We start from the raw sequence: 71,443 nt of genomic DNA on the forward strand, positions 1-71,443 counted from the left end.
TTAGGGGTTGAGATAAAGTTAAGCTGACGTGTGGGTTCAGCTGCGTCACAGCGTCCTTTGAAACAGTCTCAGGGAGAAAAAAAAAAAAAAAAGGAAAAAAGGAAGGCAAGGCATGTTCCTCCAGAGGTGGCACCTCCTTACACTCCTCCTGGCATGCAGCTGCTAGCTTTTGCCTTGGGCTGCTTCATCTAACCTCACATAGAAGAGAAGAAATAGCATATCTCCCCCTCCTGAGTGAGACTTACAATGGACACCCGCAAACACCATCCAACCCTGCACTTAAAACGTGCTGATTTGACAAGCCTGACATTTCTGGGAGATGTCCACATTGCTGCTATTAAATCTCCAACAGCGAGTGGACCCAAAGCCACCAAGTTAATTCCTATTTATATAAGAAATACAACAGATTCACAGGTGTGCCAGAGGAAAGCTTCCTTAGGAACGCCATTCCAGCTCTCATTCTGGGGAGAAAAAAAAAAAAGACAAATCCATCTCCTTCTCGTCTTTCTTCCCCCCACGCACAGTCTTTTCTTTCCCTTCATGCCCATCCCCCTCTTCAGCGGAGGATTGGAGTGCCCTGGTAAATAATTGAGGCATATTCCCTGTCTGCTACTGTAGCTTCCCCCTAATGCTTATTTATTTACATTTTTTCTTTTGGCATACTTCCAAAGAATATTTGGTTGTCCTGATCTAGCAATAAAAAGTGATGAAAATAAATTGTGCTTTGTTTTCTGATCAATAGCTTCTGGAGCCCACGTATGATCACACACGGATTGCTGGATATAGGATCAGTTTAAAGAAATGTAAATAATGGACTACATAACCATTCAAGTTCCCATCAGTAAATTTCTATTGTTTAATATCTGAAACCTCAAACTATTTCTTTTCCAGCTAAATAGGTTCCTGAAACTGACCAAGTATTTGTTCATGGCAAGACTGGATTATCCAAAGTCAATAGGAAGAGGAAAGCAGCCGGATCAAACAACAAATATAAATAATTCCTGCATAATTTTAAGAATGAGATGTGATTTATTAAAATAAAAGTTCAGAAACATCTTATGACTCATTGAATATATGAAAATGTGCAATCTGATTGGACAGAATTTTAGGAGCTGCAAGGGGAGATAAACTGGCGCCAGCTCAGTGGAGAAGTATCGTGAGGTGTTTGCTGACATCTGCTGCCTCAAAATATGAACTCCGCTGGGTGGACATGACTCATATTAGACACAGGAAATATGTCTAATGACATTTTGATTTAACAACAGCATGGACCTCCCCGCCCAAAAAAAGAAAGAACAGAAACCAAAACAGACTCATGGAGGTTCATCTTGAACATATATTTATAAATAGCTGTATATTTTCAATTCTTCCATACAAATCAGAGACATGATCTAACTAAAATCGATTAAAAGAGAAGAAACAGAAAACAATCAGAGAGCTGCGTCACACACGGCCCACTCATTCACATTAGACAGAAGATTTTGACCAAGATTAAAGGCAAAAAGGCTTAAATAGGAAACGCCTGCGATTAAATCCTTCTGTATGAGTAACCACGAGAAAGTAAAAACAAACTTTAATTAAAACCTCTTTTTTAAAAAAGGGAAAAGAAGTCCAGGTGTGACACTTAAGTCAAACATCATTAATCTACAGTGTGTGTACTGTGTTACAGTGGTTATTGTAAGAGCAACAAGGTAAGGGTAATTATTATTTTTTTACCTTGGGCTTTTAATGTGCACACCAGGATGGTTTTAAGCAGCATGACATCTTAACTAAGGCTTCATCTTGTTTGATGTTGAAACATACAGTACGCCTAAACTACAGAATACATTCATGTGTATTAACTGTATGCATTCCTAGAATTTCAAGTCAACATAAATGTGCAATTTAGCATGCAGCAGTGGCACTGGTATGCAAATGCAATTCTTTTACAAAAACAAACAAAAAAAACAGCCCCAGTGATAACAGCTTACAATCATTAACGGCAGCTTTTCTGTAACATGGTGTGCTCTTGAATATTCTTTATGAAAGTCAGCTAACTGCCTGGCCCAGCAGGCTCAAACATCTCTTCGCTCACAACCTCAACTGAGCTTAAGGGCTCAGAGTTAGCATCTGGTACCTTGGGGATTGTTGTGATACTCGGGTTTTCGGTGGTAATTTTGAGGCCAGCCATGTCTTCAGCAGTCTCTCTGATAGGAGAAGTGCTGGCAGTCAGGTCTATACCGAGCTTCTGCTCAGGTTCCTGGATGTCTGGTTCTCCTTGCTTCTCTGGAAATGAAGGTCTTTGGTCAAAAGATGAATAATCTAATAATAAAAAAAAAGAAAGAATAATACAATATTGTTAAGGTTATGGATGGTGAAACCATGGGAAATTGCTCAACTTCCTTGGTCTGTAAGGAGATATTTAACAATAATTAAGATCAAATCTCCTGAGCATCCTTTTATGACTTTTGTACTTCAATAGATTACATAACCAAAGCTCAGACTGCTGCATTTCAGACCGTGACCACTGATGGAAAGGACTGACCTGCACCTACTGTTTAAAATGCTAACTGAGTTCTTGATAACTGATATCACATGGCACATGGAAATCAGTGCATGTAGACCCATAGACATGGTCAATATGCTCAAGTTCAAGCTCTGCATCAGAATGAAGAAGAAAGGTGATTTAAATGACTCTCTGTAAAAGGGAAAATACCCAGTGAGCATCACTTCTCTGGCTGAAAATGCCTTGTTGATGCCAGATGAGAATATTTAAAGTGCTTCATGGTGACAGGAAGGCAACAGCAACTCAAATAACAACTTTTTACAACCATCGTAGGCAGAAGAGCATCTGTGAACGTACAACGTGTCAAACTTCGAAGGCCACTCTTGTCAGCTAAGAATGGGAAACTGAACCTACAATTCACACAGGCTCATCAAAACTGTACAATAGAGGTTTTGAAAAATATTGTCTGGTCTGATGAGTTTCCACTTCTGCTGTGACATTCGGCTGGTTGGGTCAGAATCTGGGGCAAACAACATGAAAGCTTGGATCCATTTTGCCTTGTTCATGCTGCTGGTGGTGGTGGTGTTGTGACGGTGGGGGAAATTTCTTGGCACGCTTTGGGCTCGTTAGTATCAGTACAGTACCCCGCCTTCTGATGGCTGCTTCTGAGACAATAACGCGCCATTCCAGTCATCTTAAACTCCCTTCTTGAACATGACAATAAGTTTATTTTACTGAAATGGCCTCCCCAGTCACCAGATCTTAGTCGAATGGACTTCACAACTCTGCAACAACTGTGTGACGCTGTCATCTCAATATGGACCAAAACCTCTGACAAATGTTTCCATCTCCTTGTTGAATCTCTGCCATGAAGAATTAAAAATGTTCTCAAGGTAAAATGGGGTCCAATCCATTACCTAATGAAGTGTTCAGTATAGACCACTTTACCTGCTGTAAAACGTATATCTGTGAAAAAACACTTAACACATTTGGCTGGAGTAGTTTTATTCTGCAGTAAAAGAGACTAATACAAAACCACTGCATTAAATGACTCCTTAACTGAGAGGCGTATCAACAATAGCTGGTTTTAATCGTGCTTATTTTTCTTCTCAATCGGGATGCCATCATAAACACGTAATTGCTCTATTTAGCCACACAATTTAATCACGTATGAAGTACTTACCCAAGCTACTCTGATCACCTGAGTCATCTCCATAATTAGCAAACATGGAGCTGCTGCCTTCCTCGTTAGTGGAAACAGTGGCTGATAAATCTGAAGTCGGTGCATCGAGTATGGTGAAAGCATCTGAAATAAGTACAAAGCAAATGCCCATTATTCCGTGTGAAAATGCATAATGTGTCAAATGGATGAAAATGTCCTGAAGTGATCCTGTTACCTCGGTCTGGTGGCTGCTGAGTGGGTGAGATTAAAGACTGATCTTGCATGCTTTTCTCACTTTGATTCAGTGCTGCTTCGGTGGATGGGCTACATTCATCGGTAGAAGGCACCTAAGGAGAGAAAACTGGAGGTCACAAATACCTCTAGCAAGTTACAGTTAAAGGAGCAGTTTGTGGGATACAGTGGCATCCAGTGGTGAGGTTGCAGATTACAACAAAGTCAATACACCTGGCCTCACCTTCCGCTTCTAAAAATGTAAGTGAATACTAGGTCGTCACCCCCGACTGAAAAAAAACTGAGCTAGTGTAGAAGGTGGATCCCTCCTGTAGTAGATATGTAGGTCTCATTTTAAGCCATAAAAAAGATTATTCTTTTTGTACTTCTCAACATGATCCCTTGCTACCAATAGATGCCATTACATCCTGCACAGCTTAATAAATAAGCAAGAATAAGATACAACAACCTTCACCTCAGTGTGCTCGGTTGCAACTACCTCTTCACTGCTGCCAGTGAGCACTGGTTGAAGAACATTTTTATTCTGGGCGTTAGGCTGAACTGGACGAGTTGGAATTCTGTGCAAGTATCCATAGCCGATCCCACAGCCTAAGCTAAAAAATAGGGAAAAAAACCCATGGGTGTTGACATGGCAATATTTATCTACATGCTTTGATTTAAATAAAGATTAAAAAAAAAAATCAATGCCAACCTTCCCTCGCCTCCCCACGCTCCGTTAGGAGTCACCACTACCTCTCGGCACTGATCCGTCTTAGTGTTGTACACCAAAAGCTTCAAAGGTTTCCCCTCGTTGGCTTCAATCAAAGAAAAGAAATCCTCGGACTGCAGACGTTTCACACAAAAATAACGTTTTTGTTATTTCTTTTAATAATGTCTGCTAGTTAAAACAATTATTTCTTATTTGGAATAAAAGTCAAAAGACAAGAAATCTTACATCTTGTAACACTTGGTCAGCTCCAACTATGAAGTCATTGTATGCATCCAGGCCTGCGAGAGCGGCGGGAGAATTTGGTTCCACTTCCTAAAAGTTTTTTTAAAAATTCTAAAATCTACCAAAATTATTAACATTTGCAATTTTAAGGCCTTTGAACACAGAATGCAATGATTTTTCAGACTCACTTATTCTTAAGGCAACTGTTCAATTCAAATTTGCAGGATTTATTTTTTTTATAGTTCGGATCAAGCTCGATTTTTCATATTTTTCCACATAGGAATAAACAGATCTGACCAATCAGACCACTACATTTGGCAACAAGTGTGCTCATTGCTCAGCGTATGCACCAGTACTGAATGTGCAATGATATGGAAATAGTAAAAATAATACTATTTTACCTCAGACAGACAGCCAGACACTGCTCCGGCTAAATCAGCTCTCTAAAATTATTTCTGTACGTCCTCAGATGTGGTTGCAATTTTGCCAAAAAGAGAAAGCAGTCGAGATACAGCTTCAACTCCTGGATCAAACCAAGAAATTTTCCCTGCTGCTGTCCTCGCCTGAGAATTGGATGAACCCGGATTCTCACTTTCTTCTTTTTCTTGTTTAGAAACATCAGAATCATCTCATCATTTCTTTCAACTTCATTTTTTCACACAAAGCAAGACTTTTGTTGTGTTTATCTGTTATACGGCAGGTTTGGATCCAAAACAGGCTTTTTTTTTTAGAAAAAATGGCTAAAATCAGAATTTTAGCCATTTTTCCGTATACATTCGGTGTGCAAAGGCCTTTAACCTACAGTAACCAGCAAAGGGTGAAACCTGAGCGAAGACAGGTAGATTTAACTTACCAAGACATGCCACACATTCTCATTGGCTCCTTCAAAGCTGCAGAAGCGGACACTAGCCCCCAGCAAACCCTGACCGCCCCACATGTTACTGGGTGTCACCTCCAGCTCCCTCACACGCTGGGTTTTGGAGTTATACACTTCAAGTTTGACTGCTTTTTCCACATTTGCCTTCAGAAGATCCTTCAGCAGGTCGTTTTCCTTATTCTGGAGAAACAAAAGGAAAAAGGGCTACTCCAGCTGCAACTGTGCAGATGCGTTTTCTTTCATGAAAAAGAACATGAAATGTAATTACTGCCACTCTTCCAAATGAGGTTATTAATAAAGCACTGAAAAACACTGGATTATCTCATAAAGGCAGTACCTCAAAATTATGGAAATCGGTGTTTGCCTGCTGTGTCCTACCTGCCGAGTACTTTGCTTTATATACAGAAAAATGGGTCTTGAAGATGGTTTCAAAACAGACTACAACTTGCTTTTGTCCTATTAAGTTGATTGAGATCTATAAATATGTTATTCAGCTTCATAACGCCTTTTAAAATAAGTTTAGAATTTAAAAATGTTTTAGTTTTTAGCATACTTTCAAATACAATTGAATATATGCCACATTCACAGCTACGTTGCAGGGCTTTTTTGGCATTTTCATTTTGTCCTCAACTCGTCATTTTCAATTACAATTCATACCTGAAATGTCATAAAGATAGAAGAAGTCAATATTTGACACCTAGTTACTCATTTTAACCAGGAGTGTAGTGACACAGGAGTCTACTCACAAGTCGGGCGTTTCCTATAGAGAGAATGAAGTCAAAGAAAGGCTCCAGACCAGCCTTCAGAGCAGGAGAGTCCTCTTGAACCTGAGAATAAAATAAAATAACTTAAATAATTAAAAATATTAATAATAATTTAAAACACAGAACAGAAAACTTGACATTTGGTTTGACTGACAAACAGCACAGTGATATTATCGCCCCCCGTGTGTCAACCTAAGATATTGCAGTGTCCAAAATTTGGGACTTCTCAATGAGACGAGGTACCCGCTTTCTCGCGCGGTTAATATGTTATATGCAACTTTGAAACGTGCCATAACTAAAGAAAGTTTCTATAGTGACTGTTAAACTATTCCATTTCCCAACAAAGGCACGCGGGTTGGAAGTGTGCCAAATGCCACCTCATCTTCAACATCATCATGGGCGGACACCATTCAAGCTGAGCTCACGAGTAACTACAGTTACACGATAACCTGTCAATTACAGTCAGGCTCTGCGTAGATAGATAAAGCAGCAATTATGGTTCAAAGCACAGTTAACAAGTCACTAAGCAAAAAATGTATGAAAAGTGAGCTATAGGGACTAACAAACCGCGTGACGTGTAACCTTGCACTACTTTCTAACGTACCCCGTGGACATGATATCCACAATTAGCTCCTCCGTCCGACAGTAACGAGCTCTGCGGTAGCCCCATTGCCTTCAGCAGTTACGTTTTACTAGTTCTGACTAAATGTCACTAAAGCAGACTTATTTCAGGAGTCATTACTGGTACATACACTCCGCATACAAGCTAGCTAGCCAGCAGCTGACATAGGTTGACAGCAGGCGCTGGAGAGCCAGACAAAGCTTATAAATAATGATGACAGAAAAATCGAGTTTCTTCTTCCCGATTTTCATATCAGCAGCAAACAAGCTGAGTTCGATTAGCCGTCCTTTACAGGGTGTTCTACGCGGTTGCTTAGCAAAACATAACGCCATGCTCATTCATAAAAAAAATGCCACTTCCTGTTAAGTATTTAGATATTTTAAGCAATAAAAAAACAAAACAATAAATTACCGAATATATAAATAAATAAATATTACATAGATTTGACAGTTTGTTGCCTTACTGCGCATGTCTGTGGGAAAAGTAATTAAAGATGACAACATTTATGAAAACGAAATACTATTCTTATTCATATTCCTCTCGCCCCTCGTCTGTCCTTCAAGTTCGGGTCCTGGGAGCTTCAATACACACACACACACACACACACACGTGTGTGTGTGTGTGTGTGTGTGTGTGTGTGTGTGAGAGAGAGAGAGAGAGAGAGAGAGAGAGAGTATTTTATTTAAGTCTAAAACAAAGAAAAAAACATTTTTACAGTGAACCTCATGAACGATGCAATTAACTTTGTATGGCATCTTTCCTTTGAAGATGGAGAAGCCATTTATATATTTATTCTATCTTTAAATAAAAACATCGTGATGGTCAACATTGTTATCTCACAGCAAGAAGGTCATGTGAGGTTGCATGCTTGTGGGCACTCTGGCTTCATAGTCCAAATACATGTGTGAATGTGTTAGATCCATAGATGTGAATGTGACTGTTAATGGACGTCTGTATCTCTGTGATAGACTGATCCATTTAGGGTGTACTGTGCCTTTTGCTCCATAACAAGTGGGATAGGCTCTAATTCCCCTATGACCGAGAATTAGATAAGCAGAAGAAAAAGAACTCATGTATACACTTTTGTATACGGTAGTTATACTGTACATTTTTTATTATAATGAATACACGTGTGTATTTTTATTGAATTATGATTTAACTTTTCATTGAATATTCTGCTTTTGTCTGTTTTGTGTTGAGTGTACAGTGTACAGACAGAAGGCAGCGGAACATTTTCTTCTTTACCTTGGCCGTCGATCATTTCAGACTTTTATCTGCTGTAATATTTGTCTTGAATGCACACCTTTCACAGATGGTTTGGTCGACTCTGCCATCACTAGACAGCACCTGTTCTTTTCCCACCATGATAAAATAAATAAATAAATTAATTAATTAATAAAGTTCTCTTGTCCTTAAAGTTTTCTGAGTTGAATGAAATGCAAATGTACATAAGTCTGTATTTGTAAGAGTTTCACACAGTGGTGGATTGCCACACAAAGTCTCACACTTCTCAAACTTTCAGCTTTTCATAGCAGTACATTTAATGTGAATTGATCCACATGGACTATTGATACTGGCTGGTAACTTAACATCTGCCCGGTTTCCCAATCTCAAATGGGTATAAAAGCAAACTGCAGCTTGTCATCAGTGCTCCAACATGATGCGGCTTGTGCTTCTTCTGTCCTGTATTGGTAAGCCCACCTGACTTAAATAATTTTCTGTGCCTATATTTTCTGAACGTTAAAACTATATTACCACATCTGTCCATGTGTGTGCTGAAGGGCTGATTTGTGCCAAAGAACCTCTCAACTACAAAGTTGACAATGAGAGGGTGATAGGCGGCAGTAATGCTCAACCAAACACATGGAAATGGCAGGTAAATCCTCTGAACACTAATGATATTTTTATTTTTCTATCTTTTGATGCAAATAGGTTTTGTACTGTAGTTTTAAAATACTAGATTTAGAAAAAAAACTCCATCTCCACCATATTTTCATATATCTTTAATATTTCACAGGTTTCTGTGCAGTATGATCAATTCTATGATGGCTCATTCTACCACATGTGCGGAGGATCTGTTGTTGATAGCTTCCACATCATGACTGCAGCTCACTGCATCCTCAGGTTTGGGCTCTGACCATGATTATTCTTAATGACACCATTTCCTTTGTGCATTTTGTAATATTTTAAAGTCGATCTTGGTGTCTCCTGGGCTGAACAAAAGAGTGTAAGTAAGCACTGTACTTATGTTTTTTCCATGTCCTTCTCAGCCCAGATGCTAGTCAGTACCGTGTAGTGGTGGGTGAGTATGACCTGTATAAGTTAGAAGGCAGTGAGCAGTTCATCCATGTGGAAAAAATTACAGTCCACCCTGGCTGGAATGGTGATCTTCGTTATGGGTAAGTGGCAGCATGTCAGATCACCTCTCTCAATTAAGCCTCATTTAAATATGAAATGTTAATCTCAGCAAACAAGCAACTATTAAAATTATACAACTCTATCTTTGGTTATTTTTTCTTAGAAATGACATTGCTCTCTTGAGACTCGCTGGTCCCATCTATAACAGTGGTTACGTGGCTATAGCTAATCTCCCCTACCCGGACCAGACACTGCCTCATGGCTTCACCTGTTACATCACCGGCTGGGGATTAGTAGACTGTGAGTACACCTGGGTGCTAAATGTACACATATACACACCCTATATGTGGATGTAATAAAAAGGTTCCTGCATTCTTTCTCCACTGAATCAGATGGAGGTAGCCCTGCCATCCTACAGGTGGCTCCCATCAATGTGGTGGAGCACTCGGTCTGCTCCCAGCCCGAGTGGTGGGGCAGCATTGCTCTAGAAACCATGGTGTGTGCCGGAGGGGATGGGATCATAGCAGGCTGCCAGGTAGAGGAGGTTTCGCCTCATGCTGCAACTATCATATTGTTAACAACAATACTGTGTTAAGACATTCTCACAGTCATTGCACGCTATGTTCTTATTGTTATCTGTCCCAGGGCGACTCTGGAGGTCCTCTGAACTGCTTTACTGATGGAGCCTGGAGAGTCCACGGTGTTGTCAGTTACGGCCCATCTGGTATGTGCAACCAAGTGTTCAAACCCACGGTCTTCACCAGAGTCTCTTCCTTTGAAGACTGGATGTTTTCAGTGAGTCTCTTGATGCCTCTGTGCTTTTGTTTGGCGACTATAATCTTATAAAGCGTGACTCATTATTTTATCTATTTATTTTTTCAGGTTATGGGTCTTGCTTAAATGGCACCGCATTCCTTACAATTCTCAAATGCAACCTGCAAAATAAAATTGATGTGCATCTCATTCATGTTCTGCGCAGCAGATATTTGCCTGTAGTTCTTGAATTTGCCAAAGGGTGGCAAAACCACCTCATGTTCTGACCAAACAACGTCCTGCTTTTCTCTCAGAATCAGATCCTTTTAATGGCATTCCGGTACTTTCCCACAATTTCAGAAACACATTTTCTACTGAATGCATTTGCTGTTGGTGTACTCCTTTTGCGACCAGTCCATACATGTGCCACAGTTTTTGTTTGAATACCAACACAGCGGCTACGGTTGTGACCTCCTGACCTCCCGAACCACAGTTTTAGTTGATGGAAAATTTCTAAGGATGTTTCAAACTGAGAACCTCTTTTTAAAAAAAACAGGCTTAAGTAGCAGTGAATTACAAGGACAACTGGAATATTCTTGCATGGTGTACCTGAACACCCTGTCCCAACAAGCAGAAAACCTTTTTTTCCCTCTCTTTTTAATTGTGGCCAAATGCTATATGTAGTCATAGGCTCAACATTTCCTTCTTGTCTGGAATTTCTGGCCATATGTTTGTGGTAGTAGTCAGGAGACTTCTGCATGACATCATATAAAGTGTTTTTCTCCACACCATGGAGACCAAAAACCACAGATACATTCCAGTGGTTTACATTAGAACCTAACAGGAATGTTGTTTCAATAGATTTAAGGAGAAATGTCAATTTTCTTTAATACAGTAGAAGAAAATGGTCTTAATGGTTTCCCAAATAGAAGCTAAACTAATATAAAAAAAAAGTTTAGTAAGCAATTAGATCCCTCTGAATTTTTCATTCAGTTCAAGTTTATTCATTTGGCAACATAACAAGGCCTCAAGGTTCTTTTTACTCTAACGTAAAGACCCGAAAACCCCAATTGTCATATGATTCTCTATGAACAAGCACTACATGACGCCAGGAAGGAAAAACTCCCTTTTAAGAGGACAAAAATCTCCAGCACAACCAGGCTCAGGGAAGAGCAGCTGTATTGGGAAAGAGGAAGACAGGAAAAAACACAAACTATGGGAGAGAGATGACACAATGTAAAGGCATGCAGCCGTGGCATATAAGCACCTGTGGGAAGTCCCCCAGCAGTTTGAGCTTGCTTCAGCATAACCAAGGGATACTTCAGGATCACAGTCCTTTCAGATTTAGCTTTAAGTCTAATCTTAAAAGTAAAGATGGCGTCTGTCCCCTGAACTTTCGCACAGAAGCATTTTACTAAACGTTACGGTCGTCCCAGGGTTTACACATTTGTGTAAAACACCAAATACGTCCTGTTTGACAGATCTAGTAACAAATTGTCAATTGTAATGTAATCGTTGTTCTTTTCTAATGAACAACTAGATTAACTTGGATCCTGTGTTTTTATTGTAATGAGTGGTAAAAACTGCAGTATGGAGAGCACAATTAGTTTTTTTCCTTTGCTAGAGGTTTCACCACCACTGGTGTAAAGTAGCAGTGTACTGTAGATTACCTGAGCTACACATAATTTGAAAGTACATTAGTGTGCTTATTTTACTTTTGCTACTTTTAGCTTCACATGTTTAATGCAAACCCTGACCCCAGGAAGGGTTTGTGTCTCTGGCTGGAATTGAACCAGAAACCCTTTGCTTGGCAAACAGATGTGCAAACCGCTACACTTCTTGCAATTATTTGCTGGTCTAGAAAGGGTTAAACCAATTATAACACATTTTTGGCTTATTCGCTAAAATATATTATTAATATATCAAGTATACCCCCTCCCACCAAAGAAAGCTAGAAATAATACCCCTAGGAGTTTTTGTCCATGCTTTTTCCCCCAACAATGCAAAAAGTTTACTTTTCAGCATTTTACAAAGACAAAAAACAGTCAAAGATTTAGAAAACATTTTTTTTATTATTATTATTATTATTTGGAGGGACAGGCTGTCAAAATGGCGTAGATGAAAGACACTGTTTCTGAACAGCAGGTTAATGTGTGAGTATGTAAAAAAAAAAAATAAAAAAAATTAAAGCAGCTTTGTTTGCTCTGCAGGACCATTCAAGCAGAAATATGTACAACACAAAAGGCAAAAAAAGTAAGACAATTTCTTTGAAAACAATATAAATTGTACTGTAATACATTACATTGAACACTCACTGTTGCCATTTCTTCATGAGATTTGATGTTTTATACAAGAGAATCAAATGCCTGCTTGCAAAAAAAAAAAAAATGAGTGCCCTCTTCATGGCATAAGAACATATATTGGATGGACTTCAAAGTAATCAAAAAAGGCAAAAAAGCGAATAATACAGTTCCAAAATGTGCACTCGGCACTTTTTCAAAGTATACAATTAATCAGAACAAGTTTTAACAAACAGGACCTGCATGCATAATTTCTAAAGGGTCCAGAAAGGCTGTTGAAACAGCTGTAGAAAGGGTGAGATATGTACATTGACTCTCTAGTGTCCCTCGGCTCTTCACACAGGTGACAGCACAATCACCTTTGAAAGGTCTCGTTCAATAATTAATGAGGCAACTCTTCAATTTTCAGGGTTTGCGCGTGCGATAAAAATTGTATAATATATGCAGTTTTTATGCACAAAAACCCTTTACATGTGTAAGTCATAACATATCGTAAGCCAAGTCACAGACTTCCAAAGAAATTCAGAGTACAATCAAATTGATCTTCGCAATTTACTTAGTTTTAGTGGCATGTCTCTAAGATATTGAACCATAAGGCTGCCTATGAAAAATACTTCAGAATGCTGGAGAGCAATAACCTTCATAAGTATACATTTCTCTATAATTCATATATTACAAAGGTCGACCCAGATTGAAAATTACTCGCTTTTGCTTAATAAAATATTCAATTTGTCAGTGATTAGAATTCTTTTGTCATTCTACATAAATTAGTTAGAAAATATTAGTGTAATTTTCTATGTTTACATTATAGGCAGCAATACAACAGAACCATAATTTAGTTTCAGTGATTAGGGAGATTCCACAGTTTTCAGTCCCAAAGCTTAAATGGAAGCGCTGTGCACACTCTATTAGCATGCATGGCTCCCCCCGATAAGCAGGCACATCCAGTAAACTTTACAACACCCCATTTTATTGCCAGGCGTCTTAAATTAAATAACTAGTGAAATAATGACATAATAAGTTATCCAAAAAAAAGAAAAAAAAAAAGAAAATAGTTAAACTGTAAAAGAGAATAGATATTAAATACTTGCTGATGGACTTGTGATCCCATTTCCCATAACAATGCCTAAATGTGATATGGACAAGGAAAACAAAACAAAAAAAAAACAAAAAAAAACAGGAAGGAAGATTGCACTTTCAGGTGAAATATCAAACCACAGTGCTGCTTGAGTGAAAGTAGGCTTCATCAGAAATAAATAAAAGGAATTCATAAAAGGAAATAATTTAAAACAAAAGTAAAAAGACAATACAGCTACAGCTTTTAAATGGCATGAGCATTATATCTAGTTACCCTGCTCATAAATATGAAACTCCGTCATGTTAGCGTTTAACTGTTGAATCGATCCCGTTCGACCAAAACAATGCCTATTCATACATAACTATTTTTTTTCACAGATAAAGTGCTGATCAAGGAGATTTTAGAGGGATTTTATTTGTACCATAAAAGACCCTTGGGAGAGATCTTGAGGAGAAAGAGTCCACTAGCTTTAGGATTTAACACGAGGAGGACCCCTTCTACTCAAGTCGTCCGGGTGTTAGCCTAAAATCTAGGGCGCGAACAGGTTACCATTTGACTCTGGTTTTCATATGAAGGCCATCACAGCAAAGGTACATTGCCTCCAAAAGCTAGAAAAAAATCCCTGAGGTGCACATTCAGCTGTGTTGAGATTCCCAACCTGGCCCCAGAGGGTTCATTCCCATTTAGCGTATGGTTGGTGATCTTGGTTTGGTTAAACAAGCTTTCTTAGGAATTGAGAGCCACCACATCTTTTTTATTATTATTTTTAATATGCCTGATCAAATTGATATACGTTTAGTATCTCTTTCAACACTAGCTGCCGTCTCACACAGCAATCATTCCAAACTGCTTTGCTTACAATTTTGAAGGCAAGTCTGGAATTTTGAACGTTTATTAGGCGAGAGGGAAAAAAAAAAAAAAAAAAATCAAACGCAATCACAGCTTCCTCCAACACTTTGACATCTTATGTGCATTTTCAAACCTGCGTTTTTCTTGCACTGTCCACAAATTTTTCGCCTTGCGTGGGTCAAACTTTCACAGACTCCATCACAGACAATTTCATGGCTTCCTCCAACAGCTGATTGTCTGTAAAAGTGGCGGGGGGTTCTGGGACGGACTCTGAAAGGCCAATCAGCGACTCCAGGAGGCAGGTCCCTGGGTCACTGGCTGCAGGGAAACTGGGATAACTAGGCAACTGAAACTGAAAAAAGTTGTCCATGTGCTCGTACTCCTTGAGGGAGTTGTAGAGGGAGGTGGGCCCCAAACAGGGGAAGCCATCGAAAAACTCCAGGTCTGACTCAGACGAGAGGCTCAGCTCCATGTCGTAGCTAGCTGAGCGATCGACTGTGGGAGAGGGCGTGTGTGGAACACTACAGCTATGGAAGAGAGCGTTTCCCTGGTTGGCATTCTCATCCAAAAGTTCTGAAATGGCTGTTGCTCGATTGTCTGTTTGATCGTCCGAAGAGTCCAGCAGTGCAGCGTCTATATTGTCATTCTCATCTGCAAAGTCCACCATACTAAAGCTACTAAACGCCTCCGTAGATGGCTGCTGTTGCTCTTGCTGCTGCTCTGGGCAACAAGTGTCTTTGTCGCTCTTATCGCCGCTGTCCTTGCTACTTCTCGAACAGTTTTCTGTGTCACTGAAACACAGTATGCGGCTCAGGCCTTTCTCATCAACATCCAGCTGGGCGCTGGGCTCACACGGACCTTCGCCTGCCTCCGAGTCCTCACTCTGAGAGTCCGACAAGTCTGTCATATCGCTGCTGCAGCTGTTCTCCCCAGCTGCTGTCATCTCTGAGCTGAAGGGGAAGGAGGGCACTGCTGGTAAGGGGGTGGCACCGGTTGTGTTCTCCTCATCCTCTTCTGTGCTGGACTGCTCCTCCAGCCTCTTCTCCAGCTCCAGCTTCATTATAGTGTGGATATAATGCGTCTGTACCCTGGTGGAGTTGAACTCAATGCGGCCCTCCATGTTTCCGCATCCATCCTTGGTACATCCGCATGGAAAAGAGGAGTGGTCCATCTGCAAGAAGTAAAGAAAAGTTCTTAAATCATGCAACAGAAACTCCTAAGTTGCTGTGTCTTGCCCGGGTGCTCTTGATAGCATGAAATTGTTGGGGCTCTTACCTGACATTTGATGCCAGCCAGGCTGCAGCTGCAAGTCTCAGGTTCGCAGAACCCCTGACAGTCGCAACCACAGTTCTCCCTGGAGAGCCTCAGCTCGTGCAGCTGCCTCTTTTCCTCCTTGTCGATCTTCTTCACACCAGCCGCTTTGAGCAGCGCATAGCGGCGCTTGGACGTGTAAGGCTGGAGAAAAGAGCCCTCATCGACGTTGGCTCCACTGATGTCAATATCCTGCTCTGGGATGTCATCCACTGTAAGTTTTTCGGCCTCCTCGCTCTCCTGGGTTCCATTTTTTGTCAGCTGAACACAACAAAAGGAACAAAGTTTATTTGTCATGTTGAACAGGCACAGTTTCATAGATCCCTTAACCACTGCATTTCTTTTATGGTGCACACCTTCAGTTTGAGAGCTTCCAGTTTCTCTTCCCTGAGTCTGTTGAGGAGTTTTTCCCGACGCAGGAGCCGCTGCTCCACGGCAAACTCTGCGAGCGAATATGTGCGGAGTGCACTGTGGCGTTGCATCATGCCCAGAGTGCATCCTCCTCGGCTGGGAACGCTGGTGAAGCCCTGGCACCGAGGGAAGAAGAACACCGTCACCTGGTCAAACGTCACATTGCCCCGCCGCGCTCGTTTGGATTTCTTAAGGATGGACGTTGCTATGGATGGAAAAAAAAAAAAAAGAGGCAGGATTAGAATACATGATGCACAAGTAAGAGAGGATGCTCTAAAGAGGGGGGATTCTTACTTTCGTGCCACTAGATGGCATAATTCCCCAGCACTTGTACTTGAGAGGTGTATAAATGCTGCTGAACAGACTGTAAAAGGACACCCCTCTGATTCATTGCTCCCGCCTTATCATGTACCCAATTAAAAGACACTGCTAACAGGACTCTAACACGCTTACATCCTGTAAAGTGAAACCTACACTAACCCAAGAATCCATTTAGCTTTGTAACTTGCCCTACTGTGCGACAAAAAAAACAAAAAAACAAAACAAAACACCCAACCCAGGAATTTCCCTTTGTTGGCCAGGAAAGTGGAGGAAACAGAGCCGCCAGGATCACAAAAGTGGGGAGTAAATGCTTGAGGCTTCCAGATGGGGGTGAAGGGTGGAAGTGTAGCCCTAAGGGCAAGAATAAAACCTGCCCACCCGGGTCTCGCTGCTAGCTGACAATCCCCACAAATGGCCCAGTAACTGAAACGGGTCAAAGGTTCTCTCGCTGTTAAAAAGTGCTCACGATCTTTCTATACCCAGACAAATACAATAAAACCATATGGGAGCCAAAGTAGAACCATATGTGGGAAAAAAGCCCAATTATTCAAGTTTTATTATATATTCCACTTCCTCCACCCAGGAATATTCAACAAAACTTTAGAGACTCTTTTAGAGACAAGCAACTTTTTCCCTTCTGCCTGAGTCACCAGAACTTTTCGAATCTACAAGCCACATGTGTCGGACATTACAATTATTATTTGGTGGGGAGATCCTTGTAGACTTCTAGTTCGCCCTGAACTGGCCTTAAAAGACACAGAAAGCTGGTGTGATACCTGAAGCTTGGAAAAGTAACCTTTTACCTTAATAGAGGTAAGCGGCACACAATAGTTCTACTATGTGGTCTGATCTGCTGCTTTGGGTAATACACATAAAAATAAACTACCAAGGTACAGCTTCACATCCATCATCTTCTCTGCTGTGTCTAGCAGTCACTTCACAATTTCTGTGTAAACACTGGATTATAATGATCCAGCCAATCTGCTCCTTCAGATGTGTCTGCACGCCTTTTTTTCTTGATTGTCCTACCCCCCCCCCCCCCCCCCTTTTTTTTTTTTTTTTGTATCCCTTCACCCACTCACTTTCAGCACCTGTGCTGGGTGCACGCCCGGGCTTCAGACAAGGCTCTGTGTGTTCCCAGCCTTGGCAACCTGCCATGCTTCTCTTCCTGGCTGCCTGCCCCACCATCCTGGAAACCTCACAACTGTTTGCCCTTCTCCCGTACACTGCAATCCCTTTCCAAGCCGGTCCGTCCCCTAAAGCTCAGCAGACGCACCCAGGTCGAGACACAAAACGGCCCAAGGCCGCGCGACCCACATCATGCAAGAAAAGGTGAGGCTGTGCCTGCATGCGGGGCTTTGAGAAGAAGGTGGCGACACAGCCAAGGTGAGCAGCCAGTGCATAATGTGATTAGCCATTTTGCAGCTTTAGGGCATGAAATCAAAAGAGGTATTCATTGCAGAAGTCTGAAATCATTTCTGTGAAGTGTTTCATGGCCTTCCAGCTGCCTAAATTCCTTAACCTCTCCCCCATTTATCTAAGTTTGTTATCAGAGTCTCAGCGGATGTTAAAGGCAAGAGAATGCATTATAAAAACATGTGCCATCAGCTCTTTCTGTGATTTATTATCGCTGGAGAGAGATACTCACTGTTGAAATTTGTTGCCGGGGAGCTGGGGTTGCTGGGGGTGGAATCCAGGGTGTCCGAGAAGCAGCTCTCCGCCTCCGAGTCCCAGCCTGAGCAGGCAGAGGAAAGGGAAGAGGGCGACGGTGAGGAGTAGCATGGGTCCTCATCCACCTCCTCAAACTTCCTCTTGAGAAGCCCACTCATGGCGTTAGCGCAAAAGATCTGCAGCAAGGAGGAGAGAAGGAGACGAATTAGCAAATTACTAACAGTTATTTTAACAAATCATCACCGGATCTTTATTTTATTAACCCAATAAATTATCAACTGTACATTGTCAGGCTTTTATTTAAACAAAATCAATGGTACAAGTGAGTCATGTATGCATACCAGTCTCCTGCTACTCTCAGTTGAGAACAATGGCACAGGAAGCAATCAATCAGTTCCATTTGCCTAAGTCAACAATTAGCGAACCCTTCACCCTCTTCTAAATCTCATCGGCTCAGCAAACGCATAAATTAAGAGAGACGACCAAACAGAGGTGACCTGACATTTTATTTTCTAATCAGTCACTTTAAGCAGCCCTTGCAATCAAATATGCAGTCTGAAGGAAAGCAAGGGCAATTTGCCACTGGTCATAAGTAACGTGTCCACATAGAAGTCATTGAATACATGCGCAGCTACGCATAGGCAGAATGTTTTGTTGTCCACATATCCAGAGCTGAGTAAAAGATAGAAAAGTAAAAAAATAATGCTTTCAGTGGGAGGGAGTGCTGTCTGCCCTCTAATCTTTAAAAATATTGCCTAATATCACCTTTCCAAGTATAAGATTTGTCGATGTGTTTAATGTTTATTTTTGTCGGGCAGCAACACTTTCAAAGCTCGACTAAATCCCCGTCTTTTTCCAGGCAAAATTTCAAAAAGAGCAACCGCTGACATGACAAATGAGCAGATTTGATGAAAAGCAAGGTTGCTGCTTTTGTGTTTTATGGTTAAGGGATACAAATGTGTCTCGTGACCTTAGCAAACACCAAACAATCTAATCTTCCCAACTTTTGAGAAGTTGGGAAGATTAGCAGGTGATGCTTGCTGCTAGACGGCACAGTTTATCATCACTGCAAGGACGAGCCCCTGCTATCTTAACCAGGGAGGGAGGGAGAGGGTGGAGGAAGGAAGTGAAGGGAGAGGTAGGACACAACCGGGCCGTGCTCCAGCACAGACACTCCCTCAGATGATGATGTGGAATGGGAAAAGGAGGCTTTACCTCGTTTCACCGTCAAACTGCTTACAAATCTTTCAACATTGCAGCTGAATCACTTTGATTTTCGTCATTTTTTAAAACATACTCTTACTAAACACAGTACTGCACACACGTAAAACACCCAAACATCCTTCCAACAGCTTAAAATGTGACCATTGCTCTTTAGCACACAGCCAATTTGTCAGAAATGCTCCAGTGACTTTATAGGAACTTTGAATCCATCTGCGATCTGCATGTCTTGCTTGTCTCATCGGGATGTCATTACTCAAAGAACAGAAGAAAAAGAAGAAGATCTGGAAGCTGGTGTACAAGGAAAAGAGCCATTTTCTGCATGCAACAGAGAGCAGTTATGAAAAAAAAAAATCCTTATGACAAGGACAAAGGCAAAGTCAAGGGCAAGAGGCTGACACCTTCGTATAGGCAGTGGGTGCATCTTTGCAGATGTACAGGGAGGGGGTTATTGTTATTGCTGCGGTCAGATATTGTTGTCCCCAGTGCACGCTTGATGAATGAATCACCTTGCAATAGGTCAAGCCAACTCACACTGTCGCTGCAACAAACAAAAAAGCTCCCTTCCACACTGTAGCCTTCACATTACACAGACAATAAGAGTGGAGGAAAAAAAAAAAAAAAAAAAGGAGGGGGGCACTGAATCCCCCCCATCCTATCCTTCAGCTTACTCGTGCAAAAAAAATAATCTCAAAATGCCTTGTACACGTATAACTAATATTATGACATGATGATGGGATTTGTCTTGAAACCATTTAGAAACACCTGGGTGCCGCATCTGTTGCTTTGTGTGTTCCCTTATCAGACAACATGTGTGTTCTGAAAAACACCACAAAGCTCACGTCTCTGTGCACGCAGAGCACGCGAGGGTTCACCTTACAATTCTGCCACCATTCCCAGCTCCAGTTCCCAGAAAAAAAAAACCCCACAAAAAAAAAACAAAGCTGTGAAGCATCCTCCAGGGAGTGCATAGCGCCAGCTAAGCAAAGTCTTTTTAATTAAAAGCTGCAGTGAGGCAGAAGGGGGGGGGGGGGGGGGGGGGGGGGGGGGTGCGGGAGAGAGAGAGAGAAAGAGAGAGAGGTGGTGGTGGGGGGGGGGGGGCAGTGGTGTCAGAACTGGGTCATTGTCTCTTGACTGCAGTCTACCTGACACATTGATTTGTTAATCCTGTTTAACGGGCAGAAACAATGGCGAGAGGTTAATCCTGGCAAGGGGACGGCTTGTAGTCAATCTGGAGCTTCTCAGCCTGCTCAGCCGCTGCACCCACTGAACAAGGCCAAGAGAGCACAGACAGCGGATGGAACAAGGGACCCGGGGTGAAAAAAAAAAAAAAAAAGAAAAGAAGAAAGGAAAAAAAAAAAAGAAAAGACATTGCGTAGTGACTCATTTGCAAAAGGGTGGGACAAAGATAAAAAGAGAGGAATTCGGCGCTGGCTCGTCAAGAAAGCGGTGCCTGTGGATGTCTGCTCTAAATGGAGAATGGATGTGATCGGACAGCCGAGCCAGAGAAGGAGCGCAGCATGTTTTCAGCGTGCGCTAAATTATGCATCACTGTCATTCCATCAACCGCACACAGGCAGGCAGATAAAGGACGCATCCACCGAGGTGCTCCCCAGCCAGTTGTCACAGACTTGGAAAGATAAATCTCTGGCGAGGAGATTTGTCACCAGAAGCACTACACAGCTCAAGTCAGATGCATAACTATGTCAGTTGAATAAGATTATCTTGATACATCCAGCTACGGGGCTGTTTGTACGACTTTAGAATTTCAATTCATTTTGATTTTAAATCTGCAGACAGCCCCTCAAACCCTTTTATAAAAGAGTATTCAATTATTTGAGAAGGATGTAAAAGAGTTTGAATTACTTTTAAAAGGCAAAATGCCACGGTAAATCTTATCAAACTAACTTATCGGAAAGCTTTAGTTTAATCAGAATCACAAAAAAAGAACCAAATCATAAAAGCTTTCTTATACACATCTTTGGTTTTGCACAGATATCAACTTTCACCCTGTTTGAACTGCTCCCGTCTGCCCCTCAGCCATCAGGACAAGTCACAGTTGACTTTGCCCCCTCGCACCGCCTGTCCAGCCCTTTTGCAGCTGATAACCGTGTGGGTGGGAGCGACAAGTTGCACTAATCTTAGCCAGCCGGGAGCATTTACATGGCACACTGACAGCCTTGTGCAGTGTCTGAATGACTGACTGAGTGCTCATAAAATGTGATAATGATAAGCTTGGGAGCCTTCCCGTGTGTGTAGAACCGTGGCTGGGCAGGACAGCCCCTGCAGGCTTTCAAGGTACTGCACCTCTCACTTCCAGTTCTGACACCGAGAGGACGGGAGATAATTGATCAAAGCCGTCAAGGTGACGGATGGGCTGGATTCCAGCTCCTGCACAGCTGGGGGAAACACTGGCTCATTTCTTATGAAGTCAGCTGTTAGTCAGAAGCGCTCCACCTGCTGGAACAATGCAGGGAGCGCTCCCGCTTTCTCCTCTATAAGCCTGTTGTTCTCACCGAAGCCGCAAAGCTTGCTGTGACTGTGCCACAGAAACATTCTGTTCCTCTGCCTTGACCCGTGCACAGCGCGATTCCAAAAAGGAGAGGTAGTGGGAAGAAGGAGGGAGGACTGTACAAAACAAATAAATAATGTCATGTTTCCAAGCCACAGGAATTCCATTCTGGCAGCACTGCTCCCGCAGTAATAGTGGAAGAAGAACACAGGCTCTATCTAACCCAGATGTGTTTTCTACTGCTAACCACTGGAAAGTCCTACTCCCACTAGACACTTGAGCCAGCCACCTTTCCTAGCCACACCTGACAGGGTATTAGCTTGCACGTGGACTTCACACGCCCCAGGCTGCCATTAATCTGTTATGCAGAGCAAACCTAAATGTCCAGGTGATGCTTGCAGAGGACTATTTACCCACTGTTTGGGTTGCTTTACTCCTGCTTTAAAGGGAAGGCTAAAACTGTTTTTTCCACTCTTTACCTCGAATGGCATTCACTGTGCAGACAAAATGACATGCAGCTTTGATTTTTCTGTAACACGCTTGCAAATAACAGAAACTGTGCCAAGTGCACAGCAGCAAACTTTGAGAAAACCTCTTTAGAATAGCAGTCCACAAGCAGAAAACACACAGCTTTTGGGTGTGTGTTTGGGTGGAGGGAGGGGGAGTGGCTTCGGGTTCAGGGGTCATGCTCCAGTCTGGGACACTTGCTGTATGGAATGCTGAGAGAGGACAAAGCAGATGGGAGCTCTCGGCTGCTGTGTTGGAGGCTGTCAGCAGGCTCCGTGTTACCCCCTCCACACACACACACACACACCCCACTCCACCCTCGTCTCCAGGCACAAAAGCGTGGGGCCATCCTGCGTGACCAAAATGAAGCAGGCACAGAGAACCTTGTCTGAACCCAGCATGCGGCTGCTGCCTCTCCCAGCTGGGGAGACAGATACTAAAAGTGTGCATGAGCTTCCTGAGGTTGTGAAACATGCACTGCAGTGCACAGGAAGTGGCCATCCAGATTATCTGTGCTGTGTCTGACAGCTGCAGGCACCACAAGGCAAACTGAATGCAGGATCACACGATGGAGATGAGGCAGTTAGGATGTGGGGATGTTATTCGCTGTGCTGCGAATTCCTTCAAATCATTTGAGAGGATTTGGGAGTGCATTGGCAGTTTTAATAAGGAGGCAGCAAACGGGTCAATTGTTATTTTAAAGAGGGACGTGGGTGCAAAATGTGTGCTATAAATGGAAAATGATGTTAAATAAGCAGAGACAATGACTTATTTAACACATCTGAAACCTCCTTGGACATTAAATGCACAGCACCGAGTGCTGTATTCCTTCTCAGTAAACAAAGGATCATTCAGCTCTCTGTAGCCTAATTCCAAAAAACATGATTCCAAAAATGATCCGGGTGAGGTCGCGCTAGAGACGATTAAATCGACTCAGGCGCTTTATCGAAAACAGACACTGTCCAGAGATTAAATAAATAAATAAAAGCCCCAGAGGGCAGTGTTATACCTGGAAAAAATAATAACATTAATAAATCAAGACCTTTGGATGAGAATAACAATAAAAATAAACCACATTGACATCATTTTCTCTTTATAGTACTTAAATGAATTAGAAACTTCAGTCATTTACGCATTTTAAAAGAAAGAAGAGAAAGGTCCACATGCCGTGATGGAAAACTGATCAAACAATGAAGGAGCTCCGCATTCCTTGTCCACACCTGGCTCAAAGACTGAACTGTTACCTGCATGTGGCAAATCGCTAAAATCCCCCCCCAAATTAAAAACCTATAATTATATCGGGTCGAATAGGCACGTCGTACGAGTCCAGCCGGCTCTCTCCCCCAGCTGACCCGATCATGCCTCATGATTAATGCTAATTCTAATGACAGCAGCCCTGTCAGCTGTGTGCTCAGATGTAGTGCCTTCAGGAGTCGCTCTAGTTACAAGAGGCGCACCAGCGCCGCCGAGGTGAACAAGAACAACTCCGCACGGGCTGAATACACAAAGCCGACCTCATCAACAGTTCAGATCACCTAAATGAATCCGCAGCCGAAAACCCACAGCGGTGGGAAGCACGGCTTTCCCGGCGTGAGCCGTGAAGTTTGTAAAACGCTGATTAATCAGCGATCGATCTAAAAACAAATAAATCAATCAATCACCAAGTGAATGAAGCGGGTCGTGGAATCTCGCGTTTAAAAAGAAAATCAGTTAAATGACTTTAATTCTTTCCAGTTACCGTGAATACCAGCACCCGTGTGCTGCCACCAGAAAACAATTCATTAAAACTCAACTTTAACTAGCGGGGGCCACCACAGCCGCGTCCATTTCCAATAAAGCGTCAGGCAAAGTGTTCAAAAAGAAATCAAGCGAATAAAACCCTACCAGAGATGACACGCATAGACACAAACCGCACAGGGCATTTAAACGACTCCTGACACACGAGAATAAACAGTCAAACTATCTGGCTTCCCCCCTGCTTCCCTCCGCTGAGGTTGAACGCGTAAATTACGGTGTTCAATAACCCAGCAGCGAAACTCCCGATTCTGTTTGTACTCACCACCAGTTCAAGTATCCGATCACCATCAGTCACCGAATAGTCACGCTGGGTAAAACAGCCGACGGGTGTTAACGGTGGAAGTAATCCAAATGGCACGAATAAACGTAGCGCTTATCCCCCGCGTACACACAGCCTTTTTTTTTATTCTCTCCTATTGTCTGTGCCTCTCTGCCGCACGGGGTCCGTACCAGCTGAAGCGCTTCCCTTGTCTGTAGCAGACTGCCGAGAAGCGCAGGCTTTTTCGTCAGTGGAAAACTCCCTCCTGGCGTCTAGTCTGACGCAGGCGGTGACACAAGGAGGCTGCCCACGCCGCTTCCTGCCCGTCCTTCTGTGTTTGGTTTGAGCCCTTACTACCTGCGTGAGAAAACTCAATTGGTCACTAATAATAATAATAATAATAATGATAATAATAATAATAATAGCCTGGGAGTAGTAGTAATAGATTGATGAAATAAACACAATAAAATACGTTTTTCTTCTTCTTTTTTATCACCCTTTTTAAATACATACTCACTATTATACACTCTAAAGGCAGTTATAGGAATCCCCAGGTTCCTCTCTATATTAGCAGCTGATGAGCAGTCACAAACTGTGTGATCACCAGGCAGATAAAAGTCCTGCTATTGTAACGTGGGTGGTGCCTAAATGTTGTATACGCTGTGGCTTATTTCCAGTTAAAGGAAAACACTGAGTAAGCTGCATGAAATTCTGACTCAGTTTCTTTTTACATGGAACGCAAAAGTGAAGTAGGCTTTAGAGGAAACGCCACCTCTTATCATAACCCAATCACAACTACTGTCCTGGAATGATTTCTCTTCTTTCTTTCTTTTTTCTTTTCTTTTTTAAATTACATGGTGAAAACAGTTTAGTTAACTAAGTTGGTTAACAAAGTAACTTGAGTGGCTTGATGTTTATTTAGGGCAATGAGATGAGTTTGAAAGCCCCAGAAACTGCATGCCCATCTTGTGTAATGGATGTACACACCTATTTCTTTGAAAAGAAATAGGTGTTTTTATTATTACATTTTCATGGCTGTAGTTTCCTCATAATTTCCATATTGTTTTCCTTTCTTCTTCCCTCAAGTCTTTTTCAGTGCAATAGTTTCCTCTAAACTTCATTTGTACTTTCCTTCCTTCTTTCATTTGTTTATTTTTGGGGTGATAGTTTCCTCTTAATTTCATCTTACTTTCCTTCCTTCTTTCATTTGTTTACTTTTTAGGACCATAGTTTTCTCTGAATTTTGTTTTCTTTCTCTCAGTTAAATAAAACAAACTCTATAACAGCAGAAAGGCCCCACTTAAATACATTTAACTTCATTTGCTGACCTTGTCTTTTGTCCCCAGGGATCAAGACTGTATCATCAACTCTTTTACATCATCTCTTTTAGTTGTTGGATTACAACACAACTCTATGTGTCGTAATCACTGATGGGATTCATTTGCAACCCTTTTCTCATGAAGTAGCAGCGTCACGAACCCTCCCCACCCCAGTTGATAAAGTCCTCTCAGGTATTTGCGAGTCTAGCTGCCCACGGCGAGCGCGCTGTGGTGGTTTGCTTTCATTCCTAGCTGGACCTGAATCCTGAGACAAAGTGTTCTGCCAATGTCAATACAGGTGCTCGACTCAGATATTTGGGGAGAGGTCTCCGAAAGCTGTGTACATAGACCTATGCAAATTGTGTCCTCCTTAAAGAAGACCCCTTTCTCACTACCTACTGTGCCCAAGGGCCTCCCTTAGAGACCCACCCTGAAAGCCAAAAACAGGCACTTCAAGCCGAATGGCAGCAGAAACAGTCCCTCCGCAGCTCTCGCTGAAAACACAGAGTTTCTCTATTCAAATTAGAATAAGTGGTGCTAAAATAACACCCAACAAATGCAAACACGTAGATTTACTTGACGTCGTTTGCTTTGGAGGCAGCAGTTTCACCGGAGCCGTAAATTAGCGCTGGATCAGGACTGAATGGCTTTGTGATAATAAGCATGGTAAAAACCACGGATAACTGCTCATCACGAAGCTTGTTTGCAAAAACAAACAAAAAAGGGCATGCGCAGTTACAATAAAAGTGAATAAATATCAGAAAGAAATATCAGGCACCTTTAACTTACATCTTTCTAAAGCACAAGGTTAAGTAACTGAGGATGTAAATAAACATTTAATAGTGCCATCTGTGCAGAGAGTCTCTGTTGTTATCGCTGATTGGATTGCATGCTTTATAGTAATGATTGTTTTTTGTTTTCACACGTCAAAGGTGTATAATCGAGTAAGGTGAGTGTGTCTGTGTGCGTGTGTGGCACAGCGACGCTCCAGTAGAGAGCCTGGGAGTCAGTATGTCCAGACATGCTCCACCCAATTAGTTTCCCTGTCGCCCTGCAGCTCTTTAAGACACAACAATGAACTGTCCACAGACCAGAGGGAGAAACTGATAGTCACATGAGCAGAAGCAGCAGTCACCATTACCGAGGAATTCTGCTTTCTTTCTTTATAAAATAGCTAATAATTACCAACATTCACAATTAGCCCTCTGTTTGACAAGGCTCGGAGAGCTTGGAGACACGCTTGCTCAGCCACTTCTATGGTTTGGTTTAGCCTAATTATAGTAGCAGTTCTGGCAAACTTCAGATAACTGACACAGGTTCAACAATGTTGTTCCGACAGACAAGCATTATGCAACAGGCAAATCTGGGTCACATAAAAAGTTTTAGTGTGCAACTGTTGGGTCCTTCTGCTCTTTGATCAAGTGTCCTTCACAAAGTTCTCCTGAGGTAAACTGAATTTTTTAATGTCCCCCTTTGAAGTCCCCTGTCAGGCTCATCAATTCCCTTTTCGATAAACAAGAAAAAGTTCCAAGGAACAGTGCGACTCACACATGTTTACTCTCTCTTTTAAGAAAAAGAGTTGTGTGTGTGTGTGTGTGTAGGCTGGGGGGATGGTAGCGGTAGTGCCAAAGCCACTGTGAATCAGGCCTGAATACATTAAGGCCACTCTCTTTAAAAGTGTGCCAAAGAGTTCATGGTGGAAGACGCCCCTCCAAGAACACAATAATGGGCTTCAATGCTTTCCATCTGCAGAGGGAGAAAGGACTGTGACTGCACGTGCTGTGTGGAGTGGGCTCAACAATGTATCAATTTATGACCATCAGAGGCATCATAAAACTAGCTGTTAGATGAAGGGCAAGTTCATGGGAGCCAAATGCCAAACTCATCAATGAGTACTCAAACCAAAAACCAACACCAGAGACAGTGAGAGATTTGCACAGCTTGTCCTGAAAGCCTGGAAACAAGCATGAATTCGCAACTACGTGGAAGTTGAGAAGTGCTCCCCGGAGGAGCGAAAGAGCAGATGAGATGAGTCTGACGGTGCTGCTGTGGTGGTCAGACCGGGCAGACGGGCACAATGGGGCTCGGGGAGGGTGGGGTTGGAGGGGGTGAGCTGATTGATGGCTCCAGCTGTCCCAGAGGAGAGGAATACAAGCAGACAGCTGGTCACCTGTAGCCCCAGACATGAGTGTGATAGAGGCACATGGCATTGTGTTTCACTGCAGAGGGCAACCAGTGCAAGAGTTCAGGGCGCCGTTCATCACAGCTATGAAAACAAGCGGCAGGGCTACAGGGGATGAGACTTAAGTAGTGAAAGGAACTCTCGAGGAAGCAGACTTTGCCAACAAAAGCCTGCAAGAGGCAAACTTATTGGATTTCAAGCAGAAGGCGCAATTTGCCACCTAAGTGTTTAGTTAATAAGATTACTTTAAAAACCTGAGCAGAAAGCACACCTCATCATCTTCTAGGGACAATACAGCCCTCTAAATCATCCAGTTTTGTACACTTGGACATGACTGCATTAAGAATAATTGTTGAGGTTACATGAGAGACAGCAAAACGAAGTGGAGAGATGAGCTCACTCTGGCAAAGGGATTAATCCAGAAGCAGGAAGAAGGAGAAGGGGAAGAAAACCACCCTCCCCCTCTCAAAGCCAGTCAGCCAATCAGCAAGTAGAAGAGCTGGTTTACTTGGAGACCAAAGAATCTGTGTAGTGATATGACATCATCAGCTGCCCATTAAAGGAGTGGTCACTATTTCTTTCTTCCTTTTCCCTCCACCTTTAATGACGATGAGTGTGGAGATGCAATAAAGACAACTCCAAGTGTGTGTTGGCTTTTTTTGCTTCTTTTTTTTTAACCCACTGATGTTAATTGTTTACATAAAATGAGTTTGCGTAGTATTATATTTCTTTTATACCTTGCAGGGCCATGTGAACTGAATAGTAACGCAATATTCATGAGATTCAGTTGTTCAGCTCTGAGACAGACACAATTCATTAATTCAGCAACTTGCCTCTCCCGTCTTCCTTTGTCACCACTGCACTGTGACAAGAAATGTTCGCCGTTCAATGCCTCCATTCATTCCCCAACAAACAAGCACTATGTTTGGAATTCCCTCAGTGCATACAGTATACGCGTGTGCTCTTATGCTGTTTGTGTACTATGTGTCTTTAGCTTTAGGGCAAGAAACAAAAACCTGCCAGTTTGTGTTTTGTTTACTTGGCAACGTCACAGCGCTGTCTGACTAATGCACCCTGGATTGTCTCTCCCTGATGTTCGGTCTATGTTTTATTCATCTGTGTGATGTGCTATAGACTCCCTCCTGACATAATAATATTGATTGCCTAATAGGCTATCAGAAGAATGGCTGCACTGAGCTGATTAAATCAGCCACTTCAAGAGTCGAGAGTGCCTTTATTATTTGTAGATACCTGATTAGGAAAACCAACAGGGAAGCGCCAAATGGTGATTATCCTTAGCTGTTATTCTGTAGCTTAATTTTCTTAATCATTTGACTAATTGTTTAGGCTTCCCATCCATCCATCCATCCATCCATCCGTTTTCTGCTATGGGGAAACTAAATTTAGGTTAGTGTGTTTTGAAAATGTCCTGTTGTTTAAAAAGAATGCCCTGAATGTTTGAGCTCTAGTAATGAATATTTACGCACAACACAGATAAACTTTACGTAGCAAGAAGAGCCGCAGCAGAGGCAGTAATCATGCAGGTGTAAACAGTTTTTTAAAGTGACGAAGCAAAAATTAAAACAGGTCCACGTTTTTTTTTAAAATGGATTTCAAGTACATGCATTCATGTTTGGAGCTTTCCAGTATGATAAGCTTAAACATGCTGTTGTGATTAGTCGTGTGAATGGCTGTGGGATTTTTTAAAGTAATTTGTTTTGGTTGGAGAAAGTGTTAATACACAAAAAGAAAATCGGGAAAATGAGGCATGGGAAACAGGTGCTGAAAGAGTTAAGAATGACTGACACTGGTAGAAATGAAGGGTCTCCTGCTTTGAACAAGAGTCCATTTAAATCACATCACTCAGCAGTAGTCAGAGGTCAACATTCACACACCTGTGCCGAACCACACTTCCACACGGGGCTCCCTCAATTGGCCACTTCATCACAAAGACGTCGTGATCATTGCAGACCTCTGAGCTGCCGTTGCGCTCCCCTCGATTGCTGTGAAAACTACTCAGACAGCGGTGTTGTCGGGACACATGTCTCCCAGAATTTACAGCTCTGGTTGATTCTCCTCCTCCTCTGCTTCACCCAGAAATCAATACATGGCAACTTGTGCTTTATGGCTTACACGCAACAGCTCCAGAAGATGTAGTGTGGGAGTGCACGCACAGATATTAGCTCAACTGAGTGCCCAGACAACAAAACCGAAACCCCTCATCAGCTTATTTTCCTTTGACTGCAGTACTTCCTCATTGAAATGTTTACATGCAGCACACGTGCTTTCAAAGAAAAAGACAGAGGCTTCTAAAGCACAGGAAGCGCTCGGCTGCCAGTGACTCGTCTGATACTGATGCAGAGCTGATAGCAATTGTTAGAATTTGCGGTTGTGGTTTCCGAGATTAACGTAAAATCATTTTAAAATTCCACTCTTTGGAATTTTTTTTATTTATCATTATGATTGTTCTTACACTCTACTTCTGCTATTTTACAGCAGTTGCATGCTTTATAGAAACCGTTTGGCTTTGAATGAGTTAAAAATTTGCTGTTTCTCAATAACAGAAGGTTACACACGGGCAGAACGCAATGGAAGTCTCTCGTCACGTCAAACTCTCGCTCATACAAGGAAATCACACTCTGCTGTGTTTCCCATCACAAACGGAACACTTCCTCTATTTTTTTTTCTTCAGTTCTCATTGTCTGCGTAGCAATGTCAGAGTGCACTGTTTTTTATGAAGTCATCAGTGCCAGGAAGTAAAAAAAAACGAGCGAGCCCACTGAAAAAAAAACACAAAAAAAAGGCTGAGTGTGTTGTGTGTGTGTTTTGAGCAGTGCAGCTCGCTTGCTTTCGTTGTGAGAGTTACTTAACTAGATCCCATCCTTGGTTGTCGTCAAACAAAAATTACCACACAACTCCTAACGAGTGGCAGTTTTTTCACTCGAGGCGACGGAGCACAATGTGGTGCTGGTAATGGGGGAACGGCAGGTGAGGAGCAGGTGGGGGGGGGGGGGGGGGGGGGTACTCGGGGTGGGGGGTATGTGCAAGTCGCTGAAGCTTGGAGAATCAGCATCACAGCGCGTTGTTGTTACCAGGGCTACAGTGACATGCAGGCCAACTGCAGGTGCCAGGCCGACAACAGTGAGGCCCAATTAGAGACCCTGGGAGAGGAGAGATAATGAAATCCAGCCGCACACTGACGTGGGTTAACTAAATAAGTCCAGAGTCATTTAGTGTTAACAAAAAGATGACTAGGTGGATCTCGGGGCAGGAAAATTGGTTACAGACCCCTTGATGGTCATTCAGATTTATTGACTGCCAAATTAAGGAGCCTGCTGGACTTGGTGGAGTCTTGTATATGAATTTTAGATTAAATTTAGGACTTGTATGTGATTAATTTTACACACACACACACATACACAGAAACAAACAAGTAAAGCTTCTTGTCAATCTGTGAATTTCTGCTTTCCCCTTTCCCACTCTGACACTTACGCACAGACACACACAACCTCCGGGCTAGCCGGCACTGAATGGTTTCAGAATGTGAGAAAGGGACAAGTAGCAGTGTTTACCAAGCACTACTGTCCACACATCCGCTCCCACAATGGCCCCATTGAGGGTGGGCCCAGGTTAAAGCCTATTTAAAAGACTTGTTTAACACTGAGAAGAGGGGCCACATACTCAAAACCACAGGGAAGGGGAGGTTGGATAGAGGGAGAGGGATTCACAGCAGGCTCCTCACCCTCCACCTCAGCGTCGTCTTCAAAAGCCAGTGTTTCACTTTATCTCTTTCTCTCTCCCCCTCACTGCCCCCCCTCCCCCTTTTAAAAATGTTTGTCTTTTAAAAATGTTTTCCACATCATGCGTATATGCACGTGTGAGAACTCATGTGAACGTGCAGACAGGGTGAGCTAAACCCAGGACAGGGTCCAGCGGAAAGGAGGAAGAGGTAGGAAAGGCGGGAGTGGGTGGTTAAAGTGGTTAGTTTTAGGGAGGAGGGGGAAGAAAAAAGGAGGATGGATGGGCAGAAGGAAGGAAAGAGAGAGTAAAGGACAACGAGGGAAAAAAAATTTCCCCTCCACCCTCCCTCCTTCCTCCTTCCCGCCTTTCTCTTCTCTCATGTGAAGGACAAGCCTGGCGGGGCTGCGGTCTGGCCTAGCGATTGTGTACGGCGCCTTGTGGTGCCTCACACAGGAACCCCATTAATCACTGGAGCAGGTCTCTCACTCCTGGACACAAAGACCCCACACGCCGACTCCACTGCATACACTTGCACATGAAAACATGCAAACACAATGAATGCTTGCATATCTGTCTTGTGCATGTGAGGAAAAAGAATAGAGAGAAAGCAAGAGGGAAAGAGTGAGAGAGAGAGAAAGCGAATCCTAGGAGTATTCACAGAAGTACATGTAATTATTTCTAAAATGTTTGGCAGAGCTCAGCAGAGAAAACTGAGAAAGGAATGCCAAATAGTTTGGAGTCACACCAAGAGAGCAGTCTTGAATTGGTTTAGCATTTAGTCATGGAGTGAATTTGTTCCTACAACGCTGCACAGTCCTGATATTTAAGACATTAAAGCTCCCCTGATCTTGTGATGCCGACAATTCTCATTTCATATTATTCCTTAAAAAAACAACACGATCAGATTTAATTAAGCAAGAAATCTTGCAAAGATGACTCCAGAGATATTAAGAGCCCATCGCAAAGTCGTAAAGGAAGTACGTATATTTTATTTCCCCGCAAGTCAAACAGGCTTTTCCAGGTCATTTGGTGGAGAAATCCCTGCAGCAATTCTATTTCCATCAGCTGCCTTGAGCTCGAGTCCATGTGTGTACAGTCGGTCTATAGTAGGAACTGAGAAGAGGACACTGCTGAGGTAATCCCCTATATTAACACCACAGGCTCCTCTTACCACAAACATGCACTGCAGAGGCAAATATAAATATAGCCACAATAACAAGTTGCTTATCTTCACATGCAGCTTTAAAAAAAAAAAGTCAACTATGATATTTGTTGAGGTAGTTGCACTTGTTTCAGAAATGTGCATGTGAAAAAAGTAAAATTTTCCCTTAAGAAAAGCAAAAAACAAATTCCCTCATACTTGCAGAATCTTTTTTAGCAATACATTACCTTCTTTTCAATTTTAACAAACTGTAGTCTCTTCAAAGTACACACAGCTTCATTCTCCACCACGTTTATTATCTGAGCAGATGCACAAAACAAAAGTCTTTTTTTCGCCACTAAAGAGTGTTGCATGTTTACCCCAAAGTGTGCATCTGCAAACATAAAAGTAAAAACAGGAAACTGGAATGATTGATAGCACAATCTGCAGGTGGCAGGGAGGGAGGAGCAGTAAAAAAATGTGGAGTTGTCTGGCATACGAAAAGACAATCATCTGTGTGTGGATATGTGTGCGTGCTGCTTTTCCACCTTGCCTCGCAGACAGCCCCCCTCTCGTACTTAATCCCAGCCCAGCCGCTGTAATTTACTGCCCCATTGGTAACTAGCCATCGACAGGAAGAGATGAGGAAGAGAGAAGGAAAGGCAGGAGCCAGAGGCAGGCTGAGGGTCAATGGCTATATCGAGCACATAAACCTCCGTGTAATGAGCAATATTTGTGTACCAGGAGGAAGGTCGTCAGGGTGAAATGGAGAGGGAGTTGCACATCACATGCAGACGCAGGACTCCATTTATCAAGAGCTACCGAGCTCCTGTGTAATGTGTTTTTGTTTGCGCGAGCGACCACACGAAAACTGTAATTTTTATTGTTGCTGTTGTTGTTTTAGTATGTATTGGTTACTGTTTTCTTGCATGGGAAAAGCTTCAGTCGATCTAAGATCTCGATGAGACTAATCAAGATAAGGCGAGATGAAACGGAAAACAAAACGGGCATTTTTTGCCCTCTAAGCGCAGGCGTTAATGGTCAACGGTGGCAGAGTAAATCATCATCCCAATTATGTCGTTACATAATCAATGGGCACATCGTCATGAAGTGGATTAATCTTAATCTGAAGCCCTGCGTGTGCTGAGGTTTATAATGCAAATCGAGGTCGGCACGTTGGACCTAACTGCCCATCGATTTTGTAAACACTCGTGTCTGTAGCTCTAGATTGAAAAACACACAACAAAGTGAATCCAATCAGCAGCGAGCAGCTGACCTCAGCTTGTGTAAACACATTTTGTGTTTTTTTATTTATTTTTTTTGTAGAAGGAGCCCGGGGTCTTTGTTGATGGAGGATTAAGGCACCAGATCTCATGATGTGTTTGAGAGTCGATGTTTATTGCGGCTACTTTAATCATTTCAGCCCCAACATGACATCACACACTACCAGCGTTCTCTGCATACGTATCGCCTTCGGGCCCCCCACTTAAGCCCCTCTCCAACTAACAGGAGCACAGGAAGGGGAGGGGGAGTAACAGCGTGTGTTTCGTGATGATTAAAGACTGAGCGAAGATCCCACCAGTGACTAGGCATCCTACCCCAGGTACTGTTAATCATCTAAACAATATGATGCTCCCACCTCTCACACAATGGATCCATAAGCACAGGCAATCAGCCATGAATGCATCAGCCCTGGTATCAGCAGTGCGGGGCCCATTTATGATAGCAATTGTGATATTGCTGATGAAAAGTGTTTGCTCAGTGAGAATAGGTGTAATGATAGGCACACTGACAACCAGCTGATCAACATCGCTGTGCTAATGGTGCCCTGATACTCTAATTAACCCTCTTGGGTCATTCCAGTCAGAGGGAAAAAAAAACAATCATTAGATACATTTATTAATATGTCTGTAACTGATTTGGATAGGGAGTTGCTTCAATTAAACCAAGGGAAGGAGGGCTTACCACTTACAGGTGTGATTAGAGAGCGCCGTGTATTTTGATCACCTCCGCGCTGTTAAACTTTCACAAGCAAATACGTGTCAGATCAGCGCACAGGGTCTGCTGCTGACAGGATGGCAGAGGCAGTGAATTTAATAAGACTCCTTTAAGATGGAGCGAGCTTTTAAATCTTTTATAATCTAATAACAAAGCTGTTTGGAAATCCTTTGCAAATCATTTATATATCTATAAATGTATGTACATATAGTTTTCAATCAAAGTGCTGTTATAAATGCGATCAGCTTGTGTAAACTGCGCTGGGAAAGTGTGAAATGTTGTTGTTGCTGTTGTTTCTGGAATAAAGAAACGCGTGACCCTTATCCATGCCGCAAAATTCAACAACAGTGGCTTCAGATAAGAGGAGGCATTACAGAATAACATGTTTCCTTTCTGTCTGATTAATGCATCAGCGGCAGATGCTGAGGGGATTACGTCTAGATTAGTATCCTTTCCACCAACTCTGTTTCCCTCTATTTGCCACACTGCCTTTCCAACGGTCATTTTTAAGAAACAAACAGGATCAGCTTCCCCTGTTTTGTTTTTTTTAATTTATACTCATACATTATTGTTTTTTTTCCTGCTGTTGTTTTTCTGTCAAATACACCTTCTCAACTAGATTACGCTTCAGTTCCACTTTCACAAATTGACTTCTGGACCTCGCCTGTGTGCTGTTGAATGCGAAACAGCCCAGTCAGCTGCTGTCAACGAAAAAGAAAATGAAATAAATAAACTTTTCCCGCATAGCGTTTTACTTCACTGCTCCAGATTCTTGTTTTCAAGCATGACTAATCATTTCACCTTTCCACAAACCTGACTCATCAGTTTTGCCCACCATATCGCGGCAGGATACAGGAAGTGATATTTTTTTTCTGCTGAGGCTGGCAGTGAGACAGGCAGGTTCTGGCGTCTGTTTTGCCACTCGGAGATAAAACTATCAACGACTGGGGCCGTTCTCCATTGTTGAGAAGAACAGCCAAACCCAATGAAGTGCATATTAGTGGTATAAAGAGACCAGGGTGTGTCTCTTCCCCTCCAACCTAAGTAACACCAGTTTTCTCAGTGTTCCTTTAAAATGCATTCACAAGCAGATGTCTGCTGGCAGGGCCTGCCAGATAATGACAAAGGATTAAATCGCCTGATTCCCACACTGCCAGCCCACTGTGTTTGTCTACCCTCTTTAGCCACAATTTATGGGCTCTGCAGAGCTGAGATAGATTGACTATTGGAGTATAAGCCTCAGAGGAATAAAGAGGGGAGCTAATCCGCGAGGAATAATTCCAATTCAAGGCAGCGATTAGGGATTAATAAAATTGCAAATTTTACTCAGATGTGATGGAATGATTTCTCTGTTGATGATCTCTCGATCTTGTGACAAAGATATGTCCCGTTCGGCGGTACAGCCCCTGCCGTTTCGTCATTCACCGCCACATTACTTGTTTAATAAGAGCAAAACGCAGTCAGAAAAACATGACACCTTTTTCATGTAGGATAGAACTTTAAAAATGGCAGACGCCTCATTAGCTTAGCTTGGTCTAAAGCAACCAGGTGTCACAGCAGTTCATTCTGAAATATGAGGAAAAAGCTGGCCCAACCTGTTTTCATTCCTAAGCTGTCAAATACTCCTATTATGTCAAAGCCACAGTCATCCGGGGATACGCACAAAGTGTTGTTTGCCATGCTGTGACGTGGTGGCTTCATGACACTCCCTGCTTTTCAAATGTGGAAGCTCGAGACCCTTGGCGTTACATTTAATTCTGTGTTACTACACAACACCAACTCCGATTTTGCTATCCAAGATGGAAAACAGTTGTAGGAACTTGTGGTTCCCATATAAGGCACACACAGAAAACCAACCGGCCTTCAGTTGTAAATGCCGTGCAGTGGTGTTTTTACGCTACCTTGGAATTGGTTGTCAGAGCTGAAAGTGACGTTGTTCCTGAGCTGACTGCATTCCAGGAGTGTTTGTCGGAAATGCATGGAAAAACAGACTTTGCATTGCTCCCAAGCTGATGTAGCCATTCATCCCCTCTTAGCAATACAACGCGATGTCTGTAACTTGAAAGTGTCACTGCAACACATTCATGGATAGAACCTGGTCCGCGCCTTGTGTGCGGCTAATTTAGTGACTCACAAATACACAGCAGTAGCCTAGCTTACAATTTTAGCACTGCTTATGTGCGCTGAAATCAGGGGTTAGTGGAGCTTGTCTGATTTTTCAAGAAGGAAATCTGGAGTTCAGTTCAATCCCACTCGAAACTTGGGTATTTCCCAATGTTCAGCTTTAAATGTTGTACTCTAGGTATTAGTAGAGATCTTTAAATGGGTCTACCTTGCGAACAAAGCCTGTTTTTTCAGCTACCAATACTGAAATAACAAGCAGTGGTAGCGGATAGATGACAGCTCAGGAACAACGTCACTTTCAGCTCTGAAATTTGACTTGAAAGTTAAAAGGAATGCAGCATGAATGTTAATTCAACCCACAACATTTTTCTGAATCTTACTAAGCAGAAAAGGAAAGTAAAAGCAGTTACAACACAACAGACTAGTTAGTTAAAACAAAGCAAAGCAAAATACAAAAAACATAAAGTGATAGAGGGTCATGAGAATCCATTGGCTAACTTTGGTTTTCCCCAGAGTTGCTGAATGGAAGATTCGTGTCATCTCACTCTAATGGACCATTGGTTTACAGTAATGGCAGATCACAGAGCCTCGCTATAGTTCCAGAAGTTAGCAACATATGCTAGCCACCCCATAGTGATATAATGGCACAGAAGATTAAGCTGTTATTTTTTAAGGCAAGATGTTTAAAAATTAAACTCTATGCTTTCAGTACACACAGATAAAATTAACTTTTGATAAGAACCATAATAAAAATTGTTACAAAAGTTTTACCTGTGTTTTTGCTGTGGAGCTGAAGTTAACATTGGATAAATACATTGACTTCAATACATTCCATTCAACAGCTGCGGGTAACAGTAACTGTTCAGGTAAATCCTTTCATACTTTACAGCTAATAAGCCTATAGACTGATGTAACAACATACACAATTGTATATGGTATGCAAATATTGTAAATCAATTACAATATCTGCTAGAACAATTTGAAGTCTCACCTTCTGAACCTCTGCTGCACACTGACTTAGTCAAGGGTGCTCGATTTGCCTTAATGCTCCATAAGAACAATGGATCTAAAAGCTGACATTTCTTGATAATGAAGTAAAGTTAATTGTATTTATTTAATGTGTCTTCAGTCTGACATGAAAATATTTGACCTAAATACATTTCTTTAAAAAACCCCAGTTAAAATATTTCAAAGCAGAAACATGAAACTAGTTGTTTGCGTGACTTATGCCAATTTCTTCCAGGTGAAAGGGGTTCAGAACTGTGCAAGCTTTCGCTGATGACGCAGAAGCAACTGGATATTTTGGTTGTCATGTTTGTCAGTCAAATGAGGAAGGGACTTCCCCTTCTCCCATTGTAATTTCCATTCTCCTAAACGAGTAGAACCTACTGTCATATAAAAACAAAGTGACCGCTCTCCCAGGAAACGTTTTTTTCAGCTGAAAACGACACGTTTTGGATGCTTTTTTTTTTTTTTGCTCCACCTGATCGTATTAGAGAGCAAAGCTTTCTGCAAACAAAACTTCACAAACATTTGATCGGAGAGGATCAGAGTGATGCTCACGACTGCTCCGGTTAAAAATAAATGAGCTTGATTTTTTTTTCTCAAAAACAAACACAGAAGGGACTAAAATAAACAGAGCGAAACCCTATCACACATGATAGCCTACAATTTAGAATCAAAGCATAGATTTTTTTCAGTTGTATTTGTAAAATGAAGGCACTTTTGTCTCAACACAAGGATACTTTGGACGCACACTGCTTATTTCTACTGGATGATTTGTGTACCAAACCTGGCAGACTATCATTTGTCTGTGTTTTACTGGAGAGTCCTACTGACTCCTGCAGTTTTGCGGACTGCCCGAAATAACACTGTGTGTTTGTCATTTAGGGATAATGTAGCTGGCTGGCAAAGGCGAGCAGAGCAGCAAAGCAACAATTAGAGAACTGTTCTCTCCGGCTTGTGGACAGGAGGTCACTGTTTTCATTTGGTCAGGTTAGCTTGGCCGCAGTGTAATAATCGACTGTCTTACAGTAAAAGAACACTCACCAAAGAGTTGAAATTAGGACTCATATTTATGTACATGTTATCCATTTAAAACCTTGATGTAAAGCTGGAAGATGTAGTCCAGGTGCTTAGAGTCCTGAATTTGCTGATTTACGTTTCTATTTATAGCATCAATAACATTACACACGCACAGAGAAGAGGCAACAATTTCCACCACAGCGTATAGGTGATGCGGAAGATATCCTGACAATCCCTTTCTTTGTTTTCGGTAATCTACAGCGCTCACCTATGACTGCGGCGCAATTGGCTGCTATCCAGATGTGTGCGCGAGCGTCTGTGCTTGTGTGACTAAGTGTACAAAAGACACAGAGAGTGGGCCAGCCAGGCGCCTGTGCGTTGGTTTGCCTGTTTCCACACAGTCTGGGCCCCAGAGGAGGATTTGCAGGCCAGATAGGATTAGGCTCCCTCTCTTTACACAACAGTGATGGGGATAAGGAGTCTGCGGAGCTCAGGAGCACTCCAAAGCCCCATTAATACACACCAGCAGAAACCGCACAGATGAGTACCTTAAACAGCTGAGCTTACTCTCTTCATGTTTGATTGTCAATGCCTGTGTGCCACTGGTCAATAATGCTCAGAACCAGGAATGCCCTATGGAAAATACACCAAACGCCCCAGTTATCAAGGAGGGATTTAATGGCACAGATAAGTGGCAACTGAGCTCATTTGTGAGATAAAATCCTTTTGTAAATCATCTACTTTGCTACTTCAGGCTGTTATATTTAATAACAAAATCATGAAGGCATCATTGTTGAGCTCTTAATAAAAGTGGGACCGTTAATATTTGAGTCAATTGGTTTGCGTGTGGCAATCTTCACCACCCACACTATCACCTGAGGAAGGGAGAAAGGTTACACAAGTGTGTGTGTGTGTGTGTGTGTGTGTGTGTGTGTGTGTGTGTGTGTGTGTGTGTGTGTGTGAGGGGGGGGGGGGGGTCTTGCAAGGGTTCAAAGAGCTCTAATCACATTAAGACAAGCCACTTACTGCTGAGTTCAATGTAACGACAAACTGAGCTTAGATCAGGCCACCCGAGCCATTCAGTGAAGGCAGCTGCAGCACTCCTTCATCAGAGTCTTTTTGCTTCACTTTGATCCACTGGTATCACTTCTAGCACATCCTTATGGTAGCAGTCATACAACACATCGCTCACATTAGCTCTGCACACACTGATTCAGAAGCGGTCTGCCATCAAGTCATCCACTCAGCTGAAATTTCTTCCCATTTCCTATTATCCCAGTCTTCCGAGGCTTTAACCTCATCCGTCCCATCTTATCCTAAAGTGTTTTTTTGCTTATCTCCTTCATTTGCAACCTCCCGCAGAGCGCCTAGATCACCCACAATCTGCCAGCTACATCTCAGCCAGCATCTGCTAGGCATACTGTACAGGACTGAAGGATCACTGAGGACAAATATTGTTGCTCTGGATTGAACAAACCCACATATATGTATTTTTTTGACTGTGCAGTCACCAAACAGTAGTGGTAGATAGTAAAACACAGGTTGGGTAGTAAGGTCAACAGCTACTACTATCACTTCATAATCTGGGCTGAACATGCGCCGTATCTCTAGTTAAGATAATGCAAAACCTGGGATTAATTTTAGATGACTGCATGTGATATTAAAGAGATCATTCATATTAACACACACAGCATTAACTCAGTGGCCCCCCTCTCTGCTCTGCGTGTCGTTTTAGTATATTTCAGCTTGTTGTTTAGGTTTTATGCCCTGCATTTTAATTATTTTGGTTGAGTCTGACTGCACACATCAGCATAATTTCCAGGCACAGCAGGCAATTGTTTTCAGGGAAAAGGCTCTAAATTGTCACTGTATGCTACCTGCCCACCACTAAACGGTATACAAACACATGGGGTTTTTCCTAGCCATAGAAAGGCGTAGTTTTTTTGAGGAGCACATTAAGCTGAATGAATTTAAAAAGGCCATTCAGGCCACATAACAGCATAAATGTAAAACCCGCAGTGAGATTTCCAACAGGCAGACATCCTAGCAACAAGATTAATCTGACAATCAACAATCAGTTAAATGTTTGTGACTGGTCTATAACCGACTCTCAAATTCTGTAGGATGCCAGTTTCAACAAGCCAAACAGCCTTTACTGTACAAACGTTCACGGACCTGCCTTCTCCTGGAGATTTTATTACTGGTACTGAAACACTTTTATCGCTGAATAAAACCTCTGTCCACATCACAGCGGCTACAGTAGAAGCACAGTCATTTCCTTTAAACGGTAAAGCCACATTGGCCTACATTACACACAGGTTAACCCAAAGACTGCCTAAAAGAAAAGGCTCGAACAGTGACTCAGAACGTACCTAGAGATTAAAGTTATCTTTTTTTCCCCTTGACTCAAAAAAAGACAAACACCAGAAGCAAAGATGCTAACAAGGGTTCATTATACAAAAAAACAAAACGAAACAAAAGGCTGTTATGTTCTTGATCAGATTTTTCTCCGATTTTTGAGCATATTTTAAACATAAAGGATAAATGGCCACTAACAAAGACACTGAACAATAAAAGTATCTGAATATGCTTATTCATAGAAAAAAGAGCTTATGTGCTTGTGAATGGTTAAATGAGGCTTGTAGTACAAGTTTATTTTTTTTCGTTATTTTCTCTGAAGGTTTAGTTAGGAAAGTAAAATTTCGAGCTAATAACCAGCAAATTTGGATATCTTTTTCGTTCCTTCTTTTCCCAGCATCTGAAACAAGCTTCCATACCTTTGTCCTCAACGCATAGTTTGAAGCCAACTTTCTGAAAACCTGTTTGTATGCATTCATCTAGTGATCACACCTGTTGAAGTTAATGCTAATGTTGCTCATTATCTGCTGGGCGTGTCAATGAGAAACTGTTAGCCACTCGCTAACAACTTGTTAGATCAGCCTGGAGGAGGGGGAGGCAATTGACTTTCCCAGGGGGCCATCTTTAGGGCATAACTGTAACATTTACCCTTACCAGGAGCAGTTTACAGAGAAATAAAAATAATATTGAGCAGAACTGAGCTTATTGGTGTGGCCCTCCACAACAGTTCCAGTTTCTCCTGTGGCTCTGTGGGAAAATGAATTGCCCACTCAGTGTTTTATTACTAGATTTCTCTGCTTTCATTGAGCAGTCAAAAACCTTTCTTAAGATCTGATTTAAAATCAGAAGAGGTTATTGTTATGGTTTAAACTGGAGTTAAACTGGATTTAGTGCCCTACATGAAATTTACACACCCTTTCTTTCCACCACTTTCTTTGATGGTCATACTTCTTCCTGAGGCAGTAAAGATTGCTGTTAAAGGTAAATCATCCAAAAAGGATATAAATCATAGGGATACCTCTGGGATTAAATTAAACAATTTACGGTGTAGGTTTGGTGTAAATGCCGTGAATGCTCCATAATTATTGCTAACAGGTCCCTCGACTGCCTGAAATCTCCCAGAAAAAAGTTTCATTTGTCTGACACTAAATCCAGAATGTCATGCCTCTAAATTACTTGCTGGCTGCAGAGTGCTGATGCACAGTATTCTCTTTTATTCACCCAGAGCTGAAGAGATTGACATGCAGCTAGCTAGACAGCACTCTGCTGAGATAACAGCTACTCTTCCAGTCTGTTCCGGTGCTTAAGATTAGAAAAATGTTCTAGTGTGGACAGAGACAACATTATTAACCAAGGTGTTGGTACAGAGATGTACTTAGGGCTTCATTTTTGCAGCGCCTATGTCTTTAGCAGTATGTTAAAAGCTGATTAGCAGGCCCTGCACAGAATCCAAAAAGGCAAAGGGTGTAACTCTAATGCAAACCATGAAAAAAGAGGAAGGTCGTAAAGAATCCTGTTTCCGAAACCATAGACCCTGTCTGCCTTTTTACAGGGTCTCTGGCACAAAGGGTCAGAGGGTCTCTACCGGAGCTGTGTCTGTGTGATTACCGAGTGGGGTCAGATCGCGGTCATGTGCGTTAACACGCAGAAATACATCATCTCAAAAACAATGAGGTGCAAGAAATCCTAAAACTGAGAGCTCATTACAAGCTACAGCTGTTGGGTAGATGGGGGATGGCAAATTAGCAGGATGGGCAAATGGGAGGCTACTTTCACTGCGTGTTCTCTGTGTGTGCAGACCTGTAGATCGGAGGGGATGGGTGGGGTGGGGTGGGGGGTGGCTGTATTTAGCAGGAGAAGCTTCCTGTGCGTGGGCCTCATGGCGCCGTGCGGGGGAAGGGATCCACAATCCAACTTGCTGTCTCCACAAAACACCCTTTGCTACAAAACACACACACCCTCTGGCACCGATTCTGCTCTCAATTTCCTGCCTGTAATTCTGGCTGCTGGTCAGAGAAAAGCGACTTCCTAACAGTGGAAGAGCCCGGACAACGTTTCACTGTTGAGATCACGTGTAAATAATCATGCATAATGGTTCAAGAGAGATGTTACGTAAGCGCACAGGAAGGGGGTGAGAGGGAAATCTGATTAGAACAGTTAGTGACATTGAGGAAAGGTGAATGAAAGAGTTTTCTCAAATTTTAGAAAAGTGCAGTTAAAGAAACATTCAAAGGGACATATCACACACAAAAAGATTTCAAACATGCCATTTTTAAAAATGATAAATAAGTGACGGTTTTTTTACGAGTCCACAGATCACAATCGGTTTTTTATTTTATTGTAGAAAGGTGAGGGGTTTCAGTTTTACTGTTAAATCTTTTGTTACAGAGAGTCAGAAAGTGCTGAGCTCTGTTATAGTTTCTTCTTCTTTCAGCTCCTCTCTTTAGGGGTCACCACAGCGGATCATCTACCTCCGTCTCACCCCATCACCAGCATCTTCTTCTGTATCTTATTCCTCCTTCACTACATCCACGAATCCTCTCTATGGTCTTCTTTTTTTCCTCCTACCTGGTAGGAGGAGGTAGGAAAAGGTAGTAAAGGTCTGTTAACCAAAGCTGAAAGTATCCCTCCATCTTCACCCGTTTCTTCACTTCAGGGTCGTAGGGGAGGCTGGAGCCTCTCCCAGTTGTCATTAGCCAAGAGACGGGGTACACCCTGACAGGTCGTCAGTCTATTGTCAGAAAGAAAAAAAGCTGTTCAGACTCACGTTCACACCTACAGCCAGTTTAGAATAACCAGTTAACCTAACATGCATGTCTTTGGACAGTGGGGGGAAACCCAGAGTGCCCAGAGGGAGCCTAGGCAGACCCGGGAGGAGGATGCAAACTCAGAAAGGCCTCAGTCAGCAAATGGATTCAAACCCAGGACCTCCCTGCTGTGAGGCAATAGTGCTAACCACTACTGCACCGTGTCACCCATCAGAAATATAATTTTCATTTCGACTTCACAGTGTTTTTCTCTTTAAATACAGTTAGCGTTTGTTGAAATGTTTCTGTTTTGAACTAGCATAACTGTCGTAATCTCTCTATTAGCTCATTAGTTTGACACCACTCCACCACCACCGGCCTGCTCCCCAATAGTCTCACTCCATTGGCACCCCCGTGTTTAACATGTATTCCATCTCAGTTTATCACCTTACCCGGCTCACGCTTGCTAATTAGCGCTAAACCTTGAGCACAGGTGAGGCTGATGGGGAATAGCACTTTGCAGTAATTTTGCATACAAATCAAAACCCAAAATTCAGACGTGATGATAACACGGCAGGAAAAGTCAGAGGATTAAGTTGTTCCAGCTGTTCTTGACAACTCTGATTGCAGTCCTTCAAGTAACATTTTATTCACAACTATAAAAGCTAACTTCACTGAGGAACTGGATGGGGTTCATTGTCCTATTTGGATAGTTGCTTTTTTATTGCTTCATTAAAAGAGTTGCTAAGTGACACTTTAATACAGACTGAGTAAAACAACAGCGCTTCTGACGTTTCTATTTATTTACTTTTTCTAACAGCTAGCATTCATTCAAGACAGGCTCAAGGTGTCAAACTTCTATTTAGTCTCAACCTTAGATCTTCCAGATGATAAATGCTTTTGAAAACAGCCTTGTAATTTAAAATCCGCACAGAACAAAGGTTTATTTATACATTTCTACAGTGTCTCCAACCTCATGTGCCACTGCTGACCATCTCCTCAAAGAACAATTCCTAATTCATGGACATTACAGGACCCGGAGGATGTTCCTAATTACAGGGCGCGTGCAAACCAAACCAAGCTGGAGGGCTAAGAACACAGAAACATCAGGCTGGAGCCGATTTTACTGCTGTTGCCAAGGCAGAGAAGAGCATGGAGGAAGTCCTAAATCAATCCCACTCAGTGAGGGCTCACAGTAGGAAGGAGGCTGTCATCATCAGGAGGTGGATCTGTCACGATCAATTACAAAGCCACAGGGAATACCCCTAATGAATTCGGATTCAAGCCTTTGTCTTTCTGTTTTAATTTTAGACCTTTTCTGCACTGATGAATTCCTAACAGTTAGATTATACATTTAAAGCCTCATAAATCCTTTTCCCCCCACAAAATCTAAGATTTTGTGATTATGTCATCAAAAGTCTTTTGCTTGTCTGAATATCGACACGTACAACGCTACATTTATGTAAATCCCTTTACCCAAACAGATTAGACACCTCATTACTATGTAAATGTGTTAATAAAATTTATTTTACTTATGTAATTGAACCCTTTTTTTGTACAGATGAATAAAGTGTACAGTGCAAAAGTTCAGCAGCCATTTAAAGACTAAATTGCGATCTAAATAAATAATGAAAAGCATTAAACATTTGCAGTATGAATGCAGAACGGCTATATTTGCCACTCTGTTCCTTTTGTCTGCGATCAGTGCTGTTTGCAGACACCATCTCTGAGGATCACAGAGGGTTTAAGCCGAAACAAAGTTAGGGACAAAAACTGACCACATGAAAATGAGTGAAACACTTGGGGGGGGAAGATTCCTTTCAAAGCATAAACACGCCAAAAAGAAAACTCAAGGCTTCAATCAAATCGACTGTGTCATGAATAGCAGCTGATACAGCCACACAAAGAGGACAAAAGGGAAAGTCTCTGTTAACCCAAACAAATCTTAAAATCAAAATTATTTCTTTATTTTTAAAAAAATTAAAAGCTGTATGAGAAAAAGGTTTTAAAATCAAACACTTCCTGTTTTTTTTCAGCTGGCCAACAGGTTGGTAACAAACACCATGTGGTCATAGCAACACAGTAAATTAATCAAAGTTATTAGCCTCACACAAAAATAACAACAACAAAATGAATTGCATTCAGACAGACAATCCCGCTGTGCAGTGCAAGGACATTGGGGTGTATCGATTCCTGCAAAGCTTTACCAATGTTCTCCTCGAATGTAGGTCAATAAGGCTGCAGACTCGTTCAAGTGCAGCTTCAGTCAGATATTTAGGTCACACCCCAATTACAGCACGGCAGAGAGATGAGCTTTGCAGAAGAAATATCTTTACAGAATACAGGCATTTCTTTGAATATTATTTTGTAGTTATTTTGAGACCCAGCCATGACAGGGGCTCACAGCAACAAGCGGCGGTAGCTGATAGATGACAGCTCGGGTGACTGGGTTTGAAAGTGGACCTGTCTAGCCTCTATGCTAATGCTCTGGCTCCTAGACGGTCTTCTGCTGGCAATACTCTCTGTCAAGCACAGAGCCCTTTCTTGTAGATGACAACGGCATTAATAGAGGCAGGTTGACATCACTGGGAGAGTATGCAACATCAAAGCGGACTTGTCAATGTAGACCTCAGGCTGGTTTTGTTTGTACTTTTGTTGTAGGCAATTTTCAAAATTCGCATCCCAAAACATATCCATGCATCCATCCTGCATGCCGAAACTCACTGTGAGGTTTTGGAAGGGGCAAAATAACGCTGCAGACCCTATTTTACCTCTCCAAGGGAAGTCCTGGGAGAGTAAGCAGAGTGAATGAGAAGTCAATGCCGTCATGCACAAGCTCTGCGTGTGGTCTGCATCAGACCAGCCCTGGGAGCGACTCTCAGCAAGAGATTGGATGGATGGAAGGACTCATTGAAATCCTTGGAGTACACAAAAGAATTGAAGCAGATACGCTGAAGTCTGTAGTGAAAACAACAAATATACTGAGGCAGGTGCTGGGAATAAAACAGACTTTTCTTCTTTTTATTTCAAAGAAGAGATCAAATGATACAGACAGACAGTTGTCAGGCAGCAAAAGAGGCAGGCAAACAAGCGTGCCTAATTTACAAGATTGTGATTAGCGTGACAGATTTAGTTCACGGTGACAAGAGGGCCTTGAACTCTAATTGGGGGTTTTCAGCTCTGTATGTTATTTTAAACTAGCTTATGGTGATTATGGCAAAGTGACACTGACTCAACTCCCACATACCCTGCTGGCAGGATTCTGCTGGATGAAGAAATAGTTACTCTTGGTTCAATACAAAACTTAACTTACATCATATGTTCTGAAAAACAAAAAGCAATTTCATGCATCCTTGTTTTTGGGGTGAAATGTATCTTCAAAATAGTGTCATCCACCCACCAAAAAAGCCAAAAAAGAGTAAGAACAGATACCGTATTAAAAGAAAATCTAGCGTTTTTCAATGAGCACAAGGCAGATGTGCTGACAACGGCTCATAAAGAACTTCTTCTTCTTGTGGGAATGAGCGTTTGTGGGTTTATTGTGGGTTTTCCAGTTGCTTCATTGCCACCTGGCAGTCAGCATCGCATAAACTGGGCCCAGCTGCAGGGTCAGGCCCTTTACCAGAAATCCCCTGTGTGGGGATGTGCAGAAGTAAATAAAAAAAATGATAACAACCTATAACAATGAGACACTTCAATGGGATGACTCTATTTCCATAAGCTAAAGAGAAGAAACATAAAAATTTTGGTGGAAAGCTCAAACATCATTTACTGGTTTCAAAAACAAGACTGAGGAAAGTCCCTGGGTTTTAATAACATTACAAAGCTTCCTCTCAGCTGGCTCTGTGGTCAGTTTGGTTTAAAAAAACAACAAAAAAAATCTGTCAATGATAGTGTATCAGTGTCATTATTTACTATTAGTATTAGTGGTATTCACACAATATTACAGTGTGGACTTGTTCATCGAATAAGTGGTGTATTGATGGGTTACCTTTGGTCTAGACTGGACTGTTGTCCTGATTGCTGATTGCCAAGACATTTGTGCATATTCAAGACCTCCTTTGAGCATGAAATAAAAGGTCTGATCACAAAGTTACAATATGTTTCTAAAAATTAAAAAGAAAAAAAACCCCTAATATTAATTTTGACTAAAAAATAGAAGCCCCACTGTAAGCACCGCAGAGCTGTCCACGGAGACGACCTCCAAGGGGTGTTCAGCCAAATTTAAGTCGTGTATGATGTTTGATTGGTTTTTGGGTGCGTTGCAGAACTTTATGACCTCTTTTCTTCACATCACAGCATCTCTTAGAAAGACATCTTGTAAGTAAGGTGCAAAGACTAACTGTTACACAAGTTACACTACAAATTACTGCACATTACCACTTCACACGTGTAAAGTAATCTCAAGGCCAGCGAGATCCTTTCACTGTGATCATGTCTGAATAAGGCACAGACAGTAGAGTGCTGCTAACTGCTCACTCTAAGATAAGATAAGATAAGATAAGATAAGATAACCTTTATTAGTCCCACACGTGGGAAATTTGTTTTGTCACAGCAGGAAGTGGACAGTGCAAAAGTTATGAGGCAAAAATTAGAATACAATAAGAATAAATACAGTACACAACTGTACAGAATAGAATAAAATGAAATACTATATACAGTAGAATAAAATAAAATAAATATACAATAAGATAAAAATAGAATACAAATACTATATACAACTGAGTAAAAATACAACGATGACAGAAAGGATTATTGCACTTAGTATTATTGCATATGTATGGATGTGTGTGCTTGATCAGTTAAAGTCTGTATTATGGAGTCTGACAGCAGTGGGGAGGAAAGACCTGCGAAATCTCTCCGTCCCACACCGTGGGTGCCGCAGTCTCCCACTGAAGGAGCTGCTCAGTGCTGTCACAGTCTGCTGCATGGGGTGGGAGATGTTGTCCAACAGGGATGACAGCTTAGCCGCCGTTCTCCTGTCACTCACCACCTCCACTGGGTCCAGAGGGCATCCTAGAACAGAGCTGGCTAGAACAAAACTATGATAGCAGCCTCTTTGCAACTAGGATAAATTGGTGGTTGCCTGGTGAATTGGTACATTGGTACTTGTTATTAATCTCTGGCTCTCTTCCACAGCATGTCTTTTGTCCTGTCTTCATCCACTCAACCCCAAACGGTCATGGCAGATTGCCACTCCATGAACCTGAGGTTTCTCAGACCTGTCTGAGGTTTCTTCCTGTTAAAAGGGAGTTTTTCCTTCTCACTGTTGTCAAAGTGCTTGCTCATATGGGGTCATATGATTGTTGGGTTTTTCTCTGTATGCATTATTGTAGGGTCTACCTAACAATATAAAGCGCCTTGAGGCGACTGTTGTTGTGATTTGACGCTGTATGAATAAAATTGAATTTAATTGAATTTAATGCAAACTTTTTGCAAGCTCAACGTCTGGGCGACCACTTTTGATTACAAGGTGATTAAATAGGTTGTCTGGTGGGAGGCAACCTGTCTCCAACCAGTTGTGGTCTGACTCGGTGTTGTAGAGACCCACCTTTTAGCACATCCCAGCACACCCACTCACTTCACCAGATGCACCTTGTTTAGTTCTCTCACCTTTGATTGGGTGTGGTGCTTGTCCTTGATTGCACTCACCTGTCACACATTATATGTCACACAGTATATAAGGACTGCATTCACTTTTGGCTCACTCTTTCCTCACTTCCACACGGGGCGGCAGCTGAGGTGAGGTTCTGTTTGGGTTTTTATTTTATGTATTGTTTAAGGTAATGAGTAACTTAAATCTCTGTTTTCTTTCAGCATTGGCAGTCCATGTGTGTCTTTCTACCCTTCCTTCTTTGCCTTATTGATTTAAGAATAAAAGGCGAACCCTGTGAATAATTCTGAATTAGATGACTGCTTATTCTTATTCTAACCGGATGAGCCCATGATGCTGATTGCTTAAGCCCTGAACCTTCCTTCCTTCAAAACACTCGGACTGACTGCAATTGCTCTCAGTTAGGTTGGTGAAGGTTTGCAAATAACTGCAGACTAAATGCAGGGTGCACCGATAACTGCACCTCATCTCCGGCTTGTCTCTTTGCATTAGATAACAACTCAGCTGATTGCCAACTTGTTATGTTCTTATATAAAAGCAAGGTTGATAGGTGCCTACATCACTTTGTAATTAAGCACAATGTCATTACTATTTGTCACCACTATTCGTGGCCCCCAACTTCAAAGCAACCATTTCAAAAGCAACAAGTGAGTCCACAACATCCAAGTGGAGTATGGAGTAGGAAGTCTATACAAAACATGATTTAGTTTTATCTGATTTAAAGACAAACAAACAAACAAACATTTTAAAAGGGAGAGATTTTCAATTGTGCAAAAATAAAAAATACAAACTGAAGTTTTAATTTTAAGAAAAAACATATTTCAATCTGGAAAGGTTACAGTATGCTTTTTTTATTTTTTGTCACCAAACATAATGAAGATTTTGACTTTTTTCCCACAGAATATTTCTTGCAACCAGTAGAGTGAGCAGAAAGAGAAAATATTTCTTCCTTAATCTTAAGCCTGTTATTCCAAGACCCCTTCCCTTTGGCAAAGAAGACACACTAGATGTCTTTCCCAATGTTATCCTCTCAATCTTCCCCCAGTTATTACTGGCATTAGTCTGGCTATTTCAGCTGCAATATCAAAGCCACTCAACAGACTCATCAGAACACGATGTCCAATGGAAATGCATGAAGGAAAAACACCAAATCTGTAACAGATTCAGCACAGGCGGCCCGGCAAAGCGCTTTAAAAAGCTCAATTACATCATGTTGATCTAACAACTGATGAGTCCTGGCTTTCTAACAACCCAGACCTGAGACTCCTTCTTGACAAAGTGTGTGTCACTGGCACATAATTGCAAGGTTTACATCACCCACACACATGCACAAGCAAGAACATCTGCTTCAGGAGGTGATTCTTACAAATGGAATGCACGACGTCAGTGTGTAAACTGAGGGTAAAAACCATAGACAGGAAAATACGAGACCAAGCCCTTAAAATTAGCGAGAAGTTAACGTGACAAGGAGGGTGGTGTTTTCCAGCGCACACTCCCACGGTAATGTTTTTTTAAACAATCTTGCTGATGCCAGGGAATTTTCAAAGAAGTCAGAAACCGAGGAGAGGGAAAAGGGATCTGTTTTGTTTTTCCCACTGCCTGCTACCTGGTAACTTGGAGGACATCCAGGGAAAGGAAGCCAGCAATGCGGGAGGCAACACCTCGTCAGCAACCACTGACGTCCTGATCTATATCGTCTGACGTCAGCGGCGAGGCTGTAGGCAATCAGGATTATAGATCAAATGTCTAAGCAGTGAAACCATACAAACAGCATCAATTATGTGTCTGTGTATGGTGAAGACTGTTTGTGCTCACTGCTCCTCACTTTAGATTCCAAAATATGTCAGAATCAGTGAAAAGATTTAGTAACATTTTATTAAAACAAAAGCTCAGTATCCTCAATCCTTTTATGATCCTGGAGGACTTTTTATCAAGTAAATCACAAGCAAAACGTGATTTCATCACTTTTCTTTTGTTCATTTACACACAAGAAAATGACACTTTATTAAAATGTAAATGAACTATCTACCTTTGCCATCTTAAATCCACGTGTGACAACATGATAGGAATTTCATCTTGGCAAGTTTCTAAAAAATACAAGCGCACACATGAAAAACAGTCATTTGGTGTACAGTTGTGGTAAGTTTACATACTGGGTCAAAGGTATACCAATACCCCCGCAAATTTGGGGATAAATACCTTAAAAAGTTGCACCTTGATCAGACACTTTTGGTAGCCATCAACAAGCTTTGGGCATAATTCTGGATGGATATTTGACCAGTTTTCATAGCAATGAAAAGACAGTTGGTAGAGCTCATGAAAATTAGTTATTTTCCTCACAAAGAACCAGCTTTTAAGCATAATCCACAAATATTTTCTTCATATAGTTTAATAGGGCTAAAGTCTGGGCTCCACAAGCTTTAGGGAACCCTTTTTAAACAACTGCAGATTCCAGGATTGTACATAAATTCAGGTTATTCTGATGTGTCACAGCTTTGCTGACTGTCACACTCAGATGATGTTCGGGAACAACCCAGGAACCAACAAGACTCAAGCCTGCCATAAACTGGAAACGAATAGAACACCAGCATCACTGTCCATGGTGAAGCAATGTTGACACTTTCAAGGTTCACTAGAATTTGCAGCTGCCCACAAGGACAAGCCAAGTGCCTTTCAGAGACAAAATTTGAGCTATTTTGACCACAATGACAAGAGGTTTGATTGGAGGAGTAAAGGTGAGGCTTTTAAACCCAAGAATACCGTACCAGCTGTCAAGCATGGTGGTGGTAACATTACGTTCTGGGGCTGTTATGCTGCCAGTGGTACTGGTGCACTAAACAAAGTTGACAGAATAATAAACAAGGATGAGTACCACCAAATTCTTTCACTTCACCTCAAATCAACAGCTAGAAAGTTGAAACTTAGACACAACGTGGTATTCCAGCGGCAAACCAACCACAGAAGAGTGTCCCAAAATCCAGCCAGAGTTGTGCCAGAAGCTAGACACCAGAATTGTGTGGTTGAGGTGCAATTTGCTAAGGGAGCTTTAAACAAGTATTAACGGGGTGTATGTATATATTTTAGCCTGTATGAATGCTTTTGAAAATTCAAATTCATTTCAAACCTGTGCACCCAATTCTTGTCTTTTAAAGTCATTCTAGATGTGTGATGTACAGCATTCAAAGAAAGCCTTAAAAGCCTCAAATTACTATGACATGCATGGCCCTGATAAGTGTATGAAAACTTTTAACCACAACTGTGTGATGAGTAAATTTGCATACCTTTATTTTAAGGGGTTGAAATTTCAACTTTCCCAAGCGAGGAGGCCACGGACAGCTGCGCACAAGCTATAAAAAAAGGATAAAAACGTATTTTATTCCATGCATCACACATACTGTGAGGTTTGATATATATATATTTTTTTTTTTAAAGTGAGACTCATATGATACCAGTTTTTAATTTGGTATTTGTCCTGCAAAACATTTTTGTAAAAATATCATTATTTCTATAACAAATTTAAAGAACGTGTCCACACTTCACATTATCCTTATTTTCCGACACATAGCAAAAAGTCAGTAGCTTTTTCGTGAGCAACCTCCTTTGTAAAAGCAGCGACTATTCTCTCCACCCAATGAGCAGTAAGCTGCAGTTTTCATATTCTAAGAACAGGATTAATTGTTTACATTGCAAAGAAAAGCAAAGCTGGGAGTGAGTAGTGCTGCGGGAAAAAAAAAATCCCTGCATCTATAAATCATAGTAGCCAATTTTGCTCCTGCACTCCCCACATTTACTCGTGTGATATAACATCCAGCACGCTCTACTGTAAATGCCCTCAAATGAGGTTTTGTGTAGGTCTTCAAGTGCCTTAAGATAAGATAGAACTTTATTAATCCCTCGGGTGGGTTCCTCTGGGAAATTCGACAACAGCGAGGGAAGATGACACGACCTGCCATTTTATATGTAAATACGACATTGGAAGCACTCTCAATTGCAAATGGGAATGTCTTGGCTCGCTCGCAGCCACATTGTGCAATGAAAACAGACAGCCTTGCTCCATTATATCCTTTGCCAACACCCTGACAGTGTGGCAATAACATAGTGTGACATTTAAGAAAAGTCGTAGGGACTACCTTTATGATAGCAGCCAGTGATTATTGAAGTGTTAGTGCGGCAATTTATGCAGAGGGCACATCCATCAATCTGCAGCACTACTACGTGTTAAACAATTTCCTTGTGATGAGATTTCTCCCCAGTCATTATGCACACCGACACAGTGCACCCTGTTTCCTTTGATGCCTTTCTATTCACACAGATCAAAGTGAGAAGGGCCCTGAACATTCATGCATTACAGGGGGCAAACAAGCTTATCTACAGACTAAATGAATGCATCGCCAGGTTATTTATTTTAATGAACTCTTCAGTACCATTACCTTTCACCTGCTTTCAATATCGCACTCGATCAAAAGAGGTTATGATCTACTGAGCTGCCGCACTCACGATTCACCCTTTCAAGTCAACTGACTTGAAAATTCTGAGGTTTTGGCTGAAACGCGACACAAAGCCAACAAAAGAAGCAGAGCAAAGCACGGCGACGTGTTAATCTTTTCTCTACGCTATCTGTGTCAGGGTCTTATCTCTCTGCCAGTCATGACAGCTGATTGCACCTGCAGAGGAAAAGCAGTCTGTTAAAGACCACAGGAAAGACGTGCCTCAAACGGTGAGTCGGCAGCTTGCAGGCAGGTGCTCTGGGAGTCCAAAGGACACAGGCAGCCAAAGGTCACTGAACCACACAGCTTAAATTACATAATCAAAGTTGGTTTAATACTGCTAGCAGTGACGTTTTTGCACTAGTGTTACAGATTCACACACAATCCCAGGTTACACCTGTGTTTAAGCAGACGTAAGCACAGCCACGTTCCTTCACACAGCTGCACTTCTGAGCTCGCACTTGGCATTGCAGTGGCAGGGCTGGTAATTTTGGGTGTTCCCGTTTTCCCTTCCATGTCTCCATATAATGTCTTACACTTGCGCGACATTCCTCGCTGAGGTTATGTCCTTTCTCAGTGCTGTTTGGGACATTTTGAGAATTTTTATTATTCTGCTTTTTCGACAGCAGGGAGTCATAAAAAGCAATGCATGAATCATTAAAGGGTCGATTCACAGAAACGAAAAGAGCACATATTTTTCATCTGATCCATAAAAAAACCCAAGTTGGCTCGACATGCGGAAGTTTAAAGAGCACTCAATGACATTCACGTGGTGCAAAATATTTCAGACTTACTGTTACCTCCTCAGTGTTGCTTCTTTGCAAAGAAGGTCAACCTGAAGATGGGAAATTTTAACTTGAGATCAAGTTTCATTTAGACTGTTCAATACATGTAGATGTCTTAATGTCTGTGATAATGCGAGTTACTCAAAAGGCAGTTTCAAAATTAAGAAACTTCTTCCACTGTTAAACAGAAATAAGATGTCAAGCCCCGGCTCAACTTCAGCTTTTTCAAAAAGGGGCCTCAAAAGGCAGGAACTTCTGCGTACAATAAATGTCTACTGTTGTTGATACACACTTCCGGACTTTCTTAGTCTTTTATAGTTTTCACATTCTTAGCAGAGCAGATGTGGTCGTTTGTCTGTTTGGCAAAGACGTGTTTGTTCAGCTTCTCATCTGATGCCAGTGGCTGCAAGCCCCTCGAGGAGAGTAAAATAACACATTTTGAAAAAAATGTATAGAGTGGGGCCTGAAATTCCTGACACCCTTCATGCTTTTCATATTTGAAAGGGACAATTTTTCATTGTTTAAAAGAGTCTTTACACTCATTGGCACTCCTGACCATCCTCCCTTTGTCTTTCTGGCTCTGCAGGCTTTTGGCGCCAAGCGCACAGTGCGAGGGCAAGAGGAGCCCCACTTGGCACACGGGAAGGACGATTCCCTAGCAGCCTGTCGACTTCACTCCCTAATGCTTTTCCGCCTGCCCCACTGACTGAGTTTTTAATAAATGATGAGATGTGGTATAAATAAACCACAAGGCAGTGCAACTGCCAAAAGGCAAAGAGAGATACCAAGGTAACACACAAGAGGTGATAAATAAGTCAACAAAGACTCATTTGCACTACTTGGTTTCTATCACTGTAATTGCAGTAATACATAAAATGATATGTGAAAGGTAGCAAGCACCGTATGTCGCTGTCTATGCATAAATTCCTTTTGGAACAAAAGCAACCAAGTTGTGCATCACTTTTATAGGATCGCTAAATATAACTCTAATGGGAACAGCTTTAGCTTCTTGATATTTATATGGTTTCACAGAATTGTGCTGAATAGCAATTTCAGCTACTCTCAGTGGCTTTATTATTTTTTCCCCCTTTATTCCATTTTAATGAGATTTCATCACAATAATACAAAGCTTGAGTATTGTATTATTTCAAGGTAAGAGAAAAACCTGATTAAAAAAAAGACTGAAAATAATGTATTAACGATTAAAAGTTTAATTGGATATGAATAAATATGAGACTTTGGACTCTGTTTGGTAACAAAGTGAATGAAACAACAACCATATAACAAATCATGTCTACCGACTAGTCGCAGCATTTAAACCACTGAAAGGTGAGGTGAGTAACACCGATTGTCTTGTTGGGAAGCAGAGTTCTGGGAAAGTCTTGAGTCGTGAGATTCACGTGGATTCCACTTTGACACACACCTCTCTCACCAAAAAAACAAACAAACAAAAAAAATGCTGATCAAAAATCTCCAGAACACAATCACATCTTGCATCTGTGGGATGTATCAAAACAAGATAGATCCAGGGACCCCCACAACCCACCAGACCCAGAGGATCCCCTGCTGACAACACAGTGGGAGAATCATCACAATAAATAACCTAAATAAGCTCCTATTTTCCCTTCTTTAACATTTACTATGGTGTAAAATATAGACACACAAACCATGCCATGATGACAAAATGGTTAATTTAAAAAAAAGAAGCGACTCACAAGAGACTTTTTTCAGATGTTCATTCAAATTATTTATGCATATAAAAGAACAACAGTGCTCTTTATAGTTAACCACCATCAGCTTTAGTCAAAATGATTGCCTTACCTAACAGCTGATAAGTATATTTTTCAACTGGCAGATGAGGAGAAATTGTAACAACAGTGTTGAACTCTGAGAAAACAGCAGTATTTTGCAACAGAACAGCTAATATTCCAACTCTGTCACTGCCACTTTTGCTCCACTTCTGCTCTGCAGATAAAGACAAACCTTGTCCTAGATTCTGCAAGAGCTCAAGCTGGTACAAAGTGGACTTTAAAAGTAGGTGAATTTATTCTTGACTGTCACTTTTTCACAGGACAGTGAACTGGACAGAAGTTAATACTACAAACCCGAGGCTGCCATTATGTGATCCAGTTTGCACAATTTGCATGAGACTCAAACGCCACCAATTTATCAAGCAAAACAAATCTCTTCTTTCATTTCCAGCAGCCACATTTCTGTGGATTTTAAGGGTGTTTTTTTCAGGGGGTAAACAAATTAAAATCTACTTTCCGTGAATTCCGTTTGTTGAGTATTGCATGTAACAAATTTCCAGGAAAAAACAATATGCATAGATTTTGAAAAGGCAGACAAAGCCAAAGACAGAGATGAATCGAGATGGAGTTAGGAATGGCTGTAAGGTTGTAAATTACATAGCATATCATGATCCAGCATTAGTCAATGGAGCTGGTATGATGAAAAGAATGATGAAAGGCAGGGGTGAAAAGCTGAAATGTGGAGGGGGGGCTGTTCAAAATGTCCTCCATTTCATCAAAGTGATTATTGGGGGTACTTAGCAGCTTTCATATTAAAATGATTAAAGTCTCTTTGAAAAACTAAGAGCTGGTGTGGCTGTAGTCGGTGGGAGGCCTGGAATAAAAGGCTCTTGTGGCAAGAGAAGAATGAGGCTTAAATACCTTACAGGGAGCGGGCAACGTGGCGGGTCTTAGTCTCCCGGTGCTGCTTCTGCTCTCTTTCAGGTAGCTAGTGTTTCTGTAATGACGACAATGAAACATCACGCAAAAGGCATACTCGATCGTGCCGTTACTTGTTTCAAATTGATGTTTGCCTGAGGCTCAGACACTCTTTAGCAGTGTGCGATGTACAGAAAGCAAACAGGTGATGGTTGTTTGTTCTGGCCCGCTCTCCTCACGTCGTCAGGAGCACGTGCAGCTCACTTTATCTCTGACTGGAAACAGTTCTTCACCTTACATGGCTGAACCTTTACATGAAACAAATGAGCCATCACTACTTTCTGCATCAGTGTCAGACATTTGAGGACAAACTGCCTATAGTTTTTAAAAAAGAAAAAAAAGTAGTCGGCTACATTATAAATTGTTAGACTTGCTTCGCAGTAATTCCAACAGGGGTGCAAATATTGATCAATTGATTAGCGTTTGAATGTGACTTTGCTCGGTTGAATGATAATGGTTGAATAGATGCCGAGAGAGGCACTGGCACAAAAATGAAAGGAAAAAAAATGTTTTGTCTGGATTAAAGACCTGTGCAAATTCATTGATTGAAGTGGACAGGAAAGCGGTCATGTCCTCTACAGGGGACAGTCTAGTTTGCACTTAAAACTGAGGCTGGACAAGAGAGAAAAAAAAGGTCAGACTCTTTCCCAGTACAATTGTTAAAAGATCATGCTGCCTTAAAGATCAAACCAAGTGCTGAGCTCACTCCAGAAAACATGACAGAATATTCTTTGCTAACAAGAGAAGGATTAGAGGGACAACTAAAAAGTTCATTTTAAGATAAGGTTTGGAGTTTTACGTGGGTGTAATTTAAACACCTAAAGCCAACTCCCAGCTCGTGCTGGTGGGCAGCCAAAAATCTTCAACTTTACTGTTTAATATCGGTTTGATCCATTCATTCATATATTAAATATGAATTAAATGATGTGATATTTTTTCTCCTGTTGAAATAGCTTCATATGACTCCTGTTTATTATGTGCTACTATTTTTTAACCCTGTTTATAAGTTCCTTATTACATCCCCAATGCCTTAATCACCTTTAATGCAGCATTTCAAATTGCCATGTGCAAAACACAAATGTCATCAAGCGTTCACATCTCAGGTCTGCTGTAGCTATCCACTGAAGGTGGAAAATCTTTAATTTGTGTAATTGTTTCATAATCTAAGTTGTGACAGGAAAAAGACATTATCTGTGCTTCCGTACTTTAGAGTTTGCAGTGGTTATGCCATGATTGTCCAGGGCTGGGTTAGAAAAGGTCACTGGCAGGAAAGAAATAAAAACCTGTCACCACTGGTTAAAGCTCACCAACGTTTGTGAGGATGAATCATCCCATCCCAGCCCTGACATCGATACTGTCTCATGCAGCAATTCTGCAACTTCACTAATAATTTCCAAAGTGATAGCTTAGTTACCAAGCACCACCACAGACACTATTGTCAAAGGGTAGATTATACATTTTCCACCCAGCTGACAGATCGCTGGAAGCGGGGCTGTGGCTGCCCTAAGATGAGGAGCAATACGCAGCGTGTTATATAGCCCTGGGAACCAGAGGGCTGTGCCTCATCCTCACTTCATACAGACACTCACATACACCCTCCCAAGGGAGAAAGAGACAGTCAATCACTGATAGCAACTAGGGCATCTTATCCCCAGCTCACCCTCGCTGCTTGGACGTTGGCTCATCTGGCTTTGGATCACAGGACTGGAAACATGGGAGGGGTCCTGTCCCCAAATCACACTGACTGAAGGTAACACTGGGGCACAGAAAGAAAGATTTTCTCTATCTCTGAAATGCTTTGAGCCACTAAAGAGCTGTTGACTTCACTATAATTCCCTAATGTTGTCAGCTAAAAGCTAATTATTTAATTTGTCTTATCCTCTTTTTCTCCTGTATTTAATAATAATAATAATAAGAAGAAAAAGCCGTTTTTAATGTGTAATGGCACTCCGATTTAATCCTCAATTTAACCCCGGAACCCTTTCCTTTATAACATGACCCATGCTACGCTGCTCCCCAAATCTCATCAATAAATCAGACGTTCGCTTCAGAATTTCAAGATGAATCTGAGACAGAAATGAATTTCCAGCTAAAATAGGACCGTGCACGCCTCCACCAGAAATCAATTCATTTTCTTCGTTCAGTGGGATGGCAGAGAAAGAAATAAGAGGGAAAAAAAACTCTTAACATCTCATCTCTGCTGCTTTTCCACAGAGAGCCTCGGCATTGTCTAGAGACAGTGTAGAGATCTTCTACCAAGGCTTATTAATTCTCTACTCTCATCTCCCCAAGCTGGCTATCATTACAGCCCTATATATAGAGCCGCACAGGGAATAGTGAGGGATGCACACACACATTAACATTAATGACTTTAGGCTCTGCTCATGAGCTTTGTGTGCTCACAGACACACTCACACATGAAACTGTGAGAAAAGAAAGAAAGACAGAACCGGCTGCTCAAATGCCATGAAATAAACATTGTTTACAAACATAAGAAAGAATGGTTTCCTTTTCACAACCACGTCAACTTCATACTGATGTCGCTTTTTTTTTTTCTCTCTTAATTTTATTTCACCAGTGAATGTGCATCAGATTAGGCTGCAGGCAGGAGCACAGTTCAGGATCTTTAGGAGATTGGTCTACTGCTAGCTCCTACTGAGTTTGCTAATGAACAATCATCACTGACTCCCCCAGCGGCTGTTGTAAAGGACCAGCGCATGGCCATATTGTGAAAGCGGGATTACATCGCGTTGGCCCTTCCTTAGTAATTCTATCCTGATCTCAGCAGGAGTCTACACAGCCCATTTCATTTTCCACATTGTGTTAATCAGGATCTAATGTCCAATATTGCAGCTGCACACTCCGGGTTGTCTGCACAGATCTCAGCGCATCTTTTTGAGTAAAATCCTGCAGGATACACGTGAAGCAGAGAGAGAGAGAGAGAGGGAGAGAGCCAGTGCCGAGGCTACTTTAAGTCCTTCCTCCCCTGCAGCACCCCCAGCTGCTCCTCCTCGGGCCCCATCCTGGGTGGCTCAGTAGTGGGTTAGCAGATGGTGTATTCGGGGGGGTGGAGGGTGGGGGGAGAAGCATGCATGCACACATACTCCTGTCCCCCTGCCTGAGCCTTGGGGGTGTTTGCGGCACGGCAGGGGCTTCCACCCAACAGCGGCAGAATGTGACCCCACTCTCTCACTCTCTCGCACTGCCCTTAGGCCTGAACATGGTCATCCACGCATAAACCAAAGATAAGACCAATGCCTTTCTCGTCCTCAGCACTCTCTCACACACATGCAGACAAACATGCAACTCCCCCCTCCCCATATACACAAACACAAGGGCAGCAAGAATGGGTCAATCCGCATCCTACATCCATTAGGTGTCTTGTGCACGCATGTTGTTCACATGTTACAGAGGGATGAATGATTTATTCAGGGGGGCTTTCCAATTGTCAGAGATGGATGGCACCAATAGGGCTTTTGTCCTTGTTAATGAATCAGGTGATTTGCCACTTTAAACAAATGTATCCACAAGCACAAGCACACCCGCAGGAATCAGGGACCTCCTCTGTTTAGAAGCCCTAACAATTAAAAAAAAAAAAAAAAAAAACGAAGGGAGAAAATAGGTGGAAAAAAAGGAAACTGTTAAGCAGGCTAGACTCGAAGCACACTGCAGCGTTATATACCTTAAGCCCTGTGGCTGCTCCCCTTCAGTCTCTTTGATATCTTTATGCAAATATGAGGCAGGCGGTTTGAGAGTATGCAGGATTAAAGGCTCACTCTGAAGGCAGTGAAACACAGCAGCAGAGGACAGTGGGTCAAGGCCCTGAGCATCAGCTGCCCGTCTCCAGATAGGAATGCAAGGGGAAAACTGCGAGTAGCCTGACACCTGGATACAAACAATGTCCTCATGTTTTACATATATTTACTTAAAAAATATTATCTGTCTATTATAACTGCTATCTCTGTTATCCTAAAGCTATCCGCTCAGCACATACGTCCCCCTCTGGAATTACAAATTTGCCTGGAAGCGTTATACTTATTTAAATAAGCACACATTCAGATTATTTATCTATGGGAATACTAAAAAAATACACAATGGTACACAATTAATGAGGAGATAAACTACCAATTAATCAAAATGAACAAAGGGGGAGGGAAGTGGTGCATCACTTGAGGAGTAATATGATTTAAGCATGGCAGGTTATGATTTAATCTCTATTATTCTACAGTGACTGCTGCATATTAGACAGAGGGATATGAGTGCTCTGAAAGAGGCTGAGCTTGTGCTTTCCTGGAGGCATGCTGCATGCTCTCGTGTCAGTCTTGCTCACTGCCGGCAATGACCAAATCCATCATGACATGTGGACAACAAAGAGCTACAAGAATGCCCGCTTTAGCGTGCACACGCACCACACGGCGTCTTAGAAGGCTGCGCACAGTGCACTATCTCCCCAGAACACAAGCCTATCCCCATGCACGGGGAGCATTACATGTCACAGAACACAGTGAAATCTTTAAGCACCATATCCAAACGAAAAAGCCCCATCAAATAGCTCTACTCGACATGAAATACCAAAGAGCGGCTGATGGTGCCAGAGCGGAACTAGTCGGCGCAGGGAATTTTCCAGATAACGCTTTCTGGTATAAAATTGGGAGAGTCCAGTCATCAGTATGTTCCAGGCAATTCTTTAAATTAGCACGAGATTAGGGAGTGCATGGTGATTAAGCTCATTTGGAGTATTGAGGATCCGTCTGGGCATTGGCAAAAGCCACACTTTAATTAATCTGGTAATGGATGAGAAAAATAAGCACTCCAACGCACATATCAGCATTTTGCTGAACAGGAGGAAGTAGAGAAAGAAGAGGGGGTTACAGAGGAGTGGTGTGGGGTGTAAGGGAGGGTGCCTTTTTTAAAGGCAGACACAGAGTGAAATGGAGCATGTTGCCTACAGGGAAATTAGAACTGAGCATAGCCTAAAGAATGCACCATTGTATCTATGGTATAATAAATAAAAAGGACATGAAGTGAAGTTTTTATTGTAGTTTGTTTGTTTTGCATTTCATCATTCTCTTGTCTTTGTCTGAGAGTTTTCCCTGGAAACAAGGGATGCGTGAGGATTTATGATTATGCAGAGAAGGGTAACAGCACCACGGTAACAGTGATTGTTCAACTATAAAATAAACAGGTTTTGTTCTTTCACCATGATTGACCCCGAGGCACAGATATAAGCTCATGCATTACAGTTGCGGATTCAATTGCTCATTTAACCCTGCGACAACTAGTTTGAAGCTGCTACATATTGGTGACAAGCGCTCGTTGAGTCTCGTACTCTAAATGACTTGACAAAATAGCTGTGTGTGCATAAGTATGCGCCGCAGCAGACTGCAACAAAAGCAACATTTAGTCACACGCACACGGTCCCTGAACCAAGCTGGTGCTTGTTAAATAATTGAACCCTGGGAAAAGAGTCCTGGAAGAGGTTAAGAGAGGCTGAGTTACACATGAGCCATAGCGTTCGTGCATGGTGGTCGGGAGTCTGCCAGCATGAGGGCTTCTCAACCAGGATTGCCTCAGGAGTGGACTTCTTCGCCTAATTAGGCTTACGCCCCTTTAACATTTAATAACGGCCAGCTGGATATTCAGTTGAATACTTAATCAAAGTCGATACTGAGGGATTTCACTAAGATTATCAGGATTAGGAGACAAAAGAGTGTCCCTTCCTGTTTGAAATTCCCCCACATATTTTACAGATATGTGCATGACAAATATAGACAGCACCCCCACCCACACCACCACCACTGTTAGCTGATGGAAAGAGAAATAGAAACTACAGTCATCTTTTTCAATATTCCTTTATTATACTATAGGTTCTCCGACATCAGTGAACAACAGATGCATGCACTGCCTCATGCAGCCAGCCGAATCTGTGCCAGTGCCTATCACTCTAATACACACAGAGCCGTGGACAGTATAATAAGCAGCAAATGAGAAATCTTCTGAAAAGCCTGTGCTAAAAAGCCTAATCACATATGGGGAGGTCAGTGGACCATCTGCTACCTGATTGTTATCCTGGACAGCTCTCACCGTACCTGAACATCAGCGTACTGAAGACATCCCCCTATGCACTAATACAAAAATAAACCCACTCTGAAAACAGGAAAAATAAAAGGCTGATAAAGATGTAACACTGCTCAGAATTTTAAAGAATACAACCAAATATAAACCACGAAGGACTAGTAAATATAAATGCAACCAGAATATACTAGCTAACACTGTTTGTGTACATGACAACTTTGCATGTAGGGAGTCTTTATTTCGGCTCTGTGTAAATTAAGTCACTGTCTATTTACCACCTCTGACATCCCCCTCTGCACATACAGTCCTTGTCAGCTTTGCTCTGAACCATTGCATGGAAAACAGATAATGCTAGTATGGCCTACTTATTTTCCACTGCCTTTCTCTGTGTGTGTAATAAGTTGTGATGGCATGTCCTCTTAAGGAAATGCAACTCTGAGTGTGAGGAGGCCATGTAGAGGAAGGGTCAAAGTGAGAGGAGGACAGATACAACTCCCACTACAGATGCAGAGTAACAGGCAGATTAGCTGACTGCACAGGTGCTATACAGTTTATACTAAGATATTACACATTTCATATATCTGGTTGTATGATGTTTTTTGGGGGGCAATGCTACAAAAACCCAAATGTTTACATCAGTGTAATATAGTATTTTGAATTGGTCAGGAATGCACAAAAACCCAAAATACATCATGATAGAAAATTACACATATATTGAATTAAGATTTTTGCAATCACTATAAAATATTTGGAATTTTTATTATTTAGGAAAGCAAGTGCACAGACTCTATTAAAAATTAAATTGCACTGCTAAGCTTTCAAAACAAAAGGGAAAAAAATTCTCTTGAAAACAAAAAGCTGAAAAAAATCGCTCTTGCTCAGTTGAGTAGCCTTTACCAAGAAGAGCTGCTTCTCCAGCCTTACTTGGTATGGTATGGCAAGTAGCATATAATGGCTAATATTAGCTAAAATTACTCAGGTTTCACTAGATATTTGCAGTATGTGTGACCATACTGAGACAAAATTGGTAAATTACCAGTCATGTCTGCTTAGTGTTAGAACACAGGGTGTTATTTAAATCATCCTGTAGCAACCGTGCTGTTGCAAAGTTGCATAGCCTCACTTTGTTGACCAGTGGCTATTTTGACCACAAGTGGCATTTATAGAACAATGCTGGAGGTCAACACATGGTATGAAATCACTTCTGTTATGTGCCTTAGAAACATTAGTGACATCATAAAATAAAAGTTAGCTAACATTAGCCATCATTAGTGGTCATAGTCAAAGAAACCTGCAATGATGGAGCTGGGTTAATCCCTGCTCTGGCATCCAGGGTGTGTGGAAGTGAGTATTCACCAGGTTTAACACAGATTCAGCAAAGCTTGCCTCATAAAATATCTGTCAGTTTGGCATTACCAGGAGCAACCAAATTTGGCACATAAGTACATCTCTGGCCTGTGAAGGTTCTTATCTATATCGCCATCATGTTGCCTAGCAACCACCTACCAACGGGTTTAAAGGTAAATGTTTGAAGCATTTATGGTCATGACGCCTTATAAAAGCATTGTATCATTTTAATTTTGTGACAATGACATCTCATGTATCTTTGCAAAACTTATTATGGGTGATATTTTATGACATGATCGTGCTGCCTAGCAACAACCTACCGACAGGCTTAAATTCCCCATCTGTGGTGTTTATGCACATACAGCGCCTTATGAAAGCTTCGTATGATTTGAATTTCACTTACTAACATATAATTTAAATCCACAAACTTATGTCATCATCATGTTGCCTAGCAAAAACAAATTAAAACCAACATACAGTAGCATTTGCTTGTACTAGTAGTTTGCAATTAATAGGAAAGAGATAACTGGTGGGAAACAGAATCGGAGATCGGTGACCGGAGTCAATGGGTACCTAGAGAGGACTGTCCAAAAGTAACGTGAGGATAGTAGCAAAAAACAGAGTAAACACACAGAAACACAAGCAGAAAAGAGCAAAGTACCTCGAGGCAGCCATCCGCGGCACCATCTTGGTGACAATCAAAGATGTTGTTCTTCCCTGTGCTGCTTTTTATAATCATTTATACTGCATTTTATTGTAGCTGAATTCACTAAACACAGTACTTCTCATTTACATAATTTCCTTTTCTGCTTGTTGGATGTCCGAAGAGGCTAATAAAAGCATCACTATGTCAGCCAACAATCATCACTAAAGTTCGTGATGATTTAAATGAACAAAAACTGTCTGGTATTAAAATACGTGGTACACAGATATTACAAGTGATATAAGAGACACAAAAATCAAATTCCAGTACAACCAAAAGGCATCCAAAAGAGCTGCAAATGTGTAGAGCAAAATGGCAGGAAAATGGCTTTGAACTATATAAAAATGTAGCTGCTGCTGCACAGATGTTCCCAACACTGTTCCAGGGGACAATGAAACGGCAGCAGAACTGCAAGTGAGCTGGACCTCTGCCAGAGAGGCTATGCAAGCAGACGGTGTGGCCATATGAAGAAAAGCTGCGAAAGCAAAAACACTGATTGCAATGAACTGAGCAACAGTTTGTTTTAATCCTCAAAAGTTATTGATTTTTAAGAGAAACGATGTGTAAGTCTTTTCAAATCTGTATTGCGGCTTTAAAGTGACAGTAAAAGAAAAAAAAAGTCAGTTGTTATTAATGTCATCTGTAAGTTCATAAGAGAAAGTAAGTTGGGTCTGAGCTGCTTTGTGGGTCACCTCAGCAAATGACCTGCGTTAAGACAATCAAATGGCTCTGGATAAGACAGCCACTCTCCACATACAGGATTAGGTCTATTGACCGACACTGCCTGGGCCACTTACATAAACACAACATAACAAGCCTGTTGTGTAAAAGTAGCGCACATCCTGTAACCTACATTTCTGTAGAGCTGAGCTGTCTCCTTCCTATCATATGACCCTGAACTTTAAGCTGGATTTCCACCTTGTGGAGAAGATGCATGTCTTATAGAAGCATTTAACTACTGAATGCTATCCCTCGCCTGCTGAGCACAAGGCATCTTAATTCAGGATGTGGATCTCAGTCAGCAGGTGAATGCTCCTAATCAGCCATCCATATGTCCTCCTATCCACCGGCTGATTAAGGTTTCCTTTCTCACCTTCCCTGATTACTGTATAGTTTGATAAATCATTCCTCCTCTGAAAAATGCCAATGATATGCTAATCCAAACTGAATAAAAAAAATGAAACAAGGTTGCTCCTTGTAAACCCAATCTCGCTATCTATTTTTATTTTTCAGAAATCTGTTGTCCTTGTCCTCCCACATGGCTCGTCTGTGTAGCCCAGTTGGTCACAGGAGAGTCTTTTTCAATGGACCTCAATCTCTTTTTGGGTCAAAGGAGCAATTCTGCCCTGTGATTGAGAGCAAGAAGAGAATCGGTTACCAGATCTCGGTCAACATCGGTGACATCACACAGGCTAGTGTCAATACACCTCCCACACATGCACATATCCAGTTTAAGAATTTGACTCATATGTTGCAAACATATTACCCCGGCTGTGAAGACAGGCGCTGAATTTAGGTCATGACCATTTACCTTGTTATTGTGTGATTTTATACGGCAGCAAGCGAATAAACTGCAGTGACGCCTTAATGCAGCTAAAGCCCCGGTGAAACCAGCCACCACGCGGGAAGAGTTCATCTCTTTTCAGCAGCTGATGAACATCTGTTCAGCATTAGTGGTTACTGGTTTGTGGTCCTCTGGGTACATCACAGGGCTCAGCTGATAATATTGAATCCTCAGGTGCAGAAAGCATCTCTTCCGGGAAAAACATCATAGATATAACAACAACCTTCCAGTTTAGTTTTTTGTTTTTTAAGAATAGAAATAAACTAATAGATGCATTTAATTAAAAATCCAAACAAATAAAAAATGTATATAAAATGTATATTTCTGGATATGCTTTTACTGCACTGGCAGTAATATACTTGAGTTCATATTTCTGTCAGTTTTGACAAGAACCAACACCAACGGCTGAAATGCAGCCCAGTCCATGACGGAGCCTCCCACCGTGTTTTACAGATGGCTGTAGACACTCACTGTTGTATCTACTCCAGACCTCCTTGGCACATACTGACGACTATTTGAGTCAAAATTTTTAAATCGGGATTCATCACTCAGAGCTGTTGTCACTGGTTTTCAATCCAGTTGTGTAATTTGGCATACCTCAGCCTTTTCTTCTTGTTTCCTTCCCTCAAGAATGGCTTCTTGAAAACCATCCTTCCACTGAGACCATTTCTGATTATACTTCAGCAAATTTTCTGGCTTTCTTCCTATTTCTTAAGAACATGACTTAGAGATACTGTTCCACTGCTGTAGATAGTTTTTTGGCGAGCCACTTCTGCTTTTGTTGTCCAGTTTCCTCAAATTTTATAAAGCACACATTGTACAGTTTTATACTGAGCTGAAATATGCTATTTTTGGCTAATATCTCTTTTTGGGAATCACCTTGTTGGTACAAGAAAAATATTATTTTATGCCAGTAAAACTGTGTTACCTCTGGTATTTAAAGAAATGGGAACAAATTAGGCATTTTTGTGACAGTGCACATGCAACAGTGTCCAAAGATACCATTTAAAATGGGGTTTTTTTTGTTGAGCTTGGTGAGTTTTTATGTTTGAAAACTAGACTTGTGAACAGTATTGTATATTAAAATGTTTATTATAAAATGGCTTGTTCTTTAAAAGATTAAACATAATTCAAACATATTTAATTAATACTAAGTGAGATAATTACATCATTTATTATAACATCAAGGCATTTAACTTATTATTTCTTCTTAAAACTGTAAAGTATTAGTTCAGAACAATTCAATGCAATTTTATTTATAATTCAATTCAATTGTTTTTATACAGCGCCAAATCACAACAACAGTCGCCTCAAGGTGCTTTATATCGTAAGGTAGCCCCTACAATAATACATACAGAGAAAAACCCAACAATCATATGACCCATATGAGCAAGCACTTTGGCGACAGTGAGAAGGAAAAACTCCCGTTTCACAGGAAGAAACCTCCTGCAGAACCAGCCTCAGGGAGGGCGGCCATCTGCTGTGACCGGTTGGCGAAAGAGAAGCGTGTCAGACAGGAGACCGCAGTTCTTATCAGGACTGGGAGCTTGTGTTTTGCTCTTTTTTGTTTCACTCTCTCTGAGTACTTTACGTTGCATTTGCTCTTTTGTTTTGTCTTTACATGCTGGTCCTGGTTAGGTTCCAAAAACCATTTGGTTTAGAGGTTGAACCTAGTTAGGTTCAGGAAAAGTTCTGGTTTGAATTCTGGTATGCCAGCATTAACCATGTACACTGAAGACCTTTAAACGTGACACCCAGTGGTCCTTTACAAATATCTGTCTCAGTCATGCTTCTCATAAACCCACTAGGACACAGACACCAAAGGACATCTTGTGACTGTCTCTCAGGAACGAGCCGCTTTCACAAGGCAGCAGTATTTGACGCCTCAGCTCAAAGCCAATGTGTAAACTTTACAGGGAGATTTTCTTTAACAAATTATATATTCTTTTTGTTTTGTCTCTAGGCAGAGACGCTTTGTTTTGTGCATGGGTGTGTGTCCAGGGGTGTAGTTGCACATTCCTGTGTGAATGTGTGTGCCTTTGTGCGATTCACACATGCCACAGGTTTAAGGAGAGGTCATGATGAGAATATTTCTACAATCGTGCGGTACTTCTTTGTTTACATACCAGACGTGCTCCCTGGAGACGGAGCGACTGACACAATGAGCTTTCCTGGGCTGTCTGTACATCACAGCATGTCTCCACCACATCACAAAATCTCAACAAATTCACAAATAGCCATGAGGCTCTGGTTCTGAATGTGGGAAAGCTGTTGCTTCTGTGAATCACTGATGTCATTATAAAATGATTGTCTGTGCAAAGCAGTGACTTGCTTACTAAATAATGAAAATTCAAAAAGCACACACAGCTGTAGAGCTGATATGAGCTGACATCTTCACAGCTAGCAAAGCTCTTGCTTTTACTTTAGCACCCTTATGGTTTGTAAATCTAATTGTAGCCAGCCTCTTGTCAAATAATCAGTCGCAGAAACCATACCCTTTCCCACATGATGGGGGTTATTGAAAGATAGAATGGCCCCTCGCGGAGACGGGAGACCTTTCCCCTGGAGCCTGACCTCTGACCTGCCTCCCTGTGATCAGCTAATTAGGGGAGAGCGAGTCAGAGGAGCCTAAAAGCTCTCTATGAGGAGCCAACGGCTGGGACCAAGCCCACTGGGGAAAGAGGGAGAAAGCTACTTGAGGAGAAGAGATTGAATTATGTCTGTGTAGAGGCCACTCTGACAACATGTGTGTGGGAAATGAAAAACACCAGGAACACCACTGACTACACGCACACAATCTTGAAGGCACACACATGAAAATTCCCAAGACAGGTGTCTGTCTGTGTTGCCGCAGACTCTACATGATGAGTCAATAAAACACGTGCAGCCGATCGAGTTTTAAACAGAGCAGTCATCAGCATTCAGACAGTCTGCCCAGATTTATGAACCACGAGATCGCAATACCTTTCACGAGCAGTTATCTTATGAATAATACACAGAGACCATCTTTGATGAGCCCATCTACAGCCCACCATAAACTTATTTTATTTGCAGCGCAGGGGTTGGTCTGTAGTGCCTGCACTTCATAAAAATGGGATCTTCTCTTCTCCGGCTTCATTGAGGTAACGGCACCATTTGGGTAATGGCTCACTAATATTTTACATCAGCTCAGGGAGACCTGATTTACTGCGGCGATGCCGGGAGAAATCTTATGCAATCAAAGCATTGTTTCACCTCCCACCGCGTTACTTGAAAGATGATTATGAAATCAGAAGCCTTGCTACTAAAGCAAAGAGAGGCAACTTTTAAGCAAAGTATTGAGAAGAATGTAAATCGCTTCCATTGTTAATTTGATTCCGACTCTTTTCAGTGGCTTTAGTTCTGTGTCTTGATCCCTTTGGCTTGTTTGAGCTCCTGTTGCACAGTTTGGGTTATGTTAAATCTATAATTGAAGCTATTTATGTGCAAGCATATTCTGCTGGTACTTTGTGAAAACCACCGTTATGCAAAACCTCTTTCTCTTTGGTCTTTAATGAATACGTGGCATTAAAACACTCAATTGAAAGTTTAACATTGAGTTTTTGTTTCTATCAGATTTCACTCGAAAAACATCAAACCTCCATTTTTAACACTGGCAGCAATAACAAAGTGACTTAAAAGACAAATAAGGGCTCAAACACAGTTACTGCATTTACTCTGACAGTCGCTCTTTGCTATTTTTACTTCTTCTGTTTGCAACAGGACAGAATAAAACAAACATATTTGATAAGAGAGAAGGGGGAGTCTCTTTTCAGTGGAAAATCAATATATCTTCTCTTCTACAGCGTCATATTCAGCAACATGTTGTGCTTAATCTGTCCTTTTTTGGTTTTAAACACAGCAGCCTAAGGGAAGTGGGAGTTTGGCATCATACACACATAAACACACTACGTGGTGATAAACTTCATGTGCATTTAAGATAAAGTGGCCAAAAACCACTCTGAATCACTTCTAGCTAAAAACTGCCAGCAAGCTGTTCCGCATCAGGTTTTGACATTCATTAACTAGAAAACTCTGATCTGAG

At 41.7% G+C, this 71,443-nt stretch overlaps 3 protein-coding genes across 5 annotated transcripts; 1 reads left to right on the forward strand and 2 right to left on the reverse strand.

Moving 5' to 3' along the window:
• Positions 1–1,959: 1,959 nt before the first annotated feature.
• On the reverse strand, positions 1,960–7,212 carry LOC146625595 (Golgi reassembly-stacking protein 1-like). Of its 3 annotated transcripts, none has more exons than XM_085362320.1 (9): positions 7,076–7,212; positions 6,454–6,534; positions 5,684–5,887; positions 4,834–4,920; positions 4,591–4,721; positions 4,378–4,492; positions 3,883–3,994; positions 3,669–3,791; positions 1,960–2,301 (listed from the first exon to the last, which is right to left on the reverse strand). In XM_085362320.1, the coding sequence occupies exons 1-9, from the start codon at positions 7,139–7,141 to the stop codon at positions 2,033–2,035; spliced, it is 1,188 nt and encodes a 395-aa protein (XP_085218446.1). In that variant the 5' UTR covers positions 7,142–7,212; the 3' UTR covers positions 1,960–2,032. The 3 variants fall into 3 exon arrangements, with proteins under 3 accessions (XP_085218446.1, XP_085218445.1, XP_085218444.1); XM_085362319.1 differs by having other exon boundaries at positions 4,354–4,492; XM_085362318.1 differs by having other exon boundaries at positions 4,348–4,492.
• A 1,509-nt stretch (positions 7,213–8,721) lies between these two features.
• Positions 8,722–10,407, forward strand: LOC146625596 (elastase-1-like). The gene is made up of 8 exons (XM_085362321.1): positions 8,722–8,784; positions 8,875–8,969; positions 9,111–9,217; positions 9,364–9,492; positions 9,615–9,751; positions 9,844–9,986; positions 10,097–10,246; positions 10,334–10,407. The coding sequence occupies exons 1-8, from the start codon at positions 8,751–8,753 to the stop codon at positions 10,349–10,351; spliced, it is 813 nt and encodes a 270-aa protein (XP_085218447.1). The 5' UTR covers positions 8,722–8,750; the 3' UTR covers positions 10,352–10,407.
• A 1,892-nt stretch (positions 10,408–12,299) lies between these two features.
• Positions 12,300–24,698, reverse strand: csrnp1b (cysteine-serine-rich nuclear protein 1b). The gene is made up of 5 exons (XM_085362900.1): positions 24,445–24,698; positions 18,123–18,321; positions 16,099–16,358; positions 15,707–16,003; positions 12,300–15,602 (listed from the first exon to the last, which is right to left on the reverse strand). Exons 2-5 carry the CDS (start codon positions 18,301–18,303, stop codon positions 14,610–14,612), a joined length of 1,731 nt encoding a protein of 576 aa, XP_085219026.1. The 5' UTR covers positions 18,304–18,321; positions 24,445–24,698; the 3' UTR covers positions 12,300–14,609.
• Positions 24,699–71,443: the final 46,745 nt, after the last annotated feature.

This window comes from Diplotaxodon limnothrissa, linkage group LG9, assembly GCF_057381915.1.
Source record: "Diplotaxodon limnothrissa isolate DT_005_m linkage group LG9, D_limnothrissa_male_GT1.1, whole genome shotgun sequence".
In the NCBI taxonomy this organism is placed as follows: Eukaryota; Metazoa; Chordata; class Actinopteri; order Cichliformes; family Cichlidae; genus Diplotaxodon; species Diplotaxodon limnothrissa.

What these genes read in the sequence shown, in the direction of transcription:
- LOC146625595 (XM_085362318.1), bottom strand. Translation starts at nt 7,141, where the DNA reads ATGGGGCTACCGCAGAGCTCGTTACTGTCGGACGGAGGAGCTAATTGT. An exon ending in GCGTGGGGAGGCGAGGGAAG is followed by an intron (nt 4,493 to 4,590) that starts GTTGGCATTGAT and finishes CCTATTTTTTAG; the next exon opens with CTTAGGCTGTGGGATCGGCT. An exon ending in AGGTGATCAGAGTAGCTTGG is followed by an intron (nt 2,302 to 3,668) that starts GTAAGTACTTCA and finishes TTTTATTATTAG; the next exon opens with ATTATTCATCTTTTGACCAA.
- LOC146625596 (XM_085362321.1), top strand. Translation starts at nt 8,751, where the DNA reads ATGATGCGGCTTGTGCTTCTTCTGTCCTGTATTG. An exon ending in GCTTCTTCTGTCCTGTATTG is followed by an intron (nt 8,785 to 8,874) that starts GTAAGCCCACCT and finishes TGTGTGCTGAAG; the next exon opens with GGCTGATTTGTGCCAAAGAA. An exon ending in CAAACACATGGAAATGGCAG is followed by an intron (nt 8,970 to 9,110) that starts GTAAATCCTCTG and finishes AATATTTCACAG; the next exon opens with GTTTCTGTGCAGTATGATCA.
- csrnp1b (XM_085362900.1), bottom strand. Translation starts at nt 18,303, where the DNA reads ATGAGTGGGCTTCTCAAGAGGAAGTTTGAGGAGGTGGATGAGGACCCA. An exon ending in CCCGGCAACAAATTTCAACA is followed by an intron (nt 16,359 to 18,122) that starts GTGAGTATCTCT and finishes TTCCATCCATAG; the next exon opens with CAACGTCCATCCTTAAGAAA. An exon ending in TGGCTGGCATCAAATGTCAG is followed by an intron (nt 15,603 to 15,706) that starts GTAAGAGCCCCA and finishes TACTTCTTGCAG; the next exon opens with ATGGACCACTCCTCTTTTCC.